General features: G+C 42.6%; 2 protein-coding genes across 2 annotated transcripts; both read right to left on the reverse strand.

Moving 5' to 3' along the window:
- Nucleotides 1–38673: 38673 nt before the first annotated feature.
- LOC145400122 (endoglucanase E-4-like) lies at nt 38674–45136 on the reverse strand. The gene is made up of 11 exons (XM_080272633.1): nt 45001–45136; nt 44282–44377; nt 43793–43881; nt 42779–42872; nt 42233–42291; nt 41826–41944; nt 40294–40456; nt 39827–39994; nt 39314–39459; nt 39071–39179; nt 38674–38781 (listed from the first exon to the last, which is right to left on the reverse strand). The coding sequence occupies exons 1-11, from the start codon at nt 45134–45136 to the stop codon at nt 38674–38676; spliced, it is 1287 nt and encodes a 428-aa protein (XP_080128759.1).
- Nucleotides 45137–51918: 6782 nt separating this feature from the next.
- LOC145400123 (endoglucanase A-like) lies at nt 51919–59838 on the reverse strand. Its single transcript, XM_080272634.1, has 13 exons — nt 59760–59838; nt 59165–59241; nt 58865–59009; nt 57694–57789; nt 57350–57438; nt 56300–56393; nt 56078–56136; nt 55544–55662; nt 54760–54925; nt 54023–54190; nt 53317–53462; nt 52701–52809; nt 51919–52026 (listed from the first exon to the last, which is right to left on the reverse strand). The coding sequence occupies exons 2-13, from the start codon at nt 59186–59188 to the stop codon at nt 51919–51921; spliced, it is 1323 nt and encodes a 440-aa protein (XP_080128760.1). The 5' UTR covers nt 59189–59241; nt 59760–59838.
- Nucleotides 59839–60948: the final 1110 nt, after the last annotated feature.

A 60948-nucleotide genomic window follows, 5' to 3' on the forward strand; every position in this document is an offset into this window, starting at 1 on the left:
GGAAACGCCTTCATGTGGTGGCGTGGATATAAACAGGCGGCTCAACAGCCTGGTTACAGAAACGTCTTTCAGCTTCGTCCCTATTGTGGACTGCAGCGGAGTGGCAGCTTAAGTCTGCAGTTCATTGGATTCACGTTTCAGGTGAGCCTAAGGTTCCAATCACTATCACTACAGCATCGAGAATACCTAAAGCGGGTCCAGGTCTGGCCACACTATGGTATCTTTACAATAACAACAATATTAACATGTGGGTATCATTTCTGCTATCAATATTCAACCAAAAGACGTCACCGTAGTGAAGGGATTGATCCATGAATCTAGGGCCTATTTTTCTGCCTCCACACGATATTACTCAACTCTGGATAGGCCTCTAGTGTTCCAAGAATTAATGATGACTATAACTCCTCCAGCTCAAAAAGTCTCTCTTGAGCAGAATAAAATCGTTATTAAATGAAATTAAAACAAAAGCTACGTCATCCGATTGTGGGAGCCAAAACAATACATTCGAATGGCCTTAATGGGCAACCTACTTGACACATGAACCTGTAACTAATATAAAGAACAAATTTTTATTTTTATGGTACGGGGTTTCTCTATATCTAAACTGAGGAGAAAAAAAAAATATGTGTTTTGTCGGAGCTTCGTACTTCGCTTTGAGCAATTAAAAAGGAAGAGTGAAATAGAGGAAATGGAAAATCATTCGTCGTTATTTTTTAAAACCTGACGTCGATTGGAAAATATTTATTCGGTTGGGAGGATGGGCATGCGAGAGATGGGATGGGGAGAGAAGGGGACGAGGGAGGAGGGGAGAGATGGACTGGGTGGAAGAGGGGAGGGGTTGGAGAGAAGGGTGGAGAGAGGGAAGAGAAGGCGGAAAGGAAGGGGGGGAGGAGGAGAAGGAGAAAGGAAGGAGAAGCGGGAAAGAAGACACAAAGAGGAGGAGGGGAAGGGAACAGAAAAGAGTGGGGAAGAGGAGAGGAAGAAAGGAGGGGTGGGTGGGTATGAGAAGAGAGAGAGAGAATAGGGAGGGAAACAGGAAGGGGGAGGAGGGGAAGGGGAAACAGAGGAAGAGGGGGGAAAGGGAGTGAGGGAAGACGATGGGGAGAGACGTGACGACGGAGGTAAGGGGATGAAACAAAGTGGGCAGAACTAGGGAAGGAGAGGGGGTAGGACAGGTGGGGGACAGGGATGGGGTGGAGGGACGGGAAAAAGAGAGAAGAGAGGGCAAGGGTAGGAGGAAGGGGTACAAGGGGAGGGGTAAAAGAGGGAGGGAAAGCGGAGGGATGGGGGATGGGGGGAAATGAGGATAAGAGAGATGGGTGGGGGAGGGAGAGAATTTAAACGTAAAACAAATGGCCACGAGAGAGTATATTCCCCACCTATATTCTCAGTCGATATACGAGGCAAAAATATAGGAAGAGCGAAGACCTTAGTTGGGCAGGAGGGTTTTTAGGGTGGGGGTGAGGGATGGGGATTTAGGAAAGGTCGGAGCAGAGAGGAATAAATGCGAGTTTAAAAAGAGGACGGGATAAAATCTTTTCCTGATGACTGACGCGTTTCTCTCTCTCATAAAAAAAAAAAAATAAAAATGAATAACTAAAAGATTTCATCGAAACTTTTCAGCACTTTTTTGTTGCTGTTGCCTTTTTATATCAACCTTTTCCCTCAGCTCCCGTTTGTCTATTTTACTCTGACTGTACCACGCGATTCTATCCCCTATGATGGGAAACCTCCACAGGTGTGAACCCCTTCTTCAAATGTTTCACTTTAGTCTCGCTATTTCCAGACTTGGCTTTTGCCACGATAATACCAGTGTGTGTGTGTGGGGGGGGGGAAGGGCACGCACGCGCGCCACTGTTTTCGTTCACCAAATTTTGAGAAAGTCCGCCCCCCTGATTGCCCTTTATGTTTCCAAAAGGGGGACGAAATCAAAGTGATTTTATGCACCAAAAAATGAATTTTAGAAAATGCTCTACCATGGGCTATGCAGCGATGGCCTCATATATGCAAGGACGCATCTCTCTCTCTCTCTTTCTCTCAAGCAGTGCCGCTAATGGCACTCTCGCGGCATCATCATCTTCAATCCGGCCAACACTCGCAGGTCTTAGGCAGCTGTCGGAAAAATGGCGGCCCCAAAGAGGAATTTAATAAGAAACGAAGGAGTGAAGTTAGAGGAGAAATTGAACACGACTTGAGGGACACGCAAACAATGGAATATATAATGGGCCATAGGCCCTATTCTAACCAAACCTACCCTAACCTACTCTAACTTCGCAGGGAAATGGTAGCTCGGAGGGGGAATCGAAGACAAAGGAATGACCTAACAAGGGAATGTACATTAGACCTGATACCTTGACAAGCAAGAAGACACAGAAGAGATAATAACTAAAATTAACATAACTAACCCTGCAGGGAAATGGATGCATGAACGAAGAAAATGAGTGAAAAATGAACAACTTATGAATGTGAGGGAAACTTGGCATCATGATCCCCACAGGAAACAGGAGAACCTCTAACAAGGGACTTTACAGAAGAGGCTCCAAACATGATCCAGTGATAACCAAGAAGAGGTGCTTGAGATGAATTACTGATAACCTAAAAGAAGGAGCTCTGAAATGAACTCCATCAGGCAGGCCTTTAAAGACGAATCAAAGCCACAAAACCTAACCCAGCCTAACCTAAATAGAATGTAAAGTAATCTAACCAAACAAAGGCAGCTCCATCCACGAGCCAGCGACAACCAAAAGCTAACCTAATCAAACAAAATAAAAGAGAATGAAGGCCCTAACAATGAACCAGTGATAAGATCATTTTGGCGACAACCATCAGGAGGACGAAGCGAGAGGGTGGACTTTGATGAGAGTAAAAATTCACTAAGTGGCGAGTCTTGACCCAGGTAAAGTTGTGATCGTCCCTGAGTCACGTGATGGCCTCCACCATTTCATTTGCAGTGTAACAGATCCCCTTCCGACCCCGCCAGGCACGCCTTCATCATTCACAAATCCCACGCCATCATCCCATTCTTTCAAGCCATCTCCCCTCCAGCCTCTCTCTCTCTCTCTCTCTCTCTCTCTCTCTGTGGACAGATAGACAAACAGATAGATAGATAGATAGATAGACAGACAGATTGATAGACGGCCTCAGAAAGACAGATACTTGGATGGAATGACAGATAGATAGATAGATGGAGAGGAGAGAGGAGAGGAGAGGAGAGGAGAGGAGAGGAGAGAGAGAGAGAGAGAGAGAGAGAGAGAGAGAGAGAGAGAATTGTGTGTCCTATTCCTTGATGTTTCCGATGACTTTTTTATGTATTGGTTTTCCATCTTCGATCCACCTCACCCGAATTTTCACTGGACTCCCGGAAGAACTAACAAATATACACCTCCCACTCCCCCCTATAAAAAAAAAAAAAAAAAAAAAAACAGCAAGGGAGACTAACAGAAACCTCAAAGGAATGGCAATCAAAAGCTTTAAAAATGGACCGATGTTAATGACGTACATCACAAAATGGATTACAAGAACCTCAACCAATGATGACTTTAGATCCTCATAATTATAATAAAAAAAAAGTGAGTTCTGTCGATCGCGTATTGTGTGGCGCCGGTATTACTGTCAGTCCGTATGTCCATCACAGAAACATCCGTTGAAATGGTTTACTGTTGTTCTTGTGACCTAATATTAAATCTACGATGCATCAGTTTAGTGGTAAGATCAGGCTAAGTCAGGTCCATTCACTCCAAGTCCACTAAAGTCACAATCCATTCATTTCGAGATACCTGGACAGTGCGCATAAAAGACTCTTCACTGGAAAAGAATAAGAATAGCTACTGTATTTCGAAAAACTGACAGCATTAGCAGCTACAACCTGAAATAAGAAAAAAGAAAATAAGAAAAACAGAAAAAAGTCAAAACAGAAGGAATGGTATGCGGTAATACTGTGTGTAGCGGTGATGGGCAGTAACCTGGGGTAGAGGGATGATGGGTGTGGCCGGTGTGTGATGAGGCTGGGTTATGGGGCCATGTAGCGGCTGTACAGGCGGTATATGGCTAACCCTGCCTCACCCCCATCACCAACACTCCCTCCTTCGTCCCTACTACTCCCTCCTTCATCCCCACCACTCCCACACCCATCCTTACCACCGCTGCCACCACTACCACTACCACTGCTATCACCAACACTTGTTCTTCCATTCTCTCGTTTTATTCCCTGCCGGACTGCTGGTTTCGTTTATTTGATTTTGCATTTACTCAATGTTGTCCTTCTCAACTTTTCTCCTTTGCCTATTTCGTCGTTTTAATTTACTTCATGGTTATGTAACCCACACGCTGTACATTTCACTGTCATATCTTGCACTGTTTAGTTCATAATATTATATTTTACTCAAGAGTATCCTTCTTCACAAAGATGCCCTTCTTAAACCGCCTTCCTTTATAGCTGTTTCATGGCTTCATTTTATATCTTTACAACTTCCTTGTAGTCTACTGTACCCTTATGAAGGCCTTCCTTTCTTGCATATACGTCAAACTAGTTCTTCGACGTTTTTTTTTTTTTTTCTAGGTATTTCTATTGAATTATTTTCAACCGAAGCTTGTCCGTGTGGGTACTGTGGCAACGGCTTACGACGCTTTTTTTTTTTTCTTTTCTTTTTTTACTGATCCAACTCCTCTTGTATTATTTGTTCTGACAGCTCACAGTGTCACTATCTTACACCGAAAGGGAAACGAATTAAAAGAAAATTAATCGCCGTAAAGTCCTGTATTACGAGAGGTTTCTCAGGATGTCTGTCGGCAGTGGGAATAAAACCAATTATAGTACTGAAGTAACTGATGGAAACTGTATCTAACCCCTTCATTAAGAGGTCTCCCACACGCCGAATAAGTTCCTGGTGGATGTAACAATACAAAGCTAAAAGACATTATACTGAAGACACCATTGAAGACCGTGCTTACTCCCTCTACTACCAAAGGTCTATTTATGCAGAATATAACCACCTGGCAACGGTAAGAATAAAAGAAGTAGCTAAGGAGGGCTGTGAAAACTGAACCTAACACCTTGTCTACGGTTGGTCGCTTCCCACTGTGGGGAGAAAAAAATTAATCCGCTTAGTGGAAATAAGATTAAAATATAACTGGCGCCTTCGTACCTAATCGCTTCTCCACGACAGGCCCCCTAAACCCTACACACACAAGAGGAATATAAATGTACTGTGCTGTGAGGTATATACACGGCGTCACTTTACTGAAAACATTATGAAGTCACCGTATTGAGCAGAAATATTTATCATCATCGTACCGAACAGAACTCACAATGCCAGGATGTTGGTCAGCTTATACCTCATGTTCTTGTCCAAGACTGATTTTCACACTTACCATTAATTCCTTGTCCTAGTGAAGGTTTGTTTTCCCAGTAAGGACAATGGATGGAGGCAGAGCAAAAACTTCCCATGTCTCTAGTTCTTCCTGTAAAAGCAAATCATAGTCACAAATCCCGGTCCTGGGCTTCTAATGTCTCAGCAAAATTCTCTCTTCCCTTTTCCCCCACACGGATTCCTTTCGTCCAACTTTTTCTCATTAGGTCAGACCTCTATTAGGCGCCGCGATAAGTGTGTGTGTGTGTGTGTGTGTGTGTGTGTGTGTGTGTGTGTGTGTGTGTGTGTGTGCGCGCGCGCGCAAGAAATCAACGTACATAATATGACTATAATTCATGAAACGGATCGCTGTTTCTGTTTGACCACTGGTAACAGGCGAAAACAGTTGGGAATCACGAGGCACGCCGCTGGAGTGTCCGGGCATTAATTTTTAGCAGTGACTGTACAGCAGGTCAACAGTGTCCTTGCAGTGTCTAGGAAATAACATCAGTACGAAATAAGCCTCTGATAAAGCAACCGCTAATATTTCCAGCGGTTGGATGGGTTGAAATCTTGCTTTTTTTTTTCTTTTTTTTTTAGTTCGGAAATCCAAAAGTGTAACAATTATAAACTGTGACTATACCTGAAGCTGTGTCTCTATCCCCATAAGATTTGTGGCGCATTTATCGTCTGTGGCTGTCCCTCTTGTCTGTGGCTCCACTTCTGTCTGTCCCATCTGTTCTGTTGTGGCCACCCTTCCTCCTCAGACCCCACCCCGCCCACCCTGGCCGCTCCAACCTATTCCCTGTCTCATCTTTTTCTCGGGCTATCTCCTCGCTTATCCCGCTGCGTCACCTCCCCGCCCTCACTAAATTACCAACACTCCTACACACTTATCGCATGCGCACACATATACACATATATATACATGGGCACCAAGTACACATATATATATAGGGTACACACCATACTAACCACCCAGATACTCAGGCACACCACACTAAGCACACACTTAACATACACAAACCATTATCTTTTACAGAATATACAACTATCACACACACACACACACACACATCCTCCACTTTTTCCCCCAAACTTTACTACCACAACCTTCTCAGATCCTCGTGCAGCCCACTACCTTAAATCACTTCCTTCCTATTCTCGTTCCCAGCCCGTCCCACCGCAGTCCGCCTCAGTATATACGCTTCTGACCACTCACTACCACCAGGAAAAAAAAAAATAAACAGATAAACAAGCGTGATAAAAAGAAAAAAACAGAACGATAAATGTAATGGAGTACGGAAGAAAAACAGGAAAAATTGTACAGATAAATAAGAGGGACCGAAGGAAAAACTGTAATAGAAAACGTAACAAGATACGGAAGAAAAACTGGTATAAAAACATTAGTAAAAACGAGAGAGGTAATGGGATACAGAAGAAAAATAGTAGTATACGACAATGGCCAGGTAATCGCTCTCATGCAGTATACACAGAAGGACGGTAGGGTATTATTAAAGTGACTGGCAGTATTCATAAAGAAATATAATACATGTCACATATAATCTTACTCCATGCAGTATTCGTTTAACATGTAAAAAAATACGAAGGCATAATACTGTAGTCACCCGGCAAATATCATAACACGAGTACAGTCCCCTCCCCCCCATTTTTATAACAGTTCTCATTACTCATTATTAACCTTTTTTGTAGTCGTTATTGTACTTGTTTTTAGTACCTCCACGGCTTATTTATTTCGGATGTCATTTCCATATTGTTCTTTTAGAAGTATACTGGTGTGTCCTTTTATAATATCGTATAGTTTATTATACTACTTAGCGTTTTTATGAATCATGTTAAGTTTTCATCTCAGTAGCAACTCTATTGTTTCGTGGCAGTGACAGGGCCGGTGGTTGTGTATTCTTTCGTGGCAGTGACAGGTTTGGTGGTGTAATGTGGAAGGAGAGGGTCGGGCAGTTTGTTAAGGCCGAGGGGCCATCGCCGTCTCCTTACTTACACTTCCCCTCTACCAGTCCCACCCTCTCATACCCTTACCTTTTCTCATGTCTTCCTTTCCTTTCTTTGGCCTCTTGTGAACTATCCTTTTTCTCCTCTAACAACCTTTCATTTTCTTCCTTTCCTGATCTTCCTTTGCATTCTTCTCTTCCCTTAACGTACCCTTATCTTCATGCACCTCTTTTCTCTTCTCCCGTTTTCCTTATTTACCTTTCTTTATCCTCTTATATTCCCTCTTTCTTTCCATTACACCCAACAGCTATTCCCTTTCTCCTCTGATTTTTCTCTTATACATCTTTCCTCAGCCTCTTGTGTAACCTCTAAGTACAACACAAGCCTCTGCCTGTTATCCCACTGACTAACGACACATTTCCTCAGTCTTCCCTTTCTCCCCAGCCTTCCCTATTTTCTTGTGTACTCTTCACGTATACCACTGGCCCATTTTTCTTCCCGAGTCCTTCCTGTTTCTTGTCTGTTTTACAAGACACTATAATCATACTCTCAGACTCTTATAACCCTCTCCCAGCTGAAGATAATCGTATGTCTGAAATGAAATATACGAGAAGGCGAGACCATGAGAGCCTGTTTACTCTCTTGTTCTAATTCAAAGAAATATCCTTCTACTCAGGAGAATATTGTAGGCCAGGTACGAGTAAACCGGAACTTTATTAACCAAAGAGCAGATCGGGAGGATTTACGACCAGATCAGTTCGACGCTGTGTTTCTGAGAAGTCCGCAGGAACACTACGAGACCCCCAACACCACCATCATAATTATGAGAATGACTTGCCTTGTATAAACCAAGACTTACTCTGTTATTTTTTTTTAAGCAAAATTGCAGCCCGGATGCATTAAACGGCAAAGGGGATAACCTGAAGAATTTATTTTACAACAACTGCTATTTTTTTCGAAAACATACAGCAACATGCAATCAAAAATTACAGCTGCAAATGTCCCAAAGACAAAAATGTAGGCTATACAATGATTGCACATCGTCAGGTCGATGGAAGGACTACACTGCATGTGGGGCTCCGTACCCTGGGAGGAAAGTTATGCAACCAAAATGGAACTATTCTATGTCGTGTATAGACAACAAGGAATGAAAACATTTGTTTACTAGTTATCACGGTGACTGTGTTTGGGGGACAAAGCTCCTACTTTATATGCCTGACAGTTCACAACAAACATGTTGACCTTCAGCACAAACAAGCTGTCGAGAGTGTGTGTGTGTGTGACGCCATTCATGAGTACACAATGGAGCCAGACCTTGTGTATGCACGCCAGCTGTGTTCCCGACATGTGGTGTGAAGGCCTGTACACACCTTACTCATCCACACCACACAACCCCACTCACCCACACCATACAACCCCACACATCCACACCACACAACCCCACTCACCCACACCACACAACCCCACTCGCCCACACCACACAACCCCATTCACCCACATCACATAACTCCACTCACCCACACCACGCAACCCCACTCACCCACACCACACAACCCCACTCACCCAACACAACCCTACTCACCCAACACAACCCCACTCACCCACACCACACATCCAATCTGTAACGTCAAAGAGCCAGGGGCAAATGTTCGCTTATCATTCCACTGTCTATTTCACACATTTCTCCCTGACGCATCACATCAAGATTAAATCATCTATGGGCAGAGAAACATACACAGCCTCTGTAAGTTTAGGATTGTCAGCCACAGGAAGAAAGCTATAATGAGACGTGACATATGAGGCAAATACTTGATGCAGATTACACACGTTCAGAGCCTACCACAAGAACAGTGTCATGGACGGTTGTAACAGCCTCCTACCTTAAAGCAATGGTGGTGTGGCAGCGTGAAGCCAGTTTACTTTATGAATAACGTATGCTGGACAGGGGCAGTGGAAGCCAAAATTAAAGTTTACATGGTTCACGTCGATCTCTTACACCTTGCGTCTTACAACGAAAGCAAAAACTAATTTCAAAGGCCGTCATGCAAATTTTTTTTTCTCAACCCTGCATAAAACTGTCGAAGCAGCAGTATCTTTTACCTAAGCTGCAACCCTGACTAAGGTAGTTACTGCCTCACACTCGCCCAGCAACACCTAGTAAAATCCACTTATTTACCCTGCGCCAGCAAAGACTTCTATCATCATGGTTCTTTCAGCCCACCCTGCTTACTTATGACTGTCCTTTACTGATACGCAGACACACAGACGAAAGCGAAGTAGTTGCAGCGGTAGTGGAAGTACTAATGCCCACAGCAGTAATTACACCAGTACCATTGTACCAGGCGAAGCAGAAGGTGTATTTTGCGTAACTTTGTCCGAGACGGAGGAGAAGGGGGAGGGTGCGATCTTTTGTTTCCCCTCTTTGTACTTACTCTTTGGTCTCCCCCCTCTGTACCATCCCTTGTACTTCCCCCCCTCCCCCCCTCCTCTCTCTCCCGCCCCCGTGTATGGATCTTCGATTTTGTGCCCAATCCGCAACTCTTGACTCCGTGGATGATTAGGAAAGAGCCTCGGAGCCGAGCACTCTCCCTGATGACTCCTTCTTCCCCTCCTCCGACCCGCAAAAGACCCGCCCATGCAGAAGACGTCCTGAGAACTGTTTGTTCGTGAGCGAGACACAGGCAGAGAAGACGGGGGGGGGGGGGGCAGAGACAGAGAGAAACAGAAAATGGATAATGGATAAAGCTGAAGATTCAAAGAAATGTGAATAAGTGGAGGTGCAAAAATGTGGATAAAAATGAGAGAGAGAGAGAGAGAGAGAGAGAGAGAGAGAGAGAGAGAGAGAGAGAGAGAGAGAGAGAGGAGGGAGGGGAGGTAACAAGGAGAGGCCAGGGCAAGCAGGAGGAAAGAAAGAAGGAGGAAAGGAAAGGGACGGGTACCTCCAGCTCAATCTTTCGCCTCGGCAGGCCCAATGTGACGTCTCCGGGGTGGGGTGGGGTGGGGTGGGGTGGGGCAAGGGGGGGTTCTCGAAATCAGGTGAAAAGATATACGCCGTCGTGGCCTTCTGGTTGAAATCATCCAGAAAATTCTTGCCTGCGTGTTGAAAAAAAAAAAAAAAAAAATTAACAGAAAAATAAAAAGGAAAAGCAGGAGAGTTCGAGTTAAGTTTGGAGCATGGTAACTGGTATGTGTATTATTTATGCTGCAGGGAATCCTTCCACAACCACGCGTCTCCTAGAAGCTGAATATAATCATATGGCGTGACAAGAACAACAACGGCGCCACTGTACTGAAGACGATGGTGAAGGCTGATTTTAACACCTCTTCTAAGACAGTCTTCCAGAGAGGTGAATATAATTGTCTGTGAATATAATTGTCTAGTGGCGGCATGACGACACTAACAACAACGTCATCGTAGTGAAGGAGGTGATGGAGACCCATTATGATTGTCACAGCCAGTCTCATCTCAGGTGAATATAATCCTCTCGGGTTAAATGCAGCAAATATACAAGAGGTTCTGGCAGCTACTGAAGGTGTTGTTGGGGATAATTAATTTTCTCTGGCGGTAATGAGACTGATAATTTAGGGAACGTTTTAAAACCAACTGAAGGATTTCATAGATGGACAAAATAATAACTAAAAACTGTGAAAGCCAACTCAGGAGTCTGTGCTGTCTAAGGCTCTAGCCCTGAACATGATGATGACATGATGCCTGAAAGTACACAAAAAGCTTCCGATAAAAGTGCTATTCCTCATGACTGAAAATTCCAGATGAAGTCACTCTTCCTTACTTAAAAAAAAAAGGATATAAAAATTCTTCCCAAAACAATTTATTAAAGAGCATCCTCAAAACTAAAACATTCTAAAAATGTATCCTTGCTCGATTAGTTTCGAAAACAAAAATACTACAGAATTTCGAAAAGTATACTGTTCCTCCCGAAAAAAAAATACGAATAAGTACTGCTTCCTTAAAAAAAAAAAAAAAAAAAAGATAAAAGTACATTCCCTCAAAAAAAAAAAAAAAAAAAAAAAAAAAAAAAGCACCCCTCCTTACGACATTGCGTTTCCAGACATTTTTAGTATCGCTCCCAACACACACACACACACACACACACACACACACACACACCTCCTGGTGAGTAATGGCACCATCGCAGGCCACTTAGCTCCAGTACACATATTACCTGGCCAGGAAGTACAGTACATGGCTACGGGGGCCAGGGAAGTGCCATTACCGACTACCATTTGTCCCTGATGGCCCCAACACCCACACCCTCCCTGACAAATTAACTCAGGCTCTTAAGACCTTCTATTATGGTCCACCTACTTTACTTTTTTTGTGTGTGGGGGAGGGGGTGAGTGGGTTCTTATTTATCCCTGTACTTTACGTCTTGGGTCAGAGGTGGGGAAAGAGTCAGTGATGTGTGATTCGCTATTTTGTACACCACCCAGACCCAAAAAGGTGAACCCTAATAATTTATAAATCGTGTATTCTTGACGATCTTGATGAACGTACCGTACCCGTTACATCTCAACACACCCTTTGAGTCAGGAAGCTACTCCATCGTGCTTAATTAACTTACAAAACTGCCAATGTAATTTAAGTCTTCCGTCACAAGTGAGGGTAAATCAATATGTTCTACCAAATACAGGAGCAAAGAAGGCTGTACTGTTCTCTTCCTGTACTAAAATTAACAAAAGAAAAATGTTCCCCACAACATTTCATATGGATTTGTTCTTGTACAATCGTAAAATACACAGCGGCTACTAAATCCCAGACTGCATGGCCTGCGATTTTGTTCCATATTCTCTAGTTCACCTGTCCTGGATGTGGAACTCAGTATGTTTTTTGCACACACCTCCCCTCTCCCTCTCATTCAAACTTTTCTAGTATAACATATCTATCCTCTCTCTCTCTCTCTCTCTCTCCCTCTCCTAACTATCTCCAGTTAGCCGTTAATAAGGACAGCTTAATGACGTGGCCAAGAACCTGTAACTGGAGTCGCTAACAGCCCTATTAGAGTCGGAAGCACCAATTAGTTAGGGTGCGGGGTTAACTGGCTGCTTCATGTAACACAGCTGAGGTGGTGGTGGTTGTTGTTGTTGTTGGTGGTGGGAGTGTTGTTGTTGTTGTTGGTGGTGGGAGTGTTGTTGTTGTTGTTGGTGGTGGGAGTGTTGTTGTTGTTGTTGGTGGTGGGAGTGTTGTTGTTGTTGTTGGTGGTGGGAGTGTTGTTGTTGTTGTTGTTGGTGGTGGTGGTGGTGGTGGTGCGAGTGTTGTTGTTCGTGGTGGTGGTGGTTGTTGGTGGGAGTGTTGTTGTTGTTGTTGTTGGTGGTGGTGGTGGTGGCTGTTGTTTTGCTGTTGTTGTAACTTGTTTGTCAAAAGTCGAGCGTCACACTACGGCATTTACAGCCAACATGTGTTTGTTTTTGTCGTTGGTGGTGATGGTGTTGTTGTTCTCGTATTTACTGACCCAGAATCAATGTTGCTGTTGCTGTTTTCGTTGTCAATGCTGCTGTTGTTCGTTATGCGTTTTTATTGCTGCTGTCATTGTTGTTGATGCTCAGGAAATTCGGTGACTACCTCATTACGAGCAAAACTTAATCGGTAAAACTTTCCTCAAAAATTTACGTCCCAACTCCCACGGCCCCAGCCACGCCAACCCCGACCCCTCCAGCCCTTCCACTGGCCGGGGACGCATTTAAAAAGTTTTATCTTTTTCTTGGGAGTACCTGAACTTTCTTCGCTATTTTTCGCTAAATTTTAAAGCTGAGTTGGAAAGATGAAGATAAAGATCACGATGATGGTTAAAGGTGTTGGTGGTGATAACAGTGATGATGATGATGAGGAGGAGGAAGGGTGATAGTGATGATGATGATGGTGATAAAAGGTGATAATGATGATGATGATCATGACGATGAGAAAGGGTGATAGTGATGATGATGATGGTGATAAAATTTTGATGATGATGATGATGATGACGACTACGACAACTAACACAACCTTACAACATCCATGACATAATTAACTAACAAACTTAAAGTCAAATTCTTATCATAAGTATAATTCGTTCTTGCAGGAAGGTAAAGGAAACAGGAATGCTGAATTTTTTAATAGGCCTACCGTTGCCATGAAACTAAAAAAAATTTAGTTGAAGGAAGAATCTCGCCTTGAGGATTAATATTCGTTCTTTGACACTCAAGTGCTACAGTCGTCTCCACACATCCCTCTCTTTAGTTAAATGTTCAGTAACTCCAGAAAGTATTGCTGTTTTCACCACCTCAGCTAAAAATATCACACCAAAAAAGTTTCATGACTTTTTACTCATGCAACCGCAACTTCTAAGAAAAACACACTTTACGCCATCATATGCGAAACATAAATTATCGCCAAGAACATTCAACTTTTCGACTCTTACATCCAGCCAACACCAGTAATAGTCCAGGCGTTATCAAGCTTTATGACACACTTTCCTGCCGATATTACCAGCGTCATAAAAACTGTCCCGCCGCCTCCCACACAACACTCCACCGCCAACACCCACACTCTTGCAACACCCACACTCGCCTCATCATGGCTTACACTCTCATCATGGGTGGGATTCTAAAGGATATTTACAATCGATTACCCGTTGTAACTTACATTAATTTTTGCAGGGAGACTAAGAAACACAGGTAGATACTGAATTAACCTTTCCTAGTTAGTCTTAAAAAAAAAAAATAACTCATGATAACTGTCCCTCTCGTATTGTTTGTGTTTATAAAGGCTCCAACATGCTTGCAAGGGTGCTTTTTTTTCAGAATGAACAAGAAAGACAGTAATAGTCTATATTCCCCCTGTCTTCCTTGCAAATATCAAAATAATCTGAATTACGACAAAGTATCAATTGCAAGTATGTTCACTAATGCTATCCGTCTTATCACAGCCAGCTTACCATGCTTTCTAACCTCATCATATCTTCAAAGTTCTATCTCAATTACGAGTATACATAACTATGAGGAAGTCATAACAAGAGTGACTTAAGCGCTAAAACTGTGCCTCTATAATAATCACACCAAAATATAAGAACATAATTCAGTTTTCTTGGGGATCAATACTCCACTTGACAATAAGGTTGCAAATCTTAAGTATTGGGTAGTTAATGTAATGTACCCGGGAAATGAAAATTGTGATACTTGCTACAACTACCACAACCACATCTACAGCAACTTCACCTACCACAAATAAAACATGCGGTGCACAAATATCACATCTACACAGCCACACCTACCAACATCACAGCCATACCTACTGTCACTACCACAACCGTAACCATCTGTCAGTCGCCAAACCACCACATCCACACCCACCAAAACTACCACAATCACACTTACCACAGCCACAACATGAACAAAGTTACCACCACAACAACCACAACTTTCAACTCCACGACAATCATATCATAACAATTTTCACGACAACAATCATAACAACCACACATACACCACACCCACCACCAAAACCACAACTACACTTACCACAAGCACCAAAACAACAGCTACCACAACCACCACACCTACCACACCCATCGCGTTACCTTCCATGGCTCAGGTAGCGCTGCCTCCAGGGACGCAACAAACTGAATTTCCTGGTAAAATACTCAGGCCCCCTGGTTCCTCCCAGCCCAGGTTACCCTACTTACTCTCTCTCTCTCTCTCTCTCTCACACACACACACACACACACACACACACACACACACACACACACACACACATGCTACCTAGTGAGGAAAAGTTGGGCCACTCTGCACCTTTATTTTAGACACACCGTCACCCAATTTTGTTTAGCCTACAGTAGTTGGGGGGAAAAGCCCGACCACAAAGGGTGGCAATCACACACACACACACACACACACACACACACACACACACACACACACACACACACACACACACACACAGTCGCCCATATAAAGGCCTACCCAGCACACAGAATACATAGACTACTTAAAAATAATTGTTCCGGTATATTTTCTATCTAGGCCTACTGGGAATTATTTTATCGAGGTCATTATGGCTATGCTTTCTATAAAGGCTGTATTATGTAATTGCTTTGGGTTTGTTTTATACTTGTTTCTCTACCAACAGCTTAAGTCCTATAATAAGCTTTATGCCTGAAATGAATTATCCTAGCAGTGTCTTTTGAAAGCTAATTATGTTATCTTTTATGTCAACTTATAACACAAAATCAATATATTGTATCCATATGTAAGCTGGCAATGGAGATAGTAGGCAGCCTCCAAAACCCGAGATAATACGAATTTAAGCACATTTATTGCCATCAAGCTGGTGACATACTTCTTTAATTTATTCTTGGTATCTTCTGACGATTTTGTTTGCCTGAGGGGAGACTTTCCGGCCTGGAGGGATAAGATTTAATTAACCCTTCACGTCAAATGAATTAAAATCCTTCCCCAACCTGCACAAAATCGTCATGTGATAGTCTGATTACAATGAAATTTAAAAATGATGACTGCCGGTACAAAAAGCAGAGTTCGTAAATCACAGCCAACGGGTCATGGGCAAAAATCCTGTTAAAAGAGAGGTTGCATTTTTTCTTCTTTATTTTTCCATAAACAATGAAGGACATGGAAACCATTTTTAACTCTCGTTTTTCATAATCGCCAGCATCGCTTTCTTTCATTTTTTTTTTTTAATGGAGCAGCAACTTCACACTAACGCCATAATAGTTTTTAAATTCACTGCTTTCAGTTTAATCCTCTCATGGTCGGGGTTACTTTAGTATTCTACTCTCGCTATCGCCAGACGATTTTATTCAGTTTTATTCAAGTGAGTGAGTACATGAGCCTGAGTGTGTTAATACTAATACCATTAACCTAAACATCGTCGGGACAACTGAAGTGCGCTATTTCAGCTAACACCAGACGATTCAATTCGCCTGAGAGACAGCCATAGAAGCCTGGGTGTTATATACTACTTAAATATTCTGCACTAAGTAGACACTGAAAGACAGTGGCCATTATTGCCGATTTAGCTAATTTATTATTATTGAATCACAAGCAACTTTCAATGTCTTTTATTAATGAATTGCTTAACATAAACCTAATATGTACAATATACAGTAAACTGGCTGTATATCACACACTGAGATGGATGCCATTTTTTGTTCATTACTGGATGGGAATAAGAAGCATTATTTATTTTTTACCCTTATATGGCTCCGCAACCTCACTTCGACAGTATAATATATTAATATTTAAATTTATTGTTTATTTTCTACTGAAAAACTGAGTCCACCTTAATTTTCTTAATAATTTACGAACGTTACTAGCCTTCATTTCTTTGCTCATTTACTTCTGTAATAGGCCTAGATGGGCTACCGGTACCGTACATCTGAACATTATTAATGCTAAAACTGATCGCTTAATACAAACAATGAGAAATACACACACACACACACACACACACACACACACACACACTCTCTCTCTCTCTCTCTCTCTCTCTCTTACGTGCCACCATTCTCACATCAACGCCACATAATATTTAAATGACCAGGTCCAGGCAATCAATATAAATATACAAAAGGGCACCATTTCCCAAGCGCAGAAATAACATCCATTCATTTAGAGAAAAATTAGCATAGGCAATTATCTTGACGTAATTAAATTTCTGCCAGGCCAGGTATTTTTCCCAGTCACCTGATTTCCGCTGTGTGGGTCCACATTTCGGCCAGCGGGACATTTTTATAACGCGGTTCACGGCGGTATACATCTCTGACATGGGCCACTGGGATATTATGGCTGGATGTGAAAGGGGAGTTTTGAGAGAGAGAGAGAGAGAGAGAGAGAGAGAGAGTGTGTGTGTGTGTGTGTGTTTACAAAGCACCAAAACACCATTAACTTAGTCGAACCAATGTGTGTGAGGCCAGAGCACACCGGTTACCAGTACATGTGTGTGGGTCAGTGTGGTACAAGGCAGCTGTGTAGGATATTCACTAGCTGGTCTAATACCGCTGACAAACTGACAGGCTACACGGACAACACTCAAAATGGACACAACCAACTGAGGGTCATCACACGGCGCGTAGGTGTATATGATGAGCTGAAAGATCGCGACACAAACGTCCTACCTCCTAACCACCGCGGCTCCACAAGTCTTATTTAGTCGTAAGGTAAGGTACGGTAGTCAAATACAGTAACTACCAACACGGTATTGATACGAGCTAACTCTTCCCTCACATTGGCTAACTCGTTCCCAATGATGAAGTACAAAAATTATTACACACAAAAATGAATGCCTAGGGGTCGAGGGGGAAGGATGGGAGAGGGCATTCAGAAGTCAAATAATTCAAAGAGAACCATGGAGTCAGGAAGTTTACATATTTAAGTAGTCAAATAAATCAAAGAGTAACTATGGAGTCAGCAGGAAGTTCCGATATTCCCATGTAGGCTGGGCCAGGGACACGCTACCACATAAAACCCGAGCTAAATATATTCTTCCCTCCGGCTCGGCCACCCAGCGCATATTCTGGCGTCCCTCACACAAGTTACGGTGGGCAGTAAAAACATCTCGAGGGGGAGCTGGTGTGGGGGGAGGAGGATGAGGAGTGAGGGAAGAGGAATGAGGAAGGAGGAAGAGGAATGAGGAAGGAGGAAGAGGAAAAATGTGAGGAATGAGGAGGAGAAAAAAAAAAGAGTGACAGGAGAAGAGAGGATACAGAGAATGGGAATGAAAGGGAACGGATGCAAAGAAAGAAAAGAATGATGGAGTTAAAGGAAGGTGGGAAAAAGAATAAGGGTGGCGGAAGGAACTGGCAAATGGAGGAGAAAGATGGAAGGAAAAAAGACAAAAGAATGTGGCAACCTAGAGAGGGAAAAAAAAATAATGGAAAACTAATGAGGTGAAAGACGACAAAATGAGAATGGGAGTGAAGGAAGACGAGATATAAAGTAGGATTAATAATAAAAAATAGGGCAAAGTGAAAGAGGAGGGACGGCAGCTGGTATGAGTAATAAAAATGGCCAGCGTGGAAGAAAGAGAGATATAAAGTCAAGAAAGAGACGATAAACGAAGGGGAGGGAAAATCTTGAAGAAGGAACGATGGGGTGAGGAAGGAGAAATAGTTACTTGAGAGACTAAACTGGATATGAGTGTCCCCTTCAGTACGGCGGCGTCGACAGTATTCTTCCTCATTCCAGACGATTTTATTCAGCTCAGAAGAGGCTTTTCTGACGAGAGGAGTTAAGCGGCTGAATAAAATCGTTGACTATGGTACTCGTATAATCCTCTGTTGGCAGCTACCGGTACATTAAAAAACTAAAGACGTTATCGGGCTGAGGAGTTGAGAGGAACAGGAGAAAAATACACTGAAGAGAGAGAGAGAGAGAGAGAGAGAGAGAGAGAGAGAGAGAGAGAGAGAGAGAGAGAGAGACTTACAAAACCAAAAACAATTATAGCTAAAGGTGTATATGCAGTCCAATATTACCTGTTATGTGGCGCAGGGACCCTAGGCTAGGCACACAATCCAGGTCACTTAACCCCTTCGGTACGACGATGACATTCCTACTTTACTCATGCCCATCCCAGACAGCTTTCTTATACCTACGAAAAGACGCCTCGTAGTGAAAAGGTTAAGGGTAGGTGATCGGCCGACGTCCCTGATGGCATTAAAGGAGCAAAGAAAAGCCTGCAGTGGCCTCTAAGGGATACGAATCGATGCGCCATGATCTTCACCCCGACTGGCGCTCTAGACCACTACACCACCAGGGATATGGGAAGGAGAGAGAGAGAGAGAGAGAGAGAGAGAGAGAGGAAGGGATGCGGGCTCAGACTAAGCTGAGATAAACGTGAGAAGAATAAGCGAAGGAAGATATTTGGGCGACTCGTAAAAGACAAGAGGAGGCGTAAAAAAATAACATGACAAAAAGAAAAGGGAGATGAAGCATAAGGAATAGAGGAGGAAAAAAAAGGGAAGGGTAAAGATGAGAAAAGGAGGTGTTAGAAATGGGAGGTAAAAAAAAAAAAAAGGTGCAACAAGAGTTAAAAACAGGAAAAAGAAAACAAAAAACTCAGTTGAAACATAAAAAAATAGATGTAAAATACAAAGTAGAGAAAAACGTAATGCTAAGAAACGAGAAGATTTATATTTAGAACTTCCCTTCCCCCTTCTCTCTCACTCTATCCCTACTCCTTCCCCTCCTCCTCCCTCTCCCCCTCCCTTCTCTGTCCCCGCCTCTTGTCCTCGTTAAAAATATAGTGAGACGATGAGGAAGGCGGAGTGGAGGGTGGAAGGGGTAGGAGAAGTGGGAGGGGAGGGGGAGTGGGATGCTAAGGAAAAAGGAGAGGAATGGGAAGGGTAAAGACTAGCAGACATGGAATTGGCTAAAGGCTATGAGTTCTGACCTACATGTTCTAAGTCTGTCCTATACGTGTAGCGTTCTTCCCATGCCTTTCATGGCAAGCTTCGCCTTACTACAAGCTGCAGTTATCCAGGCTCCCCTACAGAGATCCCAATTCTCGTGGTTTCAGTCAACTCAACGTTAAGACGAAGGTGTGCAGTTAAAACTGGATCCCAAGAAGAGATAAGCGTGAAGGGGTGAGACCTAATGTCCAGGGGGTCGAGGGATATTTAGTGTCGTCTGCCAGTAAGATGAACAAACTCGTCTTGTAATGAAGAGGTTAACCTTTTCAAGTTACGGGGATCAAATTAAATTAGATTATTCCAACAGATTTTCACTGTGAACTGAGATATACGACTCACTATTTCCTCTTATCACATACATATATACATACATATACACTCATACGTCACGGAATATACACTACATAATCACATACACATACCGGTACGCATATTACTTGGATATACACAACTGCTATATATCTCATTTCCTGGAATGCAAAATATTCCTTCATTTAAGAAAAACTGAGGCGGCGATGGAATCAAAGTTGTGACCAAGTCTTTATCCCCAGCCAAACTTGTGGCTGTGATGAGGCTGGACCAGGCGGCCATGAAATGATGATTACGCCTTGCCTCCTAAAATCATGAAATATTATTCTTGCCACGTGCCTTCATTTCGGTGTGTGAAAAATTAGGCAGTACCGAAAGTTCTTCCCCAAAAATGGCTATCGAGAATGAGAAAATCAGAATGCATCCATTATTCTGGCCGAAAAAATGCAGCGTGTGAGTTGTGACTGTGCTCGCTGAATGAAATGGGGAATGAAGTGACGAGGAAACTTTAAAATGAGTCTCTATAAATTGTAGTATATGTTCTCCCTTCACGCACTGCATTGGTTCACAGCACGGGACGACCCTACAGGGGCGGTTGGCTTGCCTGATGTTGATGGATCTGTTCAAAACAGACCGGGGTTACTCAACACCAACAGCAACATGTACCGGTATTGCTTAAATCATGCAAATGCACTAACTCGTATTAGTGTGTGTGTGTGTGTGTGTGTGTGTGTGTGTGTGTGTGTGTGTGTGTGTGTGTGTGTGTGTGTGTGTGTGTGTGCGTGTGTGTGTGTGTGCGTGTGTGTGTTGCCCTCACTACCTACCTACACAATGAAGTGCGAGTGAAGTGTCAGACAAATGCTGACACGCTTGTGACTAATTTACTCTCTGCATGAAGGATATGCATTGCATGTCGTCCACTTTTACAACCATTTTTTATTTCATGAAATCCTGGGATGGAGAATAAAAAAAAAAAAAAATTGGGCCGATGGTTGGATAGGCAAGCAAAGCATACTGGCCCTGTGCCGTATCCTGAGTCCGTCTATAGAGTGAAAGTTATGAGACTGATTTTTCTAGCGTAAGAGAAAATGTGAAGCGAAAAGGGACAGAAACTAAAATCAAAGCTGAAAGCCGACTCTCTCTGTAAACTGCGGCGTACATCACATAAATAATACCTTCTTGAGAAATTTGAACTAGTACCATTAAAGTTAACTGTGCTCCAGAGATGCATACAACATTTTGACACATTTATGTTAGCGTATATGCCATTCGCCTTGCGCTACGGAAATTTCTTCATGTACACGTACTTATTCGGAACAGATAGGGCACGTAATACAGTGCAATGGTTCAGTATAACTTGTCAAATACAGTAGTGTTATACAATACGTTTACTACAACACCAACATAGGAGACAGAAAACTGAAAAAATAAAAACAACAAGTAAAATTTCCTCACACACACACACACACACACACACACACACACACACACACACACACACACACACACAAAATGATCACTTACTGTTAATCTGTGGCGGAGGCGATGTCAGGGTTGTCCAAGGAAGTGCTGAAGGTATTTTACTGACTTCAGGATTGTCGTAGGCACTTCTGTCTTCCAGGATTCATAAACGGTACCACTCTTGCTTTCCTTTCTATTTACAGTGACGTCTACGAACACAACACCGTGGTAAGCACAATGATACACTCATTTCCAAAATTCCTGTTAATGGCTGAACCGAAACAATACCAAACTTCCACTTTTTCCATGACCACTACACAGTTAACTTTTATGTGGTTTTTGTAATTTGTATTAGCGTTCCATCTCAACATCAACAATCTATACAAGGCCACGTCGCAACAGCTGTCTTCGTTAACTTGATCCATGCATCCTTGTTTTACTCTGTTTATAATTTCACTATATCGCATGAGGCACTTCTCTTCTCTTCTGTGGACGTTAGGTCTTCAATTTGATCAGTTATAAATTAGCAAGACGTACAATAAGGCAACAGGTCTATAAAAAAATTCTTTAAATTTTTGGTAATCACTGGTTCATTACAGAAGCACAAAGCATACATCAGAGCCCCACATGAAAGATCCCAAAGTTATTTCACAGTTTCACTAAAACTAAAAGTGAGCGAGAATCCACGAAGAGTTATTTTCAGAGCACCAGAAGGAAGAAGGTATTAAACGTCTTGAAAATTACCGGAAGATTATATAGTCTTGTGTGGCCTCCCAGAGCACTACATGAGAGATCCTAAAGTTCTCTCTCAACTTGTCTTAATGTATGCCAGCGTCCCTTCCTGAGCTTGGCCACGTCCTCTCCAGTTTGGTGAGCCTCTCGTGCCTCCGCTGCTGCGTCTCCTGCATCACGTCTGCAATGAACACAAACTTTGCCTTACTCACACACCACACCAACAACCTCTTATTTTACCTTAATCTAATGTACAAGTTAGTGTGTGTGTGTGTGTGTGTGTGTGTGTGTGTGTGTGTGTGTGTAGGATCCCGCTTACTCTTCCAAACCTGTTACAAACGATATTCCTTTAAGATAATTCTTCCACGTTAAAGCACACCTAAGTACATTAATTTGTCCACTGTCAATTTAGGTAACTTTCACATCTGTGGTTCTTGAAGCAGGTATAATGTAAAAATAATGATAAGGTAATCTAGCGGCAGTGGTGGGTTCCTCGCCTCGCCTTTAAGGTTCATTTTTCTGGCGGGGCAATAACTCCGTCAGATTCAGAGCGGCAATAAACCCTGCCCACTGCTGCCACTCTCTTACCTGCTTGTGCACGCAAACCTTGTGGTAGAGAAGCAGAGTGATGATGATGATGATGATGATCTGAATATGAACTGAAAGGTAATAATAATAATGATGAGTACGGTGATGATGACGATGACGATGAAGATAATGATGCGAATATGAGAAGTAGGGTAATGATAATGATATGTACCATGATGATGATGATGATGATGATGACGATCATGATGATATGGACATGAAAAGAAGGGTAAAAATAATGACAAGTAAGGTGATGATGATGATGATGATGATGATGATGATGGTGATGATGAGTTTTGCTTTCATACTTGCTTCGTGGCGCCAGACAAATGAACAATAACAATGAAGAACACATGCACAGCACAACAGAAAAGAAAACACGTATACAATAGGTATTGACCCCATTCACCTTGTATCTGTGGCTCGAATGAAAAATATCGGCTGCTCTCACGTAATCCATGAACAATAGGGGGTATTAAATGAATTCTCAATGGCTTCCAGTTAATGGTGTGCTGCAGCGTGTGAGAAACAATAGGAACCAGACGTAGGGTACGGTGCTGTTGTTTTCCATACCCAACGTAACAAATGGTTTTGTGGATGACAAAAAGCACTTGGCTTGTCACTCAGTGCAATCACCTTACGTTTGCACTACATCGAGTGAGTGCATGGTGTGCACCCCACTTATCACTCATACAGGTACAAATCAACACACGACCAAATCAAAGTGAATATTAAAGTGACCAAGTGTAGCACAAAATGCGAGGGCTTCAGAACCCTTCAGTTAATGTCCGTGGTGTGGTGTAGTGTCTGGGGTTATTTGGCGTGGTGTGGTGTTGGGGGTTATTTGGTGTGATGTGGTGTTGGGGGTTATTTGGTGTGATGTGGTGTTGGGGGTTATTTGGTGTGATGTGGTGTTGGGGGTTATTTGGTGTGATGTGGTGTTGGGGGTTATTTGGTGTGATGTGGTGTTGGGGGTTATTTGGTGTGATGTGGTGTTGGGGGTTATTTGGTGTGGAGTGGCTTCACTTAAGTCACTAAAGTGAAGCATCCATCGCCAAAAATCATTACCGGTACTGAGCGATGGACAGACAGAGTCGCTTTCGAGTTAAAGCGAGTTCCTCCCAGATCCTTTAAAACTCCTTCTCCCAAAGGAGAAAGAGTTTTAAATCATCCCCTTTCCAAAGTCTATCCTCCCGACCTTACGTTCTACATATTCTTCCAACGCCCCTCTTTCCCAGGCTGCGTTCTCCCAACACCTCCCCCTCCCCTGATTGCGTCTTTTATTCTCCCAACACTCCCCTTCCCCACATTCACTTCTCCCTAAGTTATTACCTCCCCATATATACCGTATTCCTCCCAACCTCCTCCTTCCCAGATTACGTTTCCAATACCTCTCTCCCCAACATTACATTCTTTACATTCATCCCTACAATCTCCCAACAACACCTTCTCCAGATAACGTTTTTTACATTCTTCCAACACCTTCCTTCACCATGTTGCTTTCTCTGACCCCAAAACAGAAGTCAGCATTTTTTCTTTTGTCTTTCGAATAAACATTATTACATATCTCCGTCCCAGCAATGCCTATATATATTTTTTTCCTGCCACTTGCCAGGCTATGCCGAAGGGCGTGGTGGGGAAGGAAGAACCTCCTTCTTCTGCCCTTTTCTCAGGTAAGAGCTTCACCATGCAGGTAACGACTTTACCCAACTAGCCTATATAGCCTCGCAGCAAGCCAACAGGCCTCCTCTGATTGTATTTCCTATATACTTCCTCCCAAATTTCCTACATCCAGCATCCTTCTTTCCTCCTAAAGCTTCCATATTCAGCACCTCCTCTCCACTGCCTTCGTGCTGTCAACCCCTTATCTTTATGTTCAGTCGAGGTCAAAATCCATCTAATGTTTCAGCTTTTCTATGATCAACTTCACAACCACCCTTGTCTCATGCCCCTGTCTTCCCCTGAATTCTTCGTCTCATATCTTCTCTCCCATGTCTCCTTCTTCCTTGCTCTTTCCTGTCCAGAACATTTACTTTTGAAAATATCGTTTTCCCTCTCTCACGTCTCCAGAATCTTCTCCAATTTTCCCCACGTCATTGTTTTATCTACTCTCCAAATTCACAGTTTTCTCACCTCCCCACTCCCAGACATCTCCCTTTCCGACACTCTCTACACGTTCTCCTTTTTCCTATCCATTCCTTCCTAAAATCCCCACATCCCCCATTTCCCACCCGTTCCTACTTCCTCCACTTCCTTTATTATCCCCTTCCTCACCTCTGTCTCCAGAAACTTCTCCTTTACCCACAAATATTCTCTCCACAGATTCCTTCTTTTCCCTCCCTTCCTCCACATCCCTGTTTTCCACATTCCCCCTTAACCACCTCTCACAGCGTCAGAAATTTCTCTCTTATCACCCCTACCACACTGCATACCCTCCCAGTAACAGACTACCTCTCCTCTCCCCCCCAAAACACACACACACACCTAACCCCCCCCAGGCCAAACAAAGCCGAGTTAACATCATAAGGGCGGGGTGGAGGCCGGAGCTGAATAAAGGGAGTCTCTACAATGATGATGCTTAGACTGCCAACAATACAAGGGGACGGCCGACAACGCTCCTAAAGACGCCAGTGTATGGGGTGGAAGTGGAGCTCGTGTTGCCATTATTAAAGCGGCGGCCCATTATAGCGGGATAAAATATGTGCCCCTTCATTAGAGGCGTTAATGCCCTCAGGTCCGTGTGTGTGACTATTGTTATGTCGCTTTAGCCATACTTATCCTCTTGCCCTCCCTTGCTACTCTTGTCTCTCCAGTTTCCTCCTTTCTCTTCTTGTCTGTTCTTTCCTCCCTCCCAGCCTCTCTCATTCATGTGTTCTTTTTCTACCCTCCGTTCTCAACTTCTCTTGTTCATGTTGTCCCTTCTTTGTTTTCGTTCTCTCTCTAGTTTCTCTCGTTTATGCCCTACCCTTTTCTATCTTCCCGCCTTCCCCTCCTTCCCTCTTCCTACTCTCGCATTTCCATTTCCCTCCATTCTCTGTTTTTCTCTCCAGCTTCTCTTGTTCATGTCTCTTCGTCTAGTCTCCCCTTGCCTCAAGTTTCACTCGTTTATGTCCTTGTCTTTTCTGTTTTCCCCCTTCCCCTCTACTCTTTGTTATGGCTCTCTCTCTCTTTCTCTCTTCTTGTCTGAGTACTGTCCTCTCGCTTCTTCTCCTGCACCGCTCATCTCTTACAGATCTTCCCTATTCCTAGGCCGACGAGATTATGGCCCCTAATATACAACACAAAGAAACATAGGGATCTTGTGCTCTTAGTGACGAGAAAGTTAAAAAGAAAAAAAAATGTTGATGATGGAAACAAACTGGGACTCGCCGGGGATGCAGCTGAGGCGATATTTTTGATAAGATCACATAAATTTACGTCAGACACTTTCAGTTTAAGGAGGGCAATAAAGAATGATGCGACGTAGTAAAGTTTCTCCCCTGAGAGATTTATGGAGGGTTCACAGATATCCTTAATACGACCGTCATAACTAAAGTGTACTGTGGCAAACATGGACCAATTCCTCTCATTAAACAGCTCGACACTTTAACTAATTTTGCCTTGGCTGTTACCGACATGACTATCGCTCCACCATTGCCAATTATGAAACTTACATATCACATTGTGAAAAGTGATAAGCTCCGAAAATCAAATCACTGAGGTTCAAAAAACACTGTTCACTGTCTCGTCTGAATGTCTGCCAGGACATGAACTGATGTGTGTAAAAGCAACCGCGCTTATGTATGTATGTATGTATGTGTATAAACCTACAGTAGCGAGTTCGTTTGTCTGTGTATCATGGTGGAAAATGTGTGTGTGTGTGTGTGTGTGTGTGTGTGTGTGTGTGTGTGAGAGAGAGAGAGAGAGAGAGAGAGAGAGAGAGAGAGAGAGAGAGAGAGAAAGCTTTACGAGAATCGTGTCGTGATGACGGTGTGAGTGGTTTGATGATGAGTGAGGGTGTAAGAATGGGTGGTGGTGGTGTAGAATGGTGTGTGTGTGTGTGTGTGTGTGTGTGTGTGTGTGTGTGTGTGTGTGTGTGTGTGTGTGATAGCAAGAACATAATTATAACAGTGACAGTAAATGCTCAAAATTGTGACAAATGGTACGTGTGTGAGATTTCTCGCACTTTACGTAATTACCAGCGATTACGACAAAAAATTACCTGCTATTCAAGTAATTTCTCCTCTGTTCTATGCGTGAGTCGTTAATCAAAGCGGTTAATATAAACGCCGTAAATAATCCTTACACAGCACTAAAATGACGAAAACTGTCCTGCCATCAAGTTAATATCGCCTAATAGATGTAAACTCTTGCGCGGGCAATTTCTGAGTCCAGTCCCCGCCCTTTTCTCTTAACGTCCCCCTTCCTTCCACTACTTCACCCTTACACCCTCCACCTCTTCGAGATCACCTCCCTATCAGTGCTGTAATGGTTCTACGCCCAGATGCTTTATTTTGATTCTCTTCCCCACCTCCTCCCTTCTTCCAACCAAAACACATTGCATCTCCCGTCCTAACCTACACTGTCATCATGGTTTTGTCCTGACTCCCCTCTTTCCTTCTACGCCTATATAAACTCTCACATACCCTCCCTTATCTTCCTTCCCTCCCTCTTTTACCCACCTCCACATTTACTCCTTCAAATACCCTCCTCTCGTCCTCCTCCCCTTCCCCTACTCTCCTCCACCTCCTCAGCCTTATCTAACTTCCTCTTATTTCCCTCCCTCCATCCCCCATGCTCCATCCCACTCCCGCCAACTAAAACTACCCTCAATCTTCAGTGGATTCTTATCTTTCCGCCCCACTAAACTATCAGTCTCTTAAACAGAATGAAATCTCACATAGCCTTATCTAATATCCAGGTGCATCACACACACACACACACACACACACACACACACACACACACACACACACACACACACACATTGCAATTATTGGACATTAACAAAAACTGTAACGCTGAAAAGTCGTCCAAAAGAAAGGTTCACAAATATCTTCTTCACGACTTGCAGCAGCCAAAAGGAAATCGAAGTGTATGTGCCAAATACGAGTTAAACCATCTGGGTCACATTAAAGATTAAACTCTCATACAGTTTTCGCTTCCTCACTGCCTTTACCGAGAGAAAATTATGCAACACGAAATTTGTGCAAGGTGCTCCGCTATAGTAAAATGACCTTAAACAATGACTACTACGTCAGCTTTTATCACCACAAAAAAGCTAGGTAAAAATTTCATTATCTTCAACAGCATATACCTCTGTTTATAAAAGTAAGTCTACGGGTAAACAATGGCACCAAAACACTCACCAAGGCTGCCTAAAAATGCTTCTGGGCCACAGAGCACACGAGCAAGTACAGCCATGCCAACATGCAATCCCTACCGGTACCCACTCCTAGTCAACTCGAGACTGCAGGCGTGTATTCGTGCAATTGTTTAATCGCCAATAAACATCTTTGTGCATCCTTTCCAGACGCACGACTATCTTCACCAACACAGAAAATTGAAAAAAAGAGCCATCCCACCCAGCAGTCATACCATGTAACTGGAATAACCGTACTATATGTAATGACATCCGATCATGATACTTGGTACGCCTTCCAATACCGTGTTCATTCATGTAGGTGTTAATGGTGATAAGATACAAAAGAACGGGGTTATAAATTATCAGCTGAATGACCAAGTAACTGCGATCAGCATACAACACATGTAGTCCTTCATAAGTGCAGTACATTATAATTATCTGCCCTGACTACGTGCAACGTGGCTGTCGTCAGTGTAGGTGGCAACAATTTTGATGTATTGGTTGCCAGATACCCCAGGAAGAATTATTCGTGCGAGCCCGTGGATATTTAGTCTCTAGGTTAGTGAATACGACGACATAAAGGAACACATGTGCTCTTAAAAATGCTTGTTACTATAGGTGGTATAGTGATAACTGTAAGACCTTGGTTGTATGGATGAAGCACACTAACTCGAAAAATGAACGACGCAAAGTTTAGAAAGGACCTCCAAACCTTGGCCAGCGATTTGTCTACTTGGTCAAGCGCCATGGGTCGCCACAGAGCACTCTGCTGGTAGAAAGAACTGCTCGGGGTGCAAGTTTTATCCGCCCGCCGACCTCAGAGAAAGCAAAAGAATTAGGTGGATCGGTCGGCACCTCCCCTGTTTGTAAACAAAGATGGCGACCACTTCATCTACGTACTAGAAGTGCTGCAACTGTGGAGTAAAATAACTACTGGAAATAGATTTTCAGAGAGCCAATTCACTTTCAAAGAACAGAGCCTCCTTCCCTACAAACTACTAATTTTATTTAATACTGATGTACATGTACTGTACCTCTGCAGTGGCTGGTTGCATGCGCATGTGATTTGAATACTTGGTCACTAAGTTAGGACGAGTTCACGTAATTTTCGACCCTAGTCGAACTTCTTGGTCGTGGTTGTTCATATTCTCTTTCCAAAAATGCATTTCTCTCAACAATTTCTAATCTGAGATCGTTGATAACTTCTTCAATCAGTACTTGACCAGCAGCCAACATCGCAGCCTCCGCCATCTTGAATGTTTTGGTTTGTCAGCTGATTTTAGCCGAGCTTTAATTTTCGCTCGATCTGCAACGCGGGGTATTGCCCAAGTAATATGCTTCGTTTCCATTTGCCGATCGTATATTTTCGGGCAAATGTGGCAGCACCATAAACCGCATTATACCGCATCTTACATCACCCACTTTGTATTTTCATTTATTGTATCCAATCTTGTGGTTACAAAATACAGGAGACCTTATCCGCAACCATGATGCGTATATCCGGATTAGACGCCAACGGGAGGTGGTCTGAACAAAGGAAATAATGGAGAGAAGGGCTTTTTGTTACGTGAATTGTAGAGTTAGAGGGGCAGGAAGGGAAAAGAAGCTCTTAGTACTAAAGCTGGCAGCAACTAATGGCATATCTGTGACAAAATGTTTACAATTCAACTGTACCCGTACTGTCCTTAGTCCGATAGAAAAAGCCTCTCTCTCTCAATCGTGCGGATTGTGCTCCACCATTTGGCAACTTAAGTGAGAATCATTGAGAATATTTTTGCTGGTGCCTGACGTATTTTGCGGTGTTGCTATGCACGTTGTCATAAAAGTTTTGGAAATATGTCCTTTGCATGTAACTGGTAAAGAAGTCACTTACTGGATATTTAAATTAACACTCTCTGGCTCATATCGTCTTGCGTTAGCTGTAATAGAATGCTCAAGGTGTCCAGCCCATGAGAGGGCTAATGATGCCAGTACATTAACTCTCACGACCTACGACTTGCCTTCAGCTGAATAAAATGCTTGAAGATCTTGAAACTGAAGCCTGCAAAATAACGCAGGGTTGCATAGAAACAAAAAAGCATTACAGGCACAAAGTTTTCTCACATGCAGGGTTAAGATACACGAAGAAACATGAGATCAATCCCCTCTCGTAGCTCAAATCTTTTTGCAGGAAGGACAAGGAGAGAGGAGAGTTGATTACAGGTCACTTGTTATTCCTACAAAAATAATCTTGGTAGTAAGAGGAAGATTATTGTGCATCAAAGATTTATTTTTCCAAAGCACACTGCAAGCCACCCACCTGCACTCGCTGTGATCAAGCTTCTGAGTGCAGCTCACATCCCAAATTCCGTAACCCTTACGTCGGAGACACTAGCAGACAAGCACACAGCACACTAGTGACACTATCCACCGCCCGGGCCACCGTCATCTACCCTCGTGTACACTGTACAGTGTTGCCAAATCAGCGGGAAAATGTCGCTTGATCTAGAGTATTTAGTTTTGGTATTGCGGCAAAATGTATCATTAGGAGCTAGCTAATGATGCATTACACCTATAGCCTAAATGACCAACACATTTAATAAGAAATACATTAATTAAATCAGTCCATACTTTGCTATATATTACAGCTTATTTCGATTAACAAATTTTGAATGAATATCACAAGCAGACATGTTATTCAGGTTGGCTCGTCGTGGTGGGGCTCGGCTGCTCGAGGACGACGTCACTCAGTCAAGGCCTGAAGGTTGAAGATTTGTGCATTATCTCTCGTGGTATAGCATTTTCAATAATGCCACCACAATACAAACAGTTCTTTCGCATATCTTGCCAATCACTTGAACTGAAAGGCTGCCTGCTACCTGTAGATCGTGATAAAACAAAAGCGTACTGTTTGTATTGCTAAACTGAGCTCAACGCCAAGCTTTGTGATAACGCAAGCATGCCACTACTCAACGTTACCTAAAATGTGCAGATACTGGGGTTAATCCTCGTCAAACGAAAATACAATTAAACCTAAAGTAAATGAAAAAGTTAATATTGCAGAAGGTAAACTTGCTTTGTACATTGCTAGTCACAGTTCATTAGCAAGCACTGATTATGCAAAAGGAACATGTAAGATTGCTTTCAGTGGCAGTAAAGTTATTCTAATTAAGAAATTACAACGAACAAAGTGTAGAGAGGTTATAGTGAATATACTGGCACTACATTTTGCAGAAACCCAACGTGAAGATATTGGAGAGTCAAAGGATTCTCATGGACGAATCAACAGACACTGCAGTTACCAAAATGGACATCCTTCATTTTCTGTAGTTTAAAGGTGAGTCCATGCACAACACAAAATTGCAATAATAATGCTGTTAAATTAGGGGGGGGGGGAATCTAGCGGATTTTGAGGAGTTTTGGTGGAAACTGGTTGCTTATTTAGCGGAATTTTCTCAAGCATTTGGTAACACTGCTCATGTGAGGAAAATAAGGGCAGTGTGCTTTCAGTCCCGGATGGAGGAAGCATATCTAGGATTGTTATGATAATTCTGAATCACGTGGCGAAGGTAAAATGTGCTGGTCTTCCTATATCGTTTGTAACTACTCACTGTAATGTGGGTTGCAAGCTGGTCATGTCTGATAACCATAGGAGTTCCCAAAGTGACAAACGGGGCTTTTTTTTCACCTGTGCCCTTGAGAACATGGCCACAAGAAGCAAGTTTAGTTGCCTACTGACGTTAAATACCACGAGTGAAAAAAAATAAATAAATAAAATGGCCTTCGCTTCTTTGTCGTTTCACACAGTGATCGTGCACCATCAGCGAGAGGCATACTTGTTGGTGTTGTGTTAGTGAGCACACAGGGACGTGGTGAAAGGGATGAGAAATGAGACAGCCATTGAACATTCGTCTTAAAAGTTTATTTACGAAAGTGAACTAGTGACTATATAAGACTGTAAAGTTGCTAAGACCATTCAGTTATAAACAGCGAAATCTAAACATGTATTATAAATGCATACCACAGCAGTGAACACATTTAGAACAGAATGTACTGGCGAATTTCAAGTGAAGAACGTATAGTGGAACAGGATTGAAAAGAAAACTGCCATAGTAAAGGCCGTTATCCCTACCGGTAAAACGAAGACCATTTCTGTAGTGATAGACGAGTGAAATTTCTGTAATGAAAGTGAAATTTGTTAAAGAAAAACAAGTGACCATCAAAACTACGGTACATGACATATCACCACACACCTTTATACCACCTCTGCATCTCGACACGACCATTAAATCTCCACACGACCCCTCCATCACTACACCACAAATCGACAACACTGCACCACTCCTAAATCACCACACCACACCTTTACACCACCACCATCTCCCCATAGCATCTTATCACCACAGCAGACGCATCATCACCCTAGACAGACACCATTATTCCTTACCAGACATTTCATCCACTAACACCTCAGCATGTGGAAGAAGGCAGTGAACCTCAGGGAACGGAGTAGTTACCTAATGCTAAAAGGTGGAAGCGTGAAAAATAAAAGGAAAAGCCACACCACCTCGATATCTTCATCATCTGCAACACCACCTCAGCAGACAGCTCATCACCAAGTTTCCTCAGGCCTCGCACGCCTTCGATACACCAAGTAAGTTAAGGCGACTCCATGTTTTCAAGGGTAGAAGGGTGTCAGTGTATGTCGAAGATTATTTGGACTCTCTCTCTCTCTCTCTCTCTCTCTCTCTCCTGATGGATAAGAAAGAAGATAGACTAGTTGGTGAAAAGTTAAATGAAGTAACGTTAAAAGTAAGACAAATTTAGCATTCCATCTACCCAGAAAACATGAAGCCGCTCTTTTCAGCTCTTCACAAAGCCTCCAGCAGCCACCAAGGACAGAGTGAGTGTTATTTTTTATATGTAAACTTATCTTCAGGCTGGATGGACGTGATTTTTCCACCTAACCTCATCTAATCACAACTAACTTTACGAGAATTTAACAGGCTTGAGTGAACCTGATTGACATAATTTAGCGAAAATATTATGAAAGATTTTGGTCCTTTCGTCACGTCCATCCAATCTAAACTTTTATTCTTTATCGTGTTCTCGTTGATATGGGAGACTTTTTTAGCACCTGCTTCTAATCGATCTGGTTTGCATATTACACCCTAGTATTCTCTACTGTTATTGAAGAATATATATTTTCGACATAGTGGGGATCTTTAACGTACAAAAGGATATTTAGATTTAATGTGCATGATATATCGGTGAGAATGAGGTGTTAGGAAAGCTGTTGACTTCACAATGTCATGAAAAAGCAACATTTTCAGTTATGCGCCTAGTTCATACATGTATTGTGAAATCAGCCAACGAGAATACGTCACATTTGTTGGTCAGTACTGCACTTATACCTGGCGTCCTCAGGTGGGCGTCTATTTTCCCTTTCCCCACTGTTCATTTCCTTAGAGTATATACCCCTTCAAATCAACCAAGCTAATCTGACCTAATAACCTGTTTGGCCATTCACAGTCCGCCCTAAAACACAGGGTACACTGTTAATTAGAGTGATGTATACACTTGCCAATCACGCATGCAATGGACGCTGGTACAATGCAGTCTGGCCGTCTTTGTGCTGTGTATTGAGCGGCTACAGGTGGAGGGTATAGCTAGTGCACAGGTGTATACTGCCTCTGTTGATTGGCATAATAACCTCTAGTATTACTGGCTTTGGTGATGATATATTTTCTGTTTACTGTCATTATTGATTGGAATATTAACCTTACTTATTGCAGAGCTTTTGATTGCTATTTATTTACTGTTACCAGTTTTCCTTAAAACTAGCTATATCTCTCAACTAAGCCGTGTATACCAAGACTGTTACTTTGAATATTAGCCTTTATAGATACCGGTATATATATATATATATATATATATATATATATATATATATATATATATATATATATATAATTTTTAATGCCTTTTATATGTATCAACTGTTGTCTACATTCTCTTCGACAGCAATTCAACAATGTGTACTGGCTCTTACGATTTAAATATATTCTGTACATATTGCTATTGTTAGGGTGATTATTTAAATATATTCTGTACATATTGCTATTGTTAGGGTGATTATTTATTTACATACTTTTATCTGGTACCCATCGCTAGCTTTTCGATAAAATAAGCGACGGAAATTTCTGTGCTTCATATACCATAATTGTATCCATTTTACCCAACTATTAACAGACACAGGTGTTTGCGTATTGTAGGCTATCATGATTTTAGCGCGCGGGTTTTCCATGCATTGATGTCGCTCTTATACGACAGTGTATAGCAATGTTTGTGTTGTATTCTTCGTAATCATAGTTATTACATAGGATGTTAGGGACAAACATTTTGTTCATTGTTGTGTATTGTCGTGAGCTCACCAGCTATATGTATTCTTGGCTCACCATTTATCAGTCATGAGCTCACCTTCTCTCAGTTGTGAGCTCACCATCTGTCAGTGTTCTTGGCCCACCATCTGTCAATCGTGAGCTCAGTGTTCATGGCCTACTGTATCAGTTGTAAACTCACCATCTGTGTATTCTTGACTGAGAGGAAGTCGTGGCCAGGGTCTCTCACGAAAGGAAGACTTGTTGACAATATGAAGTTTTTATAGACTGCAGGTGTAACAGGGTCAAGGCAAATTATTCCCGGAGTGTACAGAAAAACTTCCACCATAATACAGGATAACTAATCTTGGGTTCAGTGTGAATCCCTTGGCTACGATTTTCTCAAGTTGATAGGAAGTGTAAGCGGGAATTATGGAACAGATGGTAGACACTAGCAACACTGACCGAGCCGTACCCGCAACACACGAGAAATCCCCCGGCGGAGTGTGAGAGGAGCTTTATATGGGGGTTACCTTGTATACTTGACCTTAATTTCGGAAAGCAGATGAGTTTTCTTGATAGCTACATAAAAAAAAAAAAAAAACGACATCGGGTTGAAGGGGTTAAACTGAGAGAGAGAGAGAGAGAGAGAGAGAGAGCGAGAGAGGCGGGGGGGGGGGGAGACCTAGTGAAATAAAGGTGTACTTAGCGGTATTAAATTTTTTGCCTGGAAACATGGGAGGTTGAATAGACGCATGAGATGTGTATGTACTGAATACCTGCTTTGTTTGCACACACACACACACACACACACACACACACACACACGCACACAGAGCTTTGTTAGAGATATTACAATGGGCCGCATTCCTGGGGGCATTGAAGGCTTGGTGGCACATACTTCTTAGCGAATTATTTTGCCTATTACAGATTTATAATTTCGTCCCTGTAATTAATGTACCTTTAACACCGACACAGTTTCCCACAGTAAAGTGCATACCGGTAACTGTAAAATTGTGTAATGTCAAAAATAATTCACTGAGATAAAAATGTTGCGCAGAGTCCTGTACCACATGAAATACGAGCGAATAAGGAAGTGGAGACTGGAAACTTCTGGGAAGGGATATTGAAAACGATGATGATGATGACGATGATGATAGGAGAAGGAAGACTAACAAAGGAAACATATCAGCGTAAGAAAACACAAGACACCCGTGCTTAAATGCTATAGGCCAAGTCTTGAAATTGTTTACTAAATAGGAGAATATTAGGTAAGGATTGTAACCTAGCGTACCGGTATGCATAGACAAATCAGTACCGGTATACGCTACTGAGAATCTATCAAGTGTACCTATTTACTCATATCTTTCGTGGCTATACATGAGTACCGGTAGCTGGGAACTGTCAGAATCACCCCTAATCTCGGCCCAGGTCACAGTATTATCAGGTTATTAATGGGTTGCCCTTGAGACTAACATTAATTAGAGGTGTCATCATCACTCTGTCTCTTGGTCGGAGTCGCGTTACCATCAGGCTATTATGAGACTTATTAAACTATCACGAGAGTAATTAGGATGTTATAATTAGAGGCTCCTTAATTAGTGGTGTCATTATCACTCGTGTCACAGAATCCGGTGCCCCGTGTAGAGGTGATGGTGTGTGTGTGTGTGTGTGTGTGTGTGTGTGTGTGTGTGTGTGTGTGTGTGTGTAAATACGTGCGTGCCGGGCCCTCATGCACGCTCCAGCTTCCAAACACTCTCTGACTCATCATTACAGGCTATAATCAGGCTCACACGTTGAACATTTAACTGAGTGAGGAGTGTGTGTGTGTGTGTGTGTGTGTGTGTGTGTGTGTGTGTGTGTGTGAGGTGATAAGGCTGTGTGGGTGTGTACAGTAGTTGTCATTTTTACCATACATTAGTGACATGTCTATATAATCACAACATACACTCTTTCCCTGCAGTACTTTGCTAACACACATTACCACATGCATTCGTACCGGTAATATATACCCAAGAAACAGTAATAGCACAATTATCCCGTGTACACTCAATACATACATTCCTTCATGGATTGCCAACGTGCATTCATTACAGATTTATAGCGTGCCTTCCTTACGTCACGCCACACGTTCTTTTCCCGTCTCCCCTCCTCTTGCATTCCTTACCTGCATTCCTCATTTACATTCTTCATCTTCATTCACCCCTTGCATTTCTCCCCTCTGTGTTTGACACCTTCTCCCCTTTCCCTTCATTAATCTTCTCCCTTCCTCCCGTGTATTCCTTCCTTGTTCTCTTTCCCTCCCTCCCTCGCTTTCATTTTCCCCATCACTTTCATCGTCCTCCTTTCCTCTCCTGCCATCTCCCTTCCCTTCCCTTTTCCCGCTGCCTTCCCCCTGCTCTTCCTTCCTTCCCTTTCCCTCCTGCAGTCCCCCTGCTCTTCCTTCCTTCCCGTCATTACTCCAGTCTGTTGCATAGAATTCCCTGCATTCTTCCCCTCCCATCCTCTCTTTTCTGTATTTCTCTTCTCCCTTCTTCACCTACATTCTCCCACTTCTTTCCGTTGCTACCTGTCTCCTTCTCACCATATCTTCTCTTCCGTTCCTACTCCTCCCTTTCCTCATCTTCCTTTCACCGCATCTTCTCATTTCCGCTCCTCTTCCTCCCGCTCCTTCTCTCCCTTCCATCCCCTCCCCTTTCCCTTCTTCCCTCCCTCCCGCCATTCCTCGTGTTTGCCTGTGGACTCTCCCGGGTGGCCTTAAGCATCACCAAATTTGAGAGCCCCTCCAGCTTACTGTCGCAGGAATCCAGTGATGGCGTCGTCAGCAGGGATATCGGATCAGCGCCAGCCCCTCCAGGATATTAATGGGCATGGGAGACAACGTGAAGCTACCTTGATTCCAGATTGTTTTGGTGCAAGGTGTCTCATTCTTGTTTTGTTTTTGTTTTTCTTTCATGCTCTTGCTTACATTCTTTCTTTACCTCTTCATTTTAGTTTATTCCTATCAATTTCCCTCACCTTACCCCGATTATTCTCTGCTCTCCTATTATTTCCTCTCCTCTGCTCTGCTCGCCTCTCCTCTCCTCTCCTCTCCCCTGCTCTTCTCTCCTCTCTTTTCTCCACTCTTCTCAGTTATCATAAAGGGTTGTGAAACGGGGTGCAAGATTGATTCGGGCTCGCTTTTGTCCAAGGTGTTTCGTTCTCGTTCGCGTTTTTTTTTTTCTTTTTTATCATCGTGTATCCTCACTTCACCTCACCTCGCCTGACCATTTCTCTCCCCTTCGCACGTCTCTTCGCCTCTCCATTCCTCACCACATCGCTCCTCTCTTCTCCTCACCACACCTCTCTTCTACTTGCCTCTCCTGTCTGGAATATCATAATGGGCTTATGAGACGTAGCACTGCTAATTCAGGCTTGTTTTTATACTCCCGGAACCCGCGTACTATGGTGGGTAGTAACTATATACGTAATAAGAGAGTGGACGCTTCGTAGTCTGGTGGGTTAAGTGCTCATGCAAATCAGATCACTCATCATCTTTCCATTAATATCTGGATTAGAGAGCCTAGCCCTGGACCCCTGTGCACCTGGACGACAGTATGAGATTAATAGATGGAGCATCCTATTTCGCAACTAATTTATACATCTTCCTGGCTGCGCATCAGAAACAAATGACTAGTAAATGTAGAACAGTTGTGCAGTATGTTATAGGCAGTGGAGAAAGAAGTAAATTGCAGTAACTTTTTAATCAAGTTTAAGATAGCATTAAGATACTGACTGGAACAAGGTTGCCGTCATAGCATACAGTCCGGTGGAGAGAAAGATTGTAATTCTCCTGATAATGAACATCGCAGTCTTTTTTCCCTCAACCTGAGTACTAGGGTGGGAACTAATGTTAAGAGTGGTCACAAGCAACAAATTATTTTTTTTATGCATTGAAGAAGGAACCAAAGGCCAGGAGCCCGAAAGTTGTTCCCTCCAAGAAAAAAACAAACACAAGATAACAGAGAGCCAAATTCAAGATGAGCACTACACGCTGTTATTTTCTGCTCTGCTTAGGTGTTCTGCATGCTTTGTCTGCTTTGCCTGTTCTGTCTGCATTTCCTGTTTTTTCTTCAGTCTGCTCTGCCTGTTCTGCCATCTGCCTAGTTGTTCTCGATCATGGCGGCCAGGGCACCGCTGAAGGCCGCGTTGTAGTCACAGGCCACCTCGTTGTGCACGTAGTCGTAACGATCGTCCACCCACACGCCCTCCTACGTGACAATAACAGTATCTTCTTTTATGTAACAGATATCCATAATGTATACTGCACATGTAAAATACGTATACATTGAACACTCATACATGACGCATAATGAACGTGCTGGAATAGTATCTATTACTCTAGTTATGTCTCGAAATGAAAGTGGATCCCTGACACTTAAAATCTGTCTCACAACTACTAAAAATTGAAATTAGTCGGGTCATCCAGCTTAAGTATATTTTAAATCCTACACTGAACTCTTTTTTTATGTTAGCCTGTGAGTTTTTGCCACGTCTCACCTCGTCAGGTCCCCCAACGAGTCCCCCGTAGAGAATGTGAGGGTTGGGTCCCGGCTGAGACTGTCCCCAGTTGTCCTTGGTGCAGGAGTCAGGGGGGATGGGGCAGGAGCTGATGGGAGGAGGCACAGATGGTGATGGTGTTGTGATTAAGAAGAAGAGAAGGAAGAGGAAGAAGATAATAATGATGTTGATTATGATGACATTGCAACGACAAAGACGATGCTAATGACGGTGACGACATACCTTCCTCTATGGTGTGGTCGCTGTGGAGGGTCAAGGCCGAATCCCACAACGAAGGAATGGCCAGCGTCCCCCAGTATATAGTTCATTTGACTCGCCGCCCACTGCCTCTGTGCCTCTGCCTCGTCCTGGTCACCGTACTTGGCCGCCTGCAGTTACCGTCAGAATATTATCTCATGTTCCTCAGTACTATGACGTGTGTGTGTGTGTGTGTGTGTGTGTGTGTGTGTGTGTGTGTGTGTGTGTGTGTGTGTGTGTGTGTGTCACCAGTATTATATCCAAATATTATATCATTTATGGGCGCGTTATTAAAACAGAGTCAGCGAGAGTAAAAGCAAGCAAGCCAGTGACTTGCATTCTGTCCTTTGTACCACCATTTTTATTCACAGTATTTCATAAAATATCCAAACATTTTCACTGATCACCGTAATGAGTTATGGTAGCCTACACTTGGTATACGCCCTGTAACTTTACTTTATTCAATACACATACCGGGAATGCTTTTCACAAACTAACCCAGAGAGCGAGGAAAGCAACATTTGCAGCGTGTCTGTTGGCTCCCCACATGTCTATAAACACAAGCCCGTCTGGCGTGTATGGCTTGTCCTCCTGGATGTGCCGCAGAAACTCCTTCAGTGCCGTCTCGTACATGGGATTCGTCGAGTCCAGCAGCGAACCCAAAGCCTGCAAGTGGGAAAGGTGGGAATGGCGATATGTCTTTGCATGGTAATTGTGGAAAAACGGCAAAACATAAATAGACAGTGGCCTTCGTGTGACCTGAAGCCAATTTACATCTGTCAAGTCTTTTGTGTTGTGTCTGTATTTTCATAGGTGGAATGTTTTGGACACACAGGTATGTCTCAGCATTCGTTCAGGAGGAGTGGTTCACGTTCGCTGAGTAGAAAATAAAAATAAATACGTCAATTAAAGGGTGATTGTATTATAAAAGTACCTTCTACTGAGAATCAAGTAGCGATACTAACATAAGCACCGGCTCTCTTTTCGTTCCAAGAGAATTCCTCAGGAACCACACCCAGGTCGAACTCGTCCCATGCCTCCTGAGCCTTGGTGAGGTAGAGAGCGTCCCCAGTGGCCCGGTACAGCCACAGGGCGCCCCACAGCAGCTCGTCTCCGTACCCACTCGATCTGAGAGAGAAGTGTCGTTAATTTGCCGCATAACTGACACATCTGTTGGATGCGGTCTGTTTCGAGTGTGCTGTGTGAAGGAGTGAACACAGAGAGAACTGGTAGTATTAGGGTAGACTTGACGGATGTGTTTTCGGAGCATGTAAAATAATTTTGCCGAGTGATGAGGCGATATGTGTTGAGGGAGGACGGGTACAGAGAGGGCATCTGAAGCCAAGAGTTCCCTTGCCAAGGTTAGGAGTGGAGGGAAGCAAGTCCGGTCAACTGTAACGCCTGTGGACACTGGGGGGACATTTCATATCAAGGAAAGTTATTTTGCTGCATGTGAGCGAAGAGTGAGGCTGTATGTTAATTTCGTTAGGTATCACTACCATCTCGTTGTCAAGATAATAAGGCACAGAATGTTTATCACTAAATATGCTTCTAATGTTTATACATAACATTGTGTTCACTGCTTACACATGGAGTGGGTGATCTCTGGGAGGGTTGGAAGTTAGTGAAGCAGGGCAAGAGATAAACGAACAGCAGCACTGTGATCAAGTCTCATAGCATAGTACACCGCGATCAACAAGTAATAAATTAACTGATTGAATAATTAAGTATCAGTAGTTTATTCCCATCAAATACTCGAATGGATCAACTAAGTACGTAAAAGTAAATATAGACTGAGCCTTAACCACTTCAGTGCGGTGACGTCTTGTATATTTACTCTAGCTCTTTCCAAACGATAATTTTAGCTAGAGGAGAGATTGCGAATTGGAAGGGATAGAAACTATGTGCACTGTCCCAACAACAGTACTGTAGTGGTTTTTCCTACCCTGAATGAAATTTTTGGTGGCAAGAGTAAAATGAGAAATATGAACAGAATGAAACTAGTCATCAGTTTGTCATAAGTTTAAAATTGTCATCGTAGTGAAATGGTTACGAAACCGACCATCAGGCACAGAAATAGGATCTTTTTTCTTTCGTTCTCTTGATCAATTTATTTACAAGTTTGATGTACCATTTTTTTAGTCACAATTCTGTTAGTACTGTCAGAGGAAGAAAGTTTGCCTAATGTTTCACCTCCTTTTGAATGTAATTTTCCTCTGGTGGCTAATATTACATCTAACTGAAAGAAGATTGCGACATTTCTCTGCGCTTGGATCAGAGGAAAAAGTGTACCTAACATCTCACCTTCCCTGCATATCATTTTCCACTGTTGGCTATTATTCCTAGGTTGAAAGAGACCTGGGACGTTTCTCTGCCCTTGGATGTTCCTTACCTGATGCGTCAGGGAGGAAAGTGACGGACACGCGCATTAAACAGTGATACTGACGCAGTGGAATATCAGGCGAACCCTTCTCCTCAGCCGTACCACCCAACTTACGTGTAGAAGTCTGTAGCGTCGCTGATGGAGAATTGGTACTCCAGCCTGTACCCATCCCCGAAATCATACAGTTCTATAGCCACCTCAAGCATCTCTGCAGAATATGCTGGGTCGACATCCTGGGTGTATAAGAGTGATGAGTTCGATGTCAGTGAAAGATTACATAAACTGTGCAGTGAAAGTTGTTTGAAGTTCTGCAGTACAAGGTTTATTAAGTTGTGCGGTGAAAGATATAGGTGTAGAATGAAAAACTGAGTTGCATAGTGAAAGATTGATTTAATTCTATGGTGAAAGATTTATTAAGCTGTGCAGTAAAAGATTGATTGAACCACATCGTATTGGGAAAAAATAAACTTTTAGGTTTAACTATATAGTTACAACGGCTAATATAATTTACACTGGGATACCTGGAAGAGAATGGAGGCGGCAGCGAGGGCGGCCGCTGTCTCACACGCCAAATCACTCCCTGTAAAAGCCAGCCTTATGTCACTAGATATTCTTGAGTGGAGGTAGAGGCTACAGGTGTTTCAGAGTGACAGCACCTTGATACTGACCTCTCTCTACAGTCGCCGGCAAGATTTTCGTTCCTCATAATCTACATCAAAAACTGATAACATTGTAGTTTTGGTAGTTAGCCTAAAAGTAATTGTTTAAGTAACCCAACAGATTATATTGTCTATATTTAACTCTACCAATACCGATATGATATGGGTAACTGAAGGGGAGGAGGAAGACCTGAATTTTTGTCAACGACTGTACATCTCGGCAAGACTTATCTGTATACACTTGCATTTCTGGGGGTGAAGGACTTAAAACCTCTAATATCGCGTTTACTACAACAAAACCTATAAACTAGTGTGTGTGTGTGTGTGTGTGTGTGTGTGTGTGTGTGTGTGTGTGTGTGTGTGTGTGTGTGTGATCCACCAAACCAACGACTCGAGGTGACAGCTAACCTGGATGGTCCCTGTCAATCTTCCAGGAGGGTCGTGGCATCTGCATGTCTTCAGGTCTCCCCCAGTACTCGTGATCCACCAAGCCTTCACCAACCTGTACATCACAGTTGGTTATTAGTGTTCACTCGATAGGAGAGAGAGAGAGAGAGAGAGCGCTTAGTGGCTCGGTACACTTTGACCTACGATAGTTCTGCATCTGCAACACCTTTTCCACAGTAGTGCGAGTACCGTTTGACATTTTCGAGTATTATCAAAATCATTGCCAATGTAGCGACAGATATAAGTCCTTGCTCATTTTCCATAAGCTGACAAAACAGAGTGTCGTATAAAAAAACATTTTGTGTATAACGTCTACAAAAAAAGGTAACTGAGAAAAAAAGGAAAGGAATAGTGAACTGAAATATAAATCACCAGTTGATTAAATCAGTATTAAAAGAAAAGCTTGGTGTAAAAATGGCTGGTTCTTATCTGTCTTTAAGTCTTCAGTTTCCATTTATCTCAGTTTTTTCTCACTCAGTTTTTGCGCTATGCTTCACATCCTATTATTCCCTTGCAGCCGTAATTATATTATCTTTGCTTATATTGCACTCCACTCCAGCTTAGTCTAAAAGTACAACCTTTCCATCTTGATTAGGTTAAATGAGATTGACACTAAACTAATCTGCGTGTCACGAAGAGCGTAATGTAGAGGGTATATAGTCACATTATTACCTTATTCTTCCACTGTAGCTCCGTGAAATAAGTTACAAAAGAACGAGAATCCCCGCCATGTCAAGATGAAGGAACTAGAGGCCTTTTTTGCGTCAACATGGCCCAGATTTATTTCCCTTTTGTAGCTTACTTTATGGAGATTAAGTGGCATCAAATGACAGGCTATGGCTCTACTTCCATTCCATTTCTTTCTGACTAGCACTATATCCTCTGCTAATCTCTTGTTACAACTCTGCATTCAGGATGGAGGGATGGCAATTTTAGGCCAGGTTAGAGGAAGACCAGTATACAGAAGTGCCTCACCTGGCCATACAGCTCATACTCGCCCGTGTGAGCCCTGAGGAAGTAATCTGTGGCCCACTTGACGGCAGCACGACCATACTCCAGCTGGCCTGAGAGGAGGGAGAGGCGAAATTTTAGGTTTAGCTCAGTTATAGCAAAATGACTTATACCTGGGGATTTCTTGCTGAATATTAACATCAGTATCACGTTAAATTCTGAAAACGGAAAAGGGAGGAAGAAAATGACCGTTGTAGTTTCGAGGTGACTGTCTTAGCTTAGTTAAGGAAGAGTAACTGAATAAATGCAGGTTTGCGTACATGGCTGGCGATCATATTTGTTGGTGTTATTGGGGACCACGAACTATATTATGAAAGATATAGATAGATAGATAGTGTGTGTGTGTGTGTGTGTGAAAGAGAGAGAGAGAGAGAGAGAGAGAGAGAGAGAGAACCCTGGTGAATGGCGACGTAGTAAAGTGGTCACCGTACCTAGGTAAACACCTGGCCTCACCTGCAGCCTCGTATCCCTGTGAGAAGTCTATCATGCCCCAGGCCAGCATGGTGGCCGTCACTGCCATGGGGAAGCCGAACTTGACGTGGTCACCGGCTGTCGGGGCAGGAACGGCCATTTTAGGGAATACGTCATTCAGGGTCCGGACAAGCTCAAGTGAATGTCATATATTTTTTTTTTTTTAATGGGGAACTTGTATCATGTTCCGTATCTTTTTTTCTTTATTTTATTTTACAGGACACATCAATTCTTCCATTCTAATTTCCCATCACAAATGATTCTATAACTCTTTAGCACTCGGCCTAGCTTTTATTAACACGAAGTAGAGTTATTATTATCAATATTAGGATTACTGTTTTTTCCCCCTAACCAGAAATTTCAGTAATACAGAATCCGAGTAATCCATGCCTTCCCTCACCATATCTTTGCCATTAGTGCCAGAATCTTCATGAAACAAAATACCAGTACTTCTGCATCTCCCTCATCGTCATTGTATCTATATTTTTCTACCCATATTAATTCCCTTATTGTTTTCCTTCCTCTTCATTTCCCCCTCTTCCTTTACTCCCTCCTGCTCCTTCGTGGCAGAATATCTACATCTTTCCTACTCATTTCATTCTCTGATTTTTTAACCTTTTTGTCTTCAGTACTTCAGTTAATGTCTCCGTAAGTAAACACACACACACACAAACACACGAGTACTTCATCTCCTCCCTCACCGTCGTAGTATCCCCCAGTCAGGTCAAGGCCTACGTCAGCACCGTCGTCAAGGGCTGAGTCCCACCTCCAGGGAGTGACTCGCTGGTCCGCCGGCAGGTGGCCAGACCGCTCCGCCTCGTAGAACAGGAACGACATGCACAGCGCCTGGTGGGAATTAACACTCTCAGGCTCCTGTGACTCGCTGTCGTATGTGTGTGTGTGTGTGTGTGTGTGTGTGTGTGTGTGTGTGTGTGTGTGTGTGTGTGTGTGTGTGTGTTTCCCTAAGCTGATTGCCATGTTTTGGAGACAATCAGATAAGTACCTAGAATTAAGGGGTGAAACGCTCAGAGCACTAATGGTGAGAAAACTAAAACACAGGTATTTCAGGAGCAGAAATCAGGGAAAACCTTCTCGCACTTTCCCTCATCTCAAGTTGGATGTTTGAGAGCGACGCGAAATCAGATTGGCGCGTGAGGAGAAGATTAAGAGGAGGGCGGGGGGAAAAGACGTTTTGGGGCGGTTTTAGGGATTTTATTTTCGTGGTTTCCTCTCCCTCCTTTATTATATACAAGGAAAAAGAAGCCAAAGACCAGAAGCCCGCAAGATTGTTCCCTCCAAGCAAAAGCAAAAACAAGATAACATAGAGCGAAATTCAAGGTTTGGCCCCGAGAAGTGTGAAACTGATGCAGAACACACTAGAGTTATGAGCACCTGTCTGAATGGAAAAATTATACTCCTTACTATCTATCATCGTGTCGGTTTTTCCTCGTGCCATTATAGAGGTACGGCTCTTTCCTACACTTCTCGGCCGTGTTGAATTAGACCACGTTTACCTGAGTCTAAATTAACACATACCTGGCTGTAATCGTAAGGTAACATGCCGGTGGGTTCGCAGGGAAGGGTGTAGGGCGTCTCCGTGGCCCATGTCAGCGATCCGTCTGAATGGCAATGAGTCAGAATTATTATATATATATTTTTTTAACATATACAAAACGTGTTCTTGTACCATTTCTAAAACGCTCATGCATTATATATATAGAGACATGTGTTTCACTAAAAATAAAATATGCAAGCTATTATGCATAACCAATAGGATACCGCACTTAGTATGGATTTCTTGTAACAGTTTAATGTGTGTGTGTATTGTTGTTCCTCGAGTAAAACCTTATATTTTACACAGACTTCGTATGACTTAATTAGATTATTATGCTGAAAACTTTGATTACCTAGAAAAAATATTACTTGATACGTGCAGTAGATCACAATACAGATATTATCGTAAATCACATTGACCGAATTGGCATAGCGATGAAATACTGGAGCAGTGTTCAAAGTAAAGAAGAAAAAAAGAAGGAAAGAAAACTGACACCAAAATCAGCTGTAAAATAGTTTTAGTAATGGAAAAAAACGTGCATATTAATCTACATAAAGGAAGGATGGACAAAACTGCTCAGGACGACGACCATTATTAGCGAATGTTTGACTGACCGCAAGCATCCTGGCCGTTCATGTCAGCGGCCACCACTTCAGGCTGGGTGGTGCCGGAGAAGGTCACAGTGAAGTCGACACTGACGAACTCGCCCGTCTCCACGAACTGAGTCTCGTTGAACAGCCTGGCGTGGGTGGCGTCTATCAGCTCGCTTGACCCATCCAGGTTCTGTATGGAAGAAGTGTAAGTGTAAAGGAGAGCACTCTAATATGTCTCCAAACTACACGCAGTCGTATATTTTGTGCGGATTGAAAGAGATAAATTTTGAAATAAGAGTAGCTATTACAAACGTACTGAGAATGTCGTAATCTTGTGGAAGTTGGCAGCGCGAGGAATATACACTTATGAAATTATTGATTGATAAAATTCCCTCTGACAGTAGTTCCTTCGAAGGTGTTGGCGTGATGACAGAAACCTACTCCTTCTACCTAAACTGTAACTGAATAGAAATGTGAAGAGACGTGGCCTCATTATATAAAAAAAAAAAGTCACAAGAGATCGAAAGTGAAGGGAGCAGAGAGTATAAAGAAATATTAAAATCTTTTCCAAAATACAAACTCAAGCCTCCTTAATCTACCCACTCACCGTCACAGAATCCACAGCGAGATCAAAAGTGAATAAGACGTCAAGCCCCAAGAAGGGAATTTCGGTCTGTGAGAGGAAGGTTGCGGAGTAGAAGCCATCGGAAACCAAATCCAGCGAGACCACTGCACACCGCTGGCCCCTCACTCCTGTAGGCACGGACAGAGACCGGATATAGGACCATATATATGTATCATCCTTGACACCTCTCCTTCAGCTTATAACTATAATTTATAAGTCCAACTCAGCAATTCTTTATGGCAACAGTAACAGTCATTTTCTTCGTGGCGTAAAGGTTCCACTTAGCCTTAGTCCAGAAACTCCCAATCACCTCTACCATCCCAATCGAATCGCGTTGAGTTGCGGCCATCTCCGACATCAGTATCTAACATCTAGATCATCATGAGTTCCTTTACATTTTCTCAATACTGTCAAAATTTACGGAGGTATTGCTAAATTGATCATCTGTAAATAAATCACGAAAGGCTTCTACTTGGATAGGTGGGAACGCCCAACGTACAAAGAGATCGTTGACCGAGGCTGTATGTACACAGATGGTTTAGGCCTCATATACTGTATACTACACAGTACCTGTGTGGAGAAGGAGCAGCCCCAGGAGGAGCGTACAGATCGCGTGCTTGCTCATGTCTACTGCCAAGCCACTCGCGCGCGCGCGCTGATGCTGCTATTGCCACGTCGTTATCATCTGTGTGGGAACTGGCATGCATGTCGTTGTCTTAATTTTTTCAAGTTACATGAATACTTTCTGTTTTATGTGATTTACATAACGTTTATTTGTCCCTTTTTTTTATTATTTGAATATTTAATGGTCTGCTGAGCCTTCGTTGTATTATCCACAGAAGCATTGATCCCGTATTTGTGCTTTCTTATTGTAAGCAGTTAGTATTATGATTTTATATATGAAGCATTCTAACGTGTGCCTCATTTATAGCATGCACTCTTTATAGATGATATGATTTTTTAAAAACAAAATAAAAGACCGAAAAGAAATAAATTCCCAGCAAAATGTTACCCTCGAAGTAACAGCTATGTAATCCAAACTCTGACTAGGGTTTCTTGTAGCCCACTTGAATAAGATCATCAGGAGTTAATGAAAGTAATTTAGTTTTACCATCCCAGTGCAAAGCATTGACTTCTTCATTGTTTATCTTTTGAATTCATGAGGTGTCTCTTTACTGGTGAAGAAATCTGGATATATTAAGTCATACCATCGCGAGAAAATTTATAGGAGTATAATTATGGTATTAGTTGCATATGATTCTCTCTCTCTCTCTCTCTCTCTCTCTCTCTCTCTCTCTCTCTCTCTCTCTCTCTCGGACTCAAGGTGACAGCTGGACTCTATCCCAGGCGCGTTGTCTTCAAGGTGAAAGGAAAAACAAACAAACAAGGGCAATGTGGGTCACCTGTCACATACGCCACCAGCCCAGTGTCCTACGAGGCTGGAGGAGGGGGGGGGGGACGCCTTCACGCGGTGGCACCAATATAAACAGATACAAACGTCCCTCATCTCCAGCCCTATCCCTCAGAAAGGAGGGTGGTGGGCTTAGAGAGAAAGATAGAACTCTCTCTCTCTCTCTCTCTCTCTCTCTCTCTCTCAAAACTAGCCTTGAGTAAAAAAAAGAAAAAAAAAAAAAAACGTACCTACCCACTTCTTCCTCATCTCTTTTTATCCACTGGTGAGAAAACACGTGTTTTTATAATTATTTTCTGTGGACGATGATAAAGGATCCGTGTTATCGCTGTTTTGGTTATTATCATCACTGTTGTTTAGAGAAACTTAGATAAATTTTGGAGCACCCAGGAAGTAAAATATGACTTTGAAGTAACATTTCAGTCCATCAGCAACCCAGTTTTATCTGAAGATGGGTCTGAAAAAAATGGATATAAATCTTGGGTGGGATTCTCGTACAGATTTACGATCGAATCCGTGTCGCAGCTTTGGATTTGTTTTTAGAGGAAGAAGTATAGACGAAGGAAGAGCCTGGACTCATCTTTCCTTGTTCTTCCTGGAGAAAATGAGTGTAGCTGACGATATTTTTTTTTTTCACATTGCCAAGAGTTATGTTTTGTAGGAGGGACAAGAATCATGAGAGGACTGTGCACTCTCATTTACAAACTTTGGAGCTCTACACTAGGGCTGAACTTCCCTGCCTCTCTCCACCCCAGACATAATTCTATCAAACTGCGAAACTTTCCATAACATCCACGTAACTTTGGGCAAACTTACCTGCAGTTATCGCCTCCTGATAATTTTCACCATAGCAACCACTCTCATCATCATCTCGTCCAACCATCTCAAGACGGGAAAAATAATCATAAATCTATCCATCTATTTATCTATCTATATCTGTCTATCTATCTGTCTATCTATCTTCCATTCCCATTTCATTATTTTTGAGGCACTCCTTCGACAAACATGCAGAAATAAGTTTTGCTGGGATGAGAGCAGGGTTGCCGGTTGTCTGGTTGCCTCCCCACTCGTTCATCAGCAACAGCAACACCCTATTCACTTTTTAATCTGGCGGCCTAAAATTGCCCCGTTTTTATATTTAATCCTAAGTTGTAGCCCCAGGTTAACTCTAGAATATGATGCTGGTCACGAAGAAGTGCGGTGGAAAGATAGTAGAGTCGTTATTGCTTACTGGATTAGCAACATATCCTTATTTTCTCCGAGATTCCTTGAAGTCTATAGAGGAACTGTTGGCTGCAGTTGTGTTCGCCAGGTCGATGTAGATATGCTTAAATTCCCAAGAACTTCTCCCTCAGTCTACATAATTATAAGCAAAGGAGCCAGAAATACTGGAGGTTCACAGTCTTCATTTAATACAGCCTTTAAAACATTGCGCACTAATATTCTTTCAGACCGCACCCCCAGGCTCGATCATGAAATTTGAACCGTAGGAGATTAAACTTTATGTACCAAGTGACGAAGTTCTTGACGCACCTCGTAAAAATACCATAACGATGTGGATGGGATTTACGACATGCTGACTCTCTCCAATATATTGCTTTACTTCTGATGCTGTTTCAGTATCTTCAAATGTTGTCAGCCGTTTTGGCATGGATTTAATTTTCAGCAAAACATTATATTCTGTTTTTGCGTATACATGAGAGACCTGTTATTCCGTCGGATTATTTCCAGTTTGAAATTATATAGAAGAAGAAGAGAGAATGTGAAGCTTTTATCTGTCTGCATCGATTTTTTTCCACATTTCTCAGTACAGGTATATAAGTTCTCTGTAGGCTACACTTGACATATGAAAGGGTATTACACACTCTCATACCCTACTCTTCTTATACGTAAATGATATTGAGACTGGTAAAAAAAAATGTAGTGACATCCCGGAAGTAGGAGGCGGTGAAAAAATTATCAGAAAAAGAAAATGCGGTGACCTTATCCCAAGATAAGGGGGGGGGAGGGGGAATGAAAACCCAAGCCTAATTTGCAACATGACCCAGGCTTATTACACATTTTATTTTAGCGAGGGGGTAATTATACACTTAATTATGCACTTCCTTAACTGCATTCAACATTTTTGCACAATTTAACATTTTTGAATAATTTAAATTTGGTATAAAAGTCCACAAGCAAGTATTTGATGTCTTATTATAATATCCATAGCAGGGCCGAAGGATAAGAGAAAAGCTTTCAAGAGAAGAAAAGTATATTGTATGATTAATAAAGACTTGAGATAATTATAATGCTGAAAACTATATGTATAATCCAGTAACGAGAAAAATAATGTACGGTATATATTAATTTCTGAAAACTTTACATATCAACTGGAATGGAAGTTTATATGTTAGTTTTTAAAAGTTTACGTTTCAGCAGAAATGAATGTTTATATGGAAGTTTCTGAAAAAATTATATAAACGGAACTGAATTATTTAATGTTAGTTTGTGGGAAAAAAAATATATATGAACTCTACTGAATGATTTTGTTAGTTTCCGAAAAAATTTATATATCACTGGAGCTAAGTGTTTTCCTGTTACGTTTTAAAATTAAACCACAAAGGTACCGGTATGTGCGCGAAGATTGGAGCTTGTACTCTCGTCGGTGAAGGAAGCTCCCTAGCACCTCTTCCTTAGCGATTTATTTTTGGATATGGCCGGTCAGTATAATTTTGTACTTTATTTATGAAGAGTATGAGGCTATTAGAATGACTTAAAGTAACACAGAAGAGGATAGCAAAGTGTTATAAGTAAAGTGGATTGCGGAACACCGAGAATGAGACACGGAACACCGAGAATGAGACACGGAACACCGAGAATGAGACACGGAACACCCAGAATGAAACACGGAACACCCAGAATGAAACACGGAACACCCAGAATGAAACACGGAACACCCAGAATGAAACACGGAACACCCAGAATGAAACACGGAAGGGAATGGTGGTGTTCTTCCAGCTTCTTTGTCTCCTCGATCGAACAGCTTGCGTCAGATTTTGGCCTGTATTCTGAGTGGCCTCGCAACACCACATCCTAAGCGATTTAGTTGGCATAATATCCAGACATTCATTTGTATATTATTTACATCGCTTTAATATCAACATAGTTTTCACCAATAATATACAGTAGAATAACGAATAAATAGCCAAAGGGGAGTGTTACGAAATCTCCAAAGCCACTTACATCGTGACCCTATGTCTTATTGTGACCTCCGTGTGACAAGGTAGGTCAGAATCACCCGTGTTTTGCTCTAATTATTCCCGATCATAAGGTAATGAAAAAAATCATTGGTGTTGGTCTAATTATTTTCCATCATAAGGTAATTAAAAAATCATTCTTGTGGAACTGTTTATTCTCCATCATAATGTAGTTAAAAAAATCATTGGCGTTGCCCTAATTATTCTCGATCATGGCGGCCAGAGCACCACTGAAGGCAGCGTTGTAGTCACAGGCCACCTCGTTGTGCACGTAGTCACCACGGTCGTCCACGTAGGTGCCGTCCTGCGGTGACGAAAAAGGAAACATTATTACAAAAAAAAAAATAAATAAATAAATAAAAAGAATCATAATATCTTTGAATCATGTCTCCTGATTTTGGCACCACAGCCTTATTCTGCTTAATTCACTGGTTCTTCATGTTTCCTCCACGACAAAAGTGTTTCCGAAAAAGATAATGAATGAAACATTAATAGTTTTGCTCAACCAGTAAAAGACGACTTGCAACGATGAAGTATATTTTAACACCAGTATTGAATATGGAGAGAGGGAGGAAAAAAAGAATATTATTGTCCTAAAACCTACTTCATAAGTAATTAAAGTAAAATGAGGTCCAGATATAACACTCTTCTTCCCTTCAGCCGGGCAATTTCTCATGTATTGCGAAGGTTTAGTCAGCTTTACCAGTGTCTGTCCTGCATCATTTACTCATTTCCTACTACCATTGCCACACCCACGCCCACACCAGGCGACTGAGCCGTTCCCACAGCAGATAAGATACAGCCATGTTGCGGGAAAGGCCCACTCAGGGTTACCAATGTCTGTCCTAAATCATATCCTCATTTCCTACTACCATTGCCTCACCCACGCCCACACCAGGAGACTGAGCATTTCCCGCAGCACATAAGATACATCCAGGCGAGTTTCCATGCGCTGCTTACGAACCGTCGTTTATTTACCTCTGAAGGTCCCCCCACGATGGCCCCGTAGAGAACATGAGGGTTGGGTCCGGGTTGGGTCTGTCCCCAGCTGTTGGCGGTGCAGGAGTCAGGCGGGATTGGACAAGAGCTGACGATGTGAGAGGGATGGTTAGTTCCTTGTTCCTCGAGGCTGTAGACTTCCTATTATTTGATAATATATTTTGGTCGTATACTTAGAATTTCAGTCTCAAAGTGGAATGGACACTCCCGAGTTTCTGCGATAATTTCTGAAGTACATGACGAAGATGGAACATGTTTGGCCGTAAATTTACAAAGATATATAGATTACGGCCATCATTTTCATGCTTTACCCCTTCAATCCGGTGACGTATTTTACATTTCATTCAGCGTTGGGGAGACTTTTCGAACTGGGAGAATTCGATGTAGTCTTAATTAACGCTTTCACTACGAGAGCTCTGTCCTAAATTGAATAAAATTGTTTGGAAGTTGCAAGATGAAAGTGGAATGTACGCCGTCGGATTGAAGGGGTAAATGTATCTTAACTGCATAGAGTAGTTTATGCAGTAAGATCTCTCTCTCTCTCTCTCTCTCTCTCTCACACACATTTATTTTGACAAAGGAAGCAGAGACTGACCTGGATCGGTGGTGGGGTCGCTGTGGGGGATCGACACCAAACCCAACCACAAAGGAATGGCCGATGTCACCTAGGATATAGTGCATCTGACTGGTGGCCCATTGTATGTGTGTGTCGGCCTCAGCTGGGTCACCATACTTAGCAGCCTGGGAGTACAAACAATACAGTGCGTCAAGATTGTGGTCATAGAAGAAGGCAGTTTAGTAACGTAACATTCTTATAACGTTACAAACAATACAGTGCGTCAAGATTGCGGTCATAGAAGAAGGCAGTATATTAACGTAACATTCTCATAACCTGATTCCTAGTATTGCCTTTGGGAGGAGAGTCTCAACGAACACTGGACGGAGATGTAAGGTGTAGGACAGCCATCGAGAAATCCTTTACATTTTTCTGATTTTAGAGCATACAGTCCACGTAAAAATATAATCCTCAGTTCAGGGGAAAAAAAAAAAAAGCTGTACGGTACTTAAAAACAAAACATGTTCAGAGAGTATGAACCATGAAAGAGGCAGAGGTGGAATAATGTCTCATATAATTTAGGTTTCTTATTTCGCTTTAGCCAGCTGACTGCGTATCTTTTGATGGGCGTAATGTTGAAGAATCAAAATAGGCTGTAGTTCATCTTAGAGACAAGTGATCCCCTGTTAAGAGTTCACGTAAATCCAGGATAGCCTCGGAAGAAAGTTCATCTCAGAGCATTTACCCAGAAAGAGAGGAAAGCGACATTAGCGGCGTGTCTGTTAGCTCCCCATGGGTCGAGGAAGACGAGGCCGCCTGGCGTGTAGGGCATGTCCTCCCTTATGTGACGCAGGAACTCTTTCATCGCCGTCTCGTACATCGTATTCGAGGGATCCAGCATCCAGCCCAGAGCCTGTGGAAGGGAGGGTTAGAAAAATACACAAGAGTAAAGATTTTATTGCTATATTCTTCAGTGGTTGAAAAGTAAGCGTGTTAGTGTTTACATAGGAAGCCATCTGTATGCAGGGCATTGAAGGGATAGAAGCTAATGATGAACATGCCTTGATAATGCATCTTTCATCCTAACCTACACTTACCCACATTTACATGGAATGGGATGATCCAGAACACCTGTCTTCTATTTCACTGGGGAACTGGAGAAAAATGAAGCCAAAGGTTAGAGCAACGTCCCTCGTTCTGACCTCTGTGATGCACAAGGCAGTGTGCAGCAGAGATGCTGGGCGGTGGGATTGCCATATACATACTTCAGTATAAAGAGGGACTGTTCAGCCACCCACTCCCGCCTTATTTACTCTCATTTTCCTTCACGCAAGGAACTACCCTTTTTTCCATGTCCACAGGGAGCGTGGCTAATAAATCGTTATCATGTGGCCGTAACTCATAACCGATAAGTAGAACGACTTAGTGTCAACTGCATATATATAGTAGATGTTATAATTGTACTGATCCTTTTGTACTCACATAAGCACCGGCTCTCTTATCGTCCCAAGAGAACTGTTCCCCGTCCTCCCCCAGGCCAAACTCGTCCCACGCCTCTTGGGCTTTGGTGAGGTAGGCAGCGTCCCCAGTGGCCCGGTACAGCCACAGCGCGCCCCACAGCAGCTCGTCACCGTACCCACTCCACGACCTAAATGTGGACCGTGTTACAGAGGGTCAGGGACAGAGGTGGACCATTTTTGCCATCATCATCATCATCATTACATTCTCCACTTCACCCCTTCACATTGAGGACCTTCTTAGTGTACTATTCTGGTTTGTCCAGACGATTTTATGCAGCTTCAGACTCTTCTGAATTGGAGGGGTTTGATATCGCCTTCATTAACCCCTTCACTACTAGGCTGCTCCCCTAACCCCCCAAAACTAGAGAGCCTTCTAAAGTTGAAAAGCATTGCACATTGGTAGAGAGAGAGAGAGAGAGAGAGAGAGAGAGAGGTCATTGCAGTGAAGGGATTAAAAGTAGGTGGTGTAGGATACAGAAATTGGAAATGGTCAAAAGAGGAGAATTATCAAAAAGGTGATTTGTAAAATGTGCTGCTTAATTTCTCCCTTCAACACAAGAATATTAACACCATATCCAGTATAAGTGATAATGATAATCATCATAATTAATAATAATAATAATAATAAATGATGATGGTGCAGTGTGTCGATCAACATTTACTTTAGGCATCATCACTGCAACGCGACACAGACCCTCGTGACCTGACATTAATTAGTTTACCTGCAAAATTACTGGCACGGTTACCTGTAGAAGTCGCTGGCGTCGGTGATGGACAGGTGGTACTCCAGTCGATACTCGTCTCCGAAGGCGTAGAGTTCCTTAGCCACGTCTAGCACTTCGGAGGAGTAAGCCGGGTCGACATCCTGGGTTAGAGAAAGGATGATGGCATTTTTTTTTTTTAATCTCTCTCTCTCTCTCTCTCTCTCTCTCTCTCTCTCTCTCTCTCTCTCTCTCTCTCTCTCTCTCATCTTTGCCTTATAAATAGTATCTGATTCCATATGCGCAGTATTATATCCCATAATCGAGATGTTGTTGGAAATTTTGAACCTTACACCTTGAGTTCCAGGTGACGTAGCGCCTTTTCCTCAGCGATTTATTTTGTTTGTTACACGTTGAACATTATCTCGTGTGTTTTATTTATACCGTTCCAGTATCAACATCATTTGCATCAGTAACATGCAAGGCGATATTGAGGTATAATTTGCAGAATAAATCGCTAAGGAAAAGGTGTTACGACCTCTTAAAATACGAAACTTAGCTACGAAATTCTTATCTGACCTGGAAGAGGATGGAGGCAGCAGCAAGAGCAGCGGCTGTCTCACACGCCAACTCAGACCCTGTAAGTGGAGATATTGATTTTCTTTTTCTTTTTTCTTTTTTTTAATTCTCAACACAAGCTTTGTTTATAGTCTGTTTTCTTTATTGCTTAAATTAAAATATATTCTAAGACATGATACTGAAAAGGTTAAAATTCTCTCTCTCTCTCTCTCTCTTTCTGACCTGGGTTCTCTTTGTCAATCTTCATAGAGGGCCGCTCCATCTGCATATCCTCAGGTCGACCCCAGAAAGCGTGATCCGGGGAGCCCATACCCACCTGTAGGGCAGTTTAAAGCATACCTGTATATCCTTGTCATATTATATAATGCTAAAAGACATTACTCGTATTACCTTTCTTACCATATGAGTGTGTGTTTGCTATCTGCTTCACTATTGAGCTTTTTGTTATTTTTTTATTTATTTATTTATTTATTGTGAAGGGAACAATCTTGCGGACTTCTGGCCTTTGGTTCCTTCTTCCTTTCATTAAAAAAAAAAAAAATTCCCCAGTCTGTCAGGGATGCAGTGAAATCCTTTTAACATAATTTGTGTGTGTGTGTGTGTGTGTGTGTGTGTGTGTGTGTGTGTGTGTGTGTGTGTGTGTGTGTGTGTGTGTGTAGAAAAAAATACCTTCATATGAGCAGTGTAGTGTCAGTAGAAGCAGTTCTGTGAGTTAACTGAGACCTAATAGCACAGACGTACTTAACCCCTGCACTCCAGTGACGTATATATTGCTATGGCCACCACCTGACGATGCTGTTCGGCTCAGGACAACCCCATCGTAGTGTACCGGTTAATGAAGCTTGCTCTTAACCCCTTCAGTTAGGAAAGTGTATTCTATGTGTTAATCTATCTATAGCCCGACGCCCTAATCCCGGAAAGGGTTGCCGCATACAAAACACCTCCAAGTCGCTCTTTCACCCATCATTTGACTGCCCTCCCCCCAATTCACTTCCCCTTCTCTCATATACTATTCAAAATCTATTCTAAGATAAACAAAATCGGCAGAGTTAGCAGAACAAAATACGTAATAGAAGTGAAGAAGTTAAACAAAGCCTGCATATTACGAAATTTCGCTGTGTAGGCAATGAATGATGAGTTTGGAAAGTCTAAGATAAACAGCTTTGCAGGAGTTAGCAAGAAAAACTACGTAAGCAGACTGAAGAAGTTAAATAAAGCCTACGTATTACGAAATTTGTCTGTATTGGCAGTGAATGATGAGAAACGCTGTACCTGTCCGTAAAACTCGTACTCAGCTGTGTGAGCCTTCAGGAAGTAGTCCGTGCCCCACTTGACGGCGGCTCGACCGTACTCCAACTGGTCTGTGGAGAGGAAGGGTTAGAAATCATAAAATAAATTAATCATATATGTATTCAGAGGGTTAATTGTTGGTTTTGAAATTAGAGATGATCTTTTCTTTTTATGTTGCATCCTTTACTGACCGAGTACACATTTCGGTGATGAAGTGAAATTGTATTATTTAAGTATAGTGGTATCCTAATGATTTTTTTTTTTTTAAACAAGAGATGATAATTTTCTTCTTTGGCGATGTAAATACCGAATTAGGGAATACTTACCGGCAGCCTCGTATCCCTCAGCGAAGTCTATCATTCCCCAGGCGAGAACAGTGATCGTGTACGCCATGGGGAAGCCGAATTTCACGTGATCGCCAGCTGGTGGGGAAAAGGCGTTAGGATAATCATTTTAAGGTGGACAGGCAACAAAATGACAGTGACAGAGCTGAGAGAAATAAAAACTGACTAGAGTTGTTCTTGGGGTTGATGTAGTAGTATGTTGAAAGCTGAGATATCCTAAAATAGACGAAATGTAGTGCAATATGACTTTCTTCAATCTAATGCTTGCTGGTGGGATAGACGTATTGGTATGGTGAGGGTAGAGAGGTCTGATAACTGAGTAAACTGGTAAGGTACCGTATAGTTTCTTCCTGTCTACCGTTTGGTTTTAGGATGACGTATATAATGGCAGTGGGACATGGGAAAGGTCTGAACAGCTAGGTAAATAGGTGGGCTTATTTATTTACCGTGCATCTTTCATGAATATGTTATAAATCCTACCCACATTAGGTAAACCATACTTTCAGTCCCATTTCGGCTGCCTTCACACTTGAATTTTCATGCCTTAGCCATACTAGTACCCACACACATACGTTGATGTAAGTTGTATCCATCTCAGTCCTCTTGCAGCCTCTATGCTCGGTTTTGTTTTTGCAGGCCTTAATAACAAACACTTTACGTCCCTCAGCAGTTCAGATCTCCACTTCATTACCACACTTTCATCTGAACTGATTTCTTGCATTCACCTCAGCCAGTTATTCTTTCCGCCTCCCACTCCTCTTTCTGCTCCCTCTTCCCACTGTGCTGTATAAACATTTTGATTTCCTAACCCCAAAAATTGTGTGCAGCCCACGTATATTCTAATTTCATATTTCCCATTTCACTGTTGTTGATATTACTCTGTTATAAATGATGCTCTAGTTTATTTATTTATTTATTATTATTTTTGGGAGGGTTAATCTACCTCTCTCTATTGTCATCATTCATACGTAAGCTGCAAATTTGTATCTGAATGTTTTCCATCTTTATTCTCTCTAATTTTAGTTGCCCTTTCACCTATTTATCGCCAGTACTTCAGTTAATATCACCTTAAGTAAACACACACACACACACTCACACACACACACACACACACACACACACACACACACGAGTACTTCATCATCTTCCTCACCGTCGTAGTATCCTCCAGTCAGATCATAGCCTACGTCAGCACCGTCGTCAAGGGCTGAGTCCCACCTCCAGGGAGTGACTCGCTGGTCCGCCGGCAGAGGGCCAGACCGCTCCGCCTCGTAGAACAGGAACGACATGCACAGCGCCTGGTGGGTTGAAGTGTAAAATGGAAAAACAAATCGCTAAAGAGGACTCATTACGAATTCTCCAGTGCCTGGTGGGTTAAAATGTAAAGTGGGAACTAAATCGTTAAAGAGGAGACATTACGAATTCTCAAGTCATGAAAATACACGCAACTGACCTGAGAGTAATCGTAGGGGGTCATGCCAGTAGCCTCACATGGGTTGGTGTAGGGGTAGGCCGTGGTCCAAACTAGTTCTCCGTCTGAACGCAGGAGGGAAAGACACAGAAGGAGGATTATCATTTTAGCTGAGAAAGTAGGTTAGAGGGATGATGGTGGTGATGATGATGATGATAATAATGATGCGGTGGTGGTGGTGGTGATGGTGGTGGTGGGAAAAGAGACCTGGATGGTGATGATGATGATGAACCATTTCAATCGGAGGACGTCACATGAATTTTGTTTTCTTTCTCTTTCCAGACGATTTTGTCAGGCATCAGATTGTTCATTTGTAGTAAAGCGGATAGACACATTCCTCATTAACCCTCTAACAATTTCATTTTTCACCCAGAGCTAAACAAATTTGTCTGAAGATAGCACCATAAGAATCATGGTCAGAGGGAGAGACTGCATTAATTTTAAACGGTGGGTATTAGACCCGAAAAAGGTGACATGTAAAGGTGACACTTAGTAAGACCTCTTAGCCTCAGAGAGCGGGTTGTCACGTTCATGAATAATTAAATAGGTAAATAAATAGATCAATAAAAATAGTTACCGCACACATCCTGGCCGTTCAGTTCGATGGCTATCACCAGAGGCCTCGTGGTGCCTGAGAATTGAACATTGAACTGGAAGCTGATTATCATGCCGGTCTCCACGAACGTGTCGTCACTGTACAGGCGGGCGTGAGTGTCGTCTATCACCTCAGCTGATCCACCGCCCCAGTTCTGACGAAGGGGGGGAGGAGAGATAAGAGAAGGTTCAACGTATGTTAAGAGAAACTGCAACGTCTGATAAGAGAATCTGCAGTGAGAGGGTTAAGAGAAAAATCAGCACTTGAAAAGGGATATTGAACATCTAAATGGAAGCGATAATGAGAAAAATGAGCATTAGATGAGAGAAATTGAGACATCTAATAAGAGAATCTGTTGCGGGAGAGATAAGAGAGAGAGATCAGCATTTAATAAGAGAGATTGCAACATTTTATTACAGATCCTGCACCGTTTAATGAGAGGCTAAGCAATATCAGAGTCATATTTAGGAACTGGCAGCTAATAAGAAAACCGTAGCTTCCAGTGAGGCGAGGATCAACATGCAGTTTGTTAATGGAACCATGCAGAATATCCTGAATGATCTGTGTACTTTCATGCACCGGGTAGGGGAGAGGCACGCCTTCATGAGGTGGCCCTGATATGACTGGGCGGCTCCACTGCCCAGTTATGCAAACGTCCCCCAGCTTCCTCCCTAGCCCTTGAAAGGAGGATGGTGGCCTGCATAGGACGAGGGCACGTTCAGCTTGCAGTCCATTGGTTTTACGTTTAAAGGAGCCGTGGGTTGCAAAGGCTAAATATGAAGTAGATCCACATAGGGAGAGAGAAATCCATAAATACTACAAAGGCCTTTACACTCACAGCAATGCCGGTAATCGGGCTGTCGAAGGTGAAGATTGCACTAAAGCCCTGAGACGGAACAGCACTCTGGGCGGAAAAGTTGGCCGCGTAGTTGCCATCCCACTCATGGTCGAAGATGATGGCTGCACACTCCTGGGCCCTCACTCCTGGTGGGGGAGGGCAGGGAGTGGCCTTCAGATAGTTACAGGATAAATTCGGTGATATTCTACAGCTAACAGAAGAGATTTAATCGCATTCCGCAAGTGAAAGGACAAATTTGGTCTCATTCTGCAAGTAAATGTAGGGATTTAATCACGTCACAGGTAAAAGAAAGCATTTAGCCACATTCCACAG

The sequence above is a fragment of the Coenobita brevimanus genome, chromosome 51 (assembly GCF_032717465.1).
Source record: "Coenobita brevimanus isolate Jiangsu-jjx chromosome 51, ASM3271746v2, whole genome shotgun sequence".
Lineage (NCBI taxonomy): Eukaryota > Metazoa > Arthropoda > Malacostraca > Decapoda > Coenobitidae > Coenobita > Coenobita brevimanus.

Coding starts and splice junctions, on each gene's coding strand:
- LOC145400122 (XM_080272633.1), bottom strand. CDS start 45,136: ATGTCGTTCCTGTTCTACGAGGCGGAGCGGTCTGGCCACCTGCCGGCG. Junction 42,292..42,778: donor GATTGACAGGGACCATCCAG/GTTAGCTGTCAC, acceptor TGGCTTTTACAG/GGAGTGATTTGGCGTGTGAG. Junction 41,945..42,232: donor CCGCCTCCATTCTCTTCCAG/GTATCCCAGTGT, acceptor TTATACACCCAG/GATGTCGACCCAGCATATTC.
- LOC145400123 (XM_080272634.1), bottom strand. CDS start 59,188: ATGACCCCCTACGATTACTCTCAG. Junction 57,790..58,864: donor GACTGGAGGATACTACGACG/GTGAGGAAGATG, acceptor TTTCCCCACCAG/CTGGCGATCACGTGAAATTC. Junction 52,027..52,700: donor TCGTGGGGGGACCTTCAGAG/GTAAATAAACGA, acceptor TCGTCACCGCAG/GACGGCACCTACGTGGACGA.